The 72,089-nt window shown below is 39.7% G+C and overlaps 3 protein-coding genes across 3 annotated transcripts; 1 reads left to right on the forward strand and 2 right to left on the reverse strand.

The window, feature by feature from the left end:
* Positions 1–13,216: 13,216 nt before the first annotated feature.
* Positions 13,217–16,830, reverse strand: LOC308268676 (vomeronasal type-1 receptor 4-like; the record flags this gene model as incomplete). Its single annotated transcript, XM_080703785.1, has 2 exons — positions 13,217–13,461; positions 15,921–16,830. The coding sequence occupies 2 exons, from the start codon at positions 16,828–16,830 to the stop codon at positions 13,217–13,219; spliced, it is 1,155 nt and encodes a 384-aa protein (XP_080559911.1).
* A 25,538-nt stretch (positions 16,831–42,368) lies between these two features.
* LOC308268677 (vomeronasal type-1 receptor 4-like) lies at positions 42,369–44,477 on the forward strand (the record flags this gene model as incomplete). Its single annotated transcript, XM_080703786.1, is given in 3 exon segments — positions 42,369–42,479; positions 42,483–43,279; positions 44,168–44,477. Coding segments are annotated over 3 exon segments (1,218 nt in total).
* A 3,948-nt stretch (positions 44,478–48,425) lies between these two features.
* LOC308268678 (vomeronasal type-1 receptor 4-like) lies at positions 48,426–49,289 on the reverse strand (the record flags this gene model as incomplete). Its single annotated transcript, XM_080703787.1, has 1 exon — positions 48,426–49,289. The coding sequence occupies one exon, from the start codon at positions 49,287–49,289 to the stop codon at positions 48,426–48,428; it is 864 nt and encodes a 287-aa protein (XP_080559913.1).
* Positions 49,290–72,089: the final 22,800 nt, after the last annotated feature.

Consider the following 72,089-nt stretch of genomic DNA (forward strand, 5'->3'; position numbering starts at 1 on the left):
TTTCAATGCTTTATGCAATGGGTGAGATGGACTATTTCCCATCTTGTCGAATCAGGACCAGCCCGATTCTCTAACTTACTTACACTAAAAAATATCCTCCTTAATGGAGCCCCCTTTGATCGGGGAAAATACAGCGCTGTTCCTCGCTTTTCCGCGAGCCTCGCTTATCCGCGAGCCTTATTTACTAAATATCCTCCTTAATGGAGCCCCCTTTGATCGGGGAAAATAACCCTCCGTAAACGGAGCCTCCTCCTCCCTTTTCGGAGTCAAGGAGTACTTACCAGCCGGCTGCCCTGGACTGCCGAGGTTCTGATCAAAGCGAAGGTCCCCGTACGGGCCAACCACTTGTCGCGCGCAGTGACGACTCTTACACGATCTTCCTCAAGCAGTTTTATTACCCCAGGTTCTTGTACAGTTCCCGCAAATCTTCTTCCCGTAAATCTTCTCTTCTCTCTCTTTCCCCCCAGAAATCTTCCCCTTATATAGAGCCCAACAGCCAATCAGCAGACTGTTCACGTGCACAACTCATGGCAACAGCCAGTCCATTGGCTGTTGCCCTATGGCATGCGGTGTTCCCGTGTATCTCATGCTCTTGTCGTCACTTCCTGAAAGCTGTTTACCACCTAAGTGCTCTGGGGAAGATTTCCGCTCAGCGCCATCTTAGCTCTCGGACTTACTGGCTGATGGGCGGGGCCCGTCACAGTTCTTACTAGGTTTCTGAGAGCCCCACTAAATTGCTGAGGCTGTAGCTGGGCGTGGTGGCGCACGCTTGTAATCCCAGCATTCGGGAGGCTGAGACCTCGAGGATTGCGGTTTGCGGACAGCCTCAGCTACTTAGTGAGGCCCTCTGCAACTCAGTGAGACCCGGTTTCAAAATAAAGAATAAAAAGTAGGGCAGGGGGTGTATCTTGGAGGTCGAATGCCCCTGGGTTCCATCCCCAAACCTGCAAAAATAAATAAATAAATAAATAAATAAATAAATAAATTACTGAGGAGGCTGTTCTTGAATCTGTAATCTTTCTGTTTCAGTCTTCCAAGCTGGGTATGCACAACCATAAGCAGCTGACAGGAAGCTTTTACGTATTACATTATGCCAGGTGTGGTGAGCATGCTTGTAATCTCAGCATTTGGGAGACCAAGACAGGAGGATCTTGCAGGTTCGAATGCCCCTGGGTTCTATCCCCAGATCCACAAAACAAACAAACAAACAAACAAACAAACAAATACATGGACTACAAAGTAGGGCTGGGTGTAGCTTTGAGGTAGAATGCCTCTGGATTCCATCCCAATACAACCTAGGGAGACTCTCAATAAAATTGAGCCAAGCTTGATAGCTCAAAACGGTGCTCCCAGCACACAGGAGGCTAATAAAATAAAACAAAACCGAGTCAAGCTTGGTAGCACACAATTTACTCCCAGTACACCGGAGGCTAAAACAGGAGGATCTCAGGTTTAGATATGAGACTGGCAAGCCTAGTAAGACCGTTTCAAAATAAAAATAATGAAATGCCAGCATTTGGGAGGCCGAGACAGGAGGATGGTGGTTTGCGGACAGCCTCAGCTACTTAGTGAGGCAGTCTGCAACTTAGTGAGAACCTGTTTCAAAATAAAGAATAAAAAATAGGGCAGGGGTTGTAGCTTGGAGGTCGAATGCTGCTGGGTTCCATCCCCAGACCCCACTACATAAATAAATAAATAAATGACTAAAAAGTAGGGCTGGGTGTAGCTTTGAGGTAGAATGCCTCTGGATTCCATCCCCAAATACAAAAAAAAGTAAATAAATAAAAATAAAAAATAATGAAAAATAAGACTAGAATATTCCTGGGTTTTGTTTCCTTCCCAGTCCCCCCAACACAAAAATAATTTAAAAAAATAGGGTGGGGGTTTAGCTCAGAGGTACAATGCCTCTGGATTCAATTCCCATTACCCCCACCCACCTACACACACATACACAATATGAGAGTGGTGAAGCACTGTTGATATTATATAGCCTAAAGATTATTAGATGGAGATTTGTGACAAATGCCTAAAGATTGGTAGGATGCAGCCGGGCGTGGAGATGCACGCTTGTAATTCCAGTTCTTGGGAGGCTGAGACAGGAGGATTGCAGATTCACTGTCAGCCTCAGCTACTTTGTGAGTGCCTCCTAAACTTAGTGAGACCCTGTTTCAAAAATAAAGAATAAAATACAGGACTGGGGGTGTAGCTCGGAGGTAGAAGGCCCCTGGGTTCAATTGACAGGATGTGTTACGGATTCGGAGAATATGGTTGTGGGGAAACTGTTCCTGGGGACCCCTGTTAGGGTCCTGGACACAATTTCCCTCAAACCACAACAAAACCCAAAACAACCAAAAACAAAAAAAACCCCGCAGGTTCTTGTCCTGAGCTAAGGATAAATATACATAGCTTGGACAGTTGCTGAGGATTTAAAGAAGTTTATTAAAAAGATAGAAATACAGAAAATAGTTACAGCCCCATGCCAAAATGGCATGGGGGAAGGGTGGTCCGTGCCAACTCACCACCCCCAAGATACAGCACGAGGACCGGACTTTTTATACCCATGACCTCCATCTTGTTTACGTACTTCTGACGTAGTGAATGTCCCGGTAAGGTACCTCCCCTTACCCTGTAGTACCTCCCCCAGCAAGGTGTGGCAAGGTGTCTCCTTTCAGGAAGAAGGAAGGTCAACCCCCTGCTCCATCCTTCCTAGATTATCATGTAGATCTGTCTTTAGAAGAGGAAGCCCTAGCTCCCCTCTATTGACTTGTTCATTCCTTTTAGCTAGGTTAATTTACATTGGAATGGCTGCCTGCTTTTAGGCAGAAATCAAGTCCTTTCTTTACCCATGTCTGCCGCCATTTTGACACAAATATTTTTGAAATATATTAATACTCAGAGCTTTCTCAAATCTTCCTAGGCCATTCCCAATACTAGTGAGGAGATAGAAAGGAAATAGGCAGATAGGGAAAAGGCCTTGGTAGAAAAAGCTAATTTCTTGAGTTTCCTGAGGGGCGACAAATACCTGAAATTCCAAAGGCTCAGAGATAAGAAGGCCAGAGCTTCACAAAGCCATCTGTTTACTAATCAACAAACCCACTGCAAGTCTGGCATTCCTGAAAGGAGACCCTTTAAAGGACTTGCAAATACCCTATGCAAATTCTGAGAGCTACTTCCCAGAATTCTCCTGGGAATCCCAAAGTCACCCTAATCAAAGGACTTGCAAGCAGTCATGCCTTTGCCTTAGTCGGACGGCAAATGGGGCTTTCCCTCTCAGGACCCCCTCCCCTTTTGGGGAGCTGGTCTCTCTCTTGCAGGTCGTGTTGGCCCTGAGAGAAGGCAGAGTGTATCTGAGGGCACGTGGCTCGGGCGACTCTCGAGTAGTGACCTGAAGGCCTCTGCTGGACATCAAGGCTGACCAGGCCCCTAGGGGTGACCTGTGCCTCTTTTCTGGCAGATTGCGTAGACTCTGGGAGAAAGTAGTTTGCAACTGACGGGCACTTGGCTCGGGCGACACTCTGGTAGTGACCCTGAAGGCAGCTACTGGACCCCGGAGTTCCAGCTGGACCCCGGAGTTTCAACAGCCCCTATGGGGTGTTCGGCCACTTTTCTCTATTCCCTTCTGGCAGATCGTGTGGACTCTGGAAGAAAGCAGCCTGTACCTGAAGGCAATTCGGCTTGGGCTACTCTCAAGTGTTGTCCTGAAGGCAGCTGCTGGACCCAGAGTTCCAGCCCCTTTGGGGTGTTCAGCCACTCTCTCCCCCCATTCCCTGCTGCTTCCAATAAACCTTTTACTCCCCTTCCTGAGGTCTGCGGGTGTCATTCTTTGCTCACCGTAGACAAGAACCTGGTAGGAAACGTTGAGTTCCTTCTTAGGGAACTCCGTTTCATCTCGAGGAAACGCCAGGTTTCCTCTCAAGAAACCCCCGTTTCACTAGTCCAGGATGCACATCACTGTAAGAAAGAATGCTCCCTTTCTTGTCTGAATAACTCACCAGGGAACAGAAGGTGAAGAAGACAGTGAATCTCACGAGATTATGAGGCAGGCTCCACAGGCAAGCAGCAAGCTGTTTTTCTCCTAAGTCCTGAAGTCTGCAGTTCCTCTTTTTTTCTTGAAAATGCAACTTCTACTACCTTCCTTTTATACTGGAGAAAAATCAGCCAATTAACCTCATCTGGGCCACATTCCAGCGACACACCCTGACTTCAGGGCAGCTGAGTCTAATCCGGGATTCCTTCTGGGAACACACTCTGATCACTTTGATTGGATTGTATAGATGGTAGTAAAGCTATAACCTTCCTCTCAACTTGGAAGCAAGTTGGTAAAGCTATTGTTTGTGTGTGTTTGTGTGCACACACACGTCCACACTTGTGCATTAGAAGGGATTGAACGCAGGAGCATTCTACCTCTAAGTTATACTTTTAGCACTATTTTATTTTTAAATTTGAAACAGGGTCCCACTAAATTGTGGAAGAACTCACTTAAGTTACTGAGGCTGGCTGCCTCCCAAATATTACCTCTCAAGGACTGAAATTAGAAGCATAGGCCACCATGCCCAGCGATGAAACCATTTTTAAATTATAAACTGTTTTGCCGGGCGTGGTGGCGCATGCTAGTAATCCCCGCGCTTGGGAGGCAGAGACAGGAGGATCACGCACGTTCGAAGCCAGCCGCGCACGCTAGCTTAGGAGACCCTATTGTAAAAATAGGTCTGGGAGTGTAGCCCAGAGGTAGAAGGGCTTCCAGGAACCCCAGTACCACCAAAATAAATAAATTATAAACTTTTTTTTTTTGGTTTCTAATACATTTACAAATATCCTTGAATGCATTCCTGGACCTCAGGGCATCAAAGATCTGGGAACTCAGACAGGAACTAGACACACAGGTTTCATGAACATAAAACTAAAATGGCTTGAAGGAAAGCTAAACTTAAAAATGAGAGAAAATGAGCAAATATGAAAGTTTGCAATTCAATAATAGTTTTTAAAAATAAATTGTTACCTTTGATAAGAAGAGTGTTCAGGCACTGGTTACCTAGTACTTTCAAGAATATATCAATCCAGGTGTGGTGCTACACGCTTGTGATCCTAGTACTTGGGAGGCTGAGACAGGAGGATCACAGGTTCTTGGCCAACCTCAGAAACTTAGTGAGGTCCTGCACGATTTTGTGACATCATGTTTAAAAATAAAAAATAAAATAAAGTAAATATGGCTAGCTGTGGAGCTCTGAGGAGAAATTATGTCCCAGTACAGAAATAGAGAAGAGAGTACTCAGGATTTTCTAGAGGGCACGGGGTAAAAATTGAAGATTAAAGAAACATTGTGTAGCTTCTTCTCTCTGAGACTGAATCAAAACTGTACCAGTATTGGGAATGACCTAGGAAGATTTGGGAAAGCTCTGATTATTAATATATTTCAAAAGAAAATAATTGGTATATTTCAAAATAGTTGTGTCAAAATGGCTGCAAACATGGGTAAAAAAATGACTTGATTTCTGCCTAAAACAGGCAGCTATTCCAATGTAAATTAACCTAGCTCAAAGCAATTAAGCAGTCAAATGGAGGAGAGCTAGGACTTCTGCTTTCTAAAGAGATCTACATGATGATCTAGGGAGGATGGGGCAGGGTTTGACCTTGCCCTTCATGAAAGGAGACGCCTTGCCACACCTTGCTAGGGGAGGTACCTTACAGGGACGTTCACTAGTCAGAGTCACGCAAACAAGATGGAGGTCATGGGTATAAAATGCCGAGTCCACGTGTAAGCCCTTTGGTGTACTCATTTGAGTCATCCCTCCATGCCAGTCTAGTATGGAGCTGTTCCTGTTTTCTGTATTTCCATCTTTTAATAAACTTTTTAAAATCTTCAGCAAGAGTTTGGGTTAATGTGTATTTATACTTAGCTCAGAACAAGAATCCACGGTTTTTCTCTGTTTTACTGTTTGTGTAGTTGTGGTGGGGGAATTACTTCTCCCCTCACACACCAAACCCATTTCAACCACAACAAAAACCACATTTCCAGGTGCTGGCATGAGGCAGGAATACTGAGGGCAAGTCCTGGAAGTCAACTCAGAGATTGCCGTGAAGTAAAAACCAGAGATACAGGAATTTAGAACAGAAAAATAATTAAAAGGAATAGACCAGGCCGGGCGTGGTGGCGCACGCTTGTAATCCCCGCGCTTGTGAGGCAGAGACAGGAGGATCGCTCAGGTTCGAAGCCAGCCACGCGCGCTGGCTTAGGAGACCCTGTTTCCAAATATAAAATGTAAAAAGAGGTCTGGGAGTGTATCCTGGAGGTAGAAGGGCTTCCAGGAACCCCAGTACCACCAAAAAAAAAAAAAAAAAAAAAAAAAAGGAATAGACCCTGTCAGTGGCTCAGCAGGAGAGGGGAAGCTCTCCTCCAGGGACCTGAAAGTAGGGACCAGAGTAGGCTCTGCTGTCCAGCAAATTCACCATCTGAGCAGGGATCTTGACTGTGAGCCAGCATGGGAAAGAGAGATACAGACTTTCCAGGGGGTTTGGTGAAAGATGGGAAAAAAACCTGCCTGAAAAGAACTGTTGTGTGGCCGGGCTTGGAGACAAGAGGACCGGAGGGTCCTGCAGTTTTGAATCCAGCCTCGCTGGCTTAAGAGACCCTGTTTCCAAATAAAAAAATATAAAATAGGCCTGGGAGTGTAGCCCAGAGGTAGAAGGGTTCCATCTCCAGTACCACACACACACACACACACACAAAATAAAAGAACTGTTGTGTGCACTTTATGAGTAGATTAGAAACACATATGATTTTGCTTTATTTCTTCTCTGTGTTTGGTGTGTGTGTGTGTGTGTGTGTGTGTATGGATTCCTGGGGATTGAACCCAGAGGCATTGTGCCTCTGAGCTATCCCCTCCGGCTTTACTTATTTTATATTTTGAAACAGGATCTTACTGAAAGATATTGCGGGTCCCACTGGCGCACCGATACACGCGGAGATCCATAATAAATGATATGGATGTCTTTATTCATGGGAAGTCGGCCGCCAGCCCCCGCGTGCTCGCGGGGGCTGGTGGGGGAGAGCCCTTCTCTCTCTGTCTCTCTCGGGCTCCTCTCCGAACTCTGAACTCGCTTCTCCCCTGATCGGGAGGCGTGGTCCCCTCCGGGAATCACCGGGCTCCGCCTCCTAGCTTCTGGCCCTGCCCCTGCGGGGCAGGGGCGGGCTCAAACCTTTCACTCCGACCTTTTTGACTAAAGGGGTAAAAGGGGCGATGATTGGCTCTTCTAGCGACTTCCTGCTGTGAAGGGGCATTGTCAGGGGCCCCAGAGGTCTGGAGAAATGGGAGTCTGAGCCGTTGGAAGGGGGCAGGTGGATGTGGTCACAGCGAGAGTTGAAGGTTACCCTGGAGAGCTTAGTGATATGCGCTTGAGGAGGCTTGAACAGGCAAGGGCCTTTTTCAAGGGCACTGTTTCAGTGGCCCTCCTGGCCACACGCCAGGCACAGTCTGATTGGTGGGCGTGGCTTCGCCCCACTTCAGGCAGGCTCCGGGAGGTAGTCGTCGTTGCAGTCCTCCACACCTAGGTGGCTCTGCAGAGGGCTGAGCCACCACCGCCAGCCAAAGGGCAGCTACCAGAGATCTACCTTTTGGCAAAGTTGGAGTGTATGCTCCATCTCCGCCTGTTTCTCTCTGGAATTAAAACTTTAGATGCCATGTTAAGGTTCTGTCAGCTGCGACAGACCTACACTCACACACAAAGAGCGCATCCTGGGGCGGGTGTCCGGCAAGAATGGCAATGCGGACTCCCCAAGGGCAGACAGAGGGTGTTGCCCCAACCCTGGCCTGGCCCCGGCGTTTCCTGCAGCACCTAGGGCGTGCCCAAGTGGGCCGGAAAGGGAGCCAGAAGCCAAGTGCATTTAGGACCGTGCAGAGCGGCCAGGCAGCTGCCCAACAAAATTGCAGTCTGGTGGGGACCAATATGGCGACTGTGATGTCACCAGGCAGCGACTGCGCGCCATCACAAAATGGCAGCTGGCGGGAAAATAAATGGCAGCTGATGGGGGAGAGCATTTGGAGGGATACCAGACCGCTTAGAAAAGTTCCTAACTATTCCTGGGCCACCGCAACCCATTTCCCAACTCGTATCAAGGCAGACAGGCTCTCAGGGCATCTGCTAGTTTAAAGGTTTGACTCCCCATAATTGGTTCGTGGGCGGAAACAAAGAACAGGAAATGGGCGTCCCCGATTTCCCTGCTCAATCGTTTGGAAACGAAGGTTAAGAGATAGGGAAGAACGTCTTCATTCCTTCTCAAAACCGGAGGATGACCTGGTCATCCGGAGGGTGGTCCCAGTGGACCAGGGGACAATGGGTCACCAAGCGCTTGGATTTTGGGGTCCCAGTGGACCAGAAGACCCAAGTCCAGAACCCGCTAACCAAGGGAAGGAGGCAGTTTACTGGAGTATAGCATTGTCGGCCAGCGCTGGCTGTGACAGAAGCGCTGAGAAGCCGCTGGGGGTGCGGTGGATCTGGGGCGCGCAGATGCTGGTGGCTGGTGTGGACTGCACTGGCGGCTGGCGCAGGCGGGATCAGTAGGGGTGCTCAGGCGGTATGGCTTGCTGGGCCCGTGGCGTGGAGACAAAATGGCTTCCAAGCGCGCACCAGACGCTGAGGCTGGGCCCCGAGGAGCACTGCCAGTGAGCCTGGCTCGGGGCGGGCGGGGCAAACCGGCCAGAGGTCCCGGCGGTGACCGGAGCGCCAAGCTGGAATGGTGGCTTTAGGAGGTCCAAGCGGCAGGCAGAGGTCCTGGCCCGCACAGGCGGTTGGCAGGCAGAGCAGGTGCCAAGCCGCCTGGCTCGGGCCAGAAAGATGGCCGCCGACTCCTAGGATTGGTTAGGAGTGGAAAGTGGGAGGGATTAAAGATGGCGAGGCCTCCAGTGAGGCCATGAGGTGGGAGGGGTTAAAGATGGCGAGGCCTCCAGTAAGGCCATGAGGTGGGAGGGGTTCAAGATGGCAAGGCCTCCAGTGAGGCCATGAGGTGGGAGGGGTTAAGGATGGCGAGGCCTCCAGTGAGGCCATGAGGTGGGAGGGATTAAAGATGGCGAGGCCTCCAGTGAGGCCATGAGGTGGGAGGGGTTAAAGATGGTGAGGCCTCCAGTGAGGCCATGAGGTGGGAGGGGTTAAGGATGGTGGGGCCGAGATGGCGGCCCCCCAGTGATTCCACGTGTCCAAGATGGCGGGCCAAAGCTGGCGACCCCCCACCCCCAAGTAATTCCATGTGGCTGCTTACCGGAATGGCCAGGCCCAGGCAGCGGGGGTGGGCGGGCACAGGGTGAAGGGTGCCAGGGCGCGAGTCCGAGTGGAGGAACCAGCTGGAGCGCGGGCTGGACTTGGTGGGCCAGGGGCTGTTTAGCAGAGTTATAGCCGCCTAGATGGAGGAGGCAGGCGGCCCCGGCAGGCGGGTCTAAGCAACGCCAGGCGCAGAGAAGACATAGGCGCGTGGCGTGGCGTGGTCCGTGGGCAGCGCAGTCCCATCCCGGCGGCGGGCGGCGTGGGCGGGCGGCGCGGGCCCGTCCTGGCGGCGCCGCTATCTTCTTTTAGCTTTTGCAGAAGCCGGCAGGGCGGGCGGGCGCGCAGAGAAGGGATGGAGCCGGAGTGGCCCATGCCTTTGTGTAAAGTCCGAGCATAGAGTGTGAGCCACAGGCAGAGCAGATGGGGATACAATAAGCGCAGATCCAAGCCAGGTCCCATAAGTCCGGTACGGGTTTCGGTACCAATTGAAAGATATCGCGGGTCCCACTGGCGCACAGATACACGCGGAGATCCATAATAAATGATATGGATGTCTTTATTCGTGGGAAGTCGGCCGCCAGCCCCTGCGTGCTCTCTGTCTCTCTCGGGCTCCTCTCCGAACTCTGAACTTGCTTCTCCCCTGATCGGGAGGCGTGGTCCCCTCCGGGAATCACCAGGCTCCGCCTCCTAGCTTCCGGTCCTGCCCCCTGCGGGGCAGGGGCGGGCTCGAACCTTTCACTTACTAAGTTGTGGAGAGCCTCACTAAATTGCTAAAACTGGATGGCAACCTGCAATCCTCCTATCTCTGGCTGCCAAGTTCTAAGATTACAGGCACACACCTGTAATCTTAAATCTTAACACCAAGTTTAGCTTACAATTTCTTTTTAATTGGTTCTTGCTTTTCTTTCTCTCTATGTACCTAATCCTCAGTGGCCACTCAATACTTTTCATTTTATATATTCATGCATACCCATGCCAGGAGTCAACCTGGACACAATATAGAGACTAACGCAAACTCTGGGGCAGCTCTGAGTGGTGACTGGATCCAGAGCCACCAGTCTCTGGAATGCAGAGCAGAGGGGAGCCAGTAGGGCTTTCATTTGATGCTAGGGGTTGTGGTGGCACATGCCTGTAATCTTAACATTTCGGAGACTGAGAAAGGAGGATTGTAGGTTTGAGAACAATCTCACCAAGTAGTGAGGCTCATCAACTTAGCAGACCTTGTTTCAAAATAAAAGTAAAAAATAGTGCTGGGAATGTAGCTTGGAGTTAGAACAGGAGAATGCCCCTGGGTTCAATCCCTAGTAACACACACACACACACACACACACACACACACACACACACACTACAATAGGTAATCGTCAGTTTTTCTCCATTTGGGTTTCAATTAATTATTTTCAGGATTTTGAGATAGTATGAGTAGCTAATAAAAACAGTAACTGTCACCTGAGAGAAGACTATGAAAATTGGGATCCTTGTCTTTTCTTGTTTCTTCTTTGAGGAAAAGAGACGGTGTAAGAGAAAAATTATAATGACTGAATTTCAATTTCTCAGTAAAGAGGAAAAGGCATGAGAAACATTTCACTGAAGAAATGGTTACCTGGAAATACCCAAACTTGCACGTAAATCAGGCGTTTTGTAAGTCTTTAAGAGAGAAAGCCTATATTGTAGAGAACATGTCTCTTCCGGAGTTAGTAAATCTGAGGAGTGTTTCATGGTGTAGGAATGGAGCCTAATACTTCTGAGAAAAAAGGAAGATACAGCCTTGATAAGGTAGTCTACTTGATGGTCAGAGGGTTGGACTATTTCTGTGGGTAAGGAATGTAGAAGCAGTGGACACATATGCTGAACTTTACCATTTCCTTTAATGTCCAAAGAGCATTTAACAATAGGCTAAGCTCGGCACTGCTTGAGATCATTTGGTCCATGGCTTGCAAGAAACTGCAAGTCACATGGAAGATCAGCAGAAGAAAAAGGAGGGCCCCTGAGATGACCAAATGACCAGTAACTGCAACCAAACCTGCAACAAAGAGAAGTCCTTTCTAGGTCAGAGTCATGAAGATGATTCAGAACAAGATTTTATTCTTCAAAGTCTTAAGGATTTGCCTCAGTGGTTCATCTTTTTTTTTTTTTTGGCAGTACTGGGGATGGAATCCAGGAGCATACACCCCCAGCCCTATTTTTTTATTTTGAAACAGGGTCTCACTGAGTTTCAAAGGGCCTCAGTAAGTAGCTGCAGCTATCTGCGAACCACCATCCTCCTGTCTCAGCCTCCAGAATGCTGAGATTACAAGCATGCGCCACCACACCTGGCTAGCCCATCTTTTAAAAACAGAACATTTTCACAGCCTCAGGAGCCTTTAACTGAAGCTCTTCATGTGCCTAGTCCTTTGTTCATGATCTACAATTTACACAAAAGGAATTTTTTTTTTTTTGCAGGTTTAGAGATGGAACCCAGGGGCATTTGACCTCTGAGCTACACCCTCTGCCCTATTTTTTTTATTCTTTATTTTGAGACAGGGTCTCACTAAGTTACAGAGGGCCTCACTAAGTAGCTGAGGCTGTCCGCGAACCCCGATCTTCTGGTCTCAACCTCCCGAATGCTGGGATTACAAGCATGTGCTACCAGGCCCGGTGGCACAAAAGGGATTTTAATAGCAATGCATTTACTGAGTGCTTCCCCTCTTGGCCAGGGACTTTTTTTTTAAAAAATTCTTTTATTGGTGCATTGTAGTCATACATCTTAATGGGGTACAAATGGTAGAGGCATACATGCACACATCACTCATTTAGCTCTTCCCCAATTCTTGCTCCATTCCTCCCCCTCCCTCCTTCTCATACTTGGCTTACTGATTGACTTTGATATGTTTATGAATGTATGTCATGCACATTAGAGAATTTCCTTCTTTCCCCCTTTCATCCCCCTCAGTTAGGTCACCTTATTTGCTCATCTATGGTTTCTCCTCTGTCTAGAATTCCTCCTATGACTTTTAAGAAAGAAATGTAATTGATTTATTAAATACACAATATGTGGAAAGTATATGCCTGTTTGTATTCTTATATTGAAACACTTGGTCTTATAAATACTGTTATGATAATAAAATCCTAAGACATTACTGTATAAAATTCTGAATGGCAAGGGAAGACAAGCCAGGTTGTAATAAGATCAAGAAATTGAGCCCGGCGTGGTGACGCATGCTTGTAATCCCCACGCTTGGGAGGCGGAGACAGGAGGATCGCGCAGGTTCGAAGCCAGTGGTGCTGGCTTAAGAGACCCTGTTTCCAAATAAAAATATAAAAAATAGGTGTATGGGAGTGTAGCCCAGAGGTAGAAGGGCTTCCAGGAACCCCAGTACCACACACACACACACAAAAAAAAAAAATCAAGAAATTGAAGGGGCATTTTAGAAAAGCCCAGCCAGAGAAAACTATCTCTCTCTCTCTCCTCTCTCTTCTCTCCTCTCTCCTCTCTCTCCCCCTTCCTTCATAGAGAGGAATATGGAAGGGTTTGTTGAGGCTGATAAATGTTATAGATATTTTTGAAAATATATGTTGATAATGTAAGAAAAACAATTGTGCTAGTGTAGTATAAATAAAAAATATAATAGTAATATCTTGCTGGGCATGCTGGCACATGCCTGTAATCTCACTACTTGGAATGCTGAAACAGGAGGATAGCAGGTTCAAGGCCAGCATCCACAACTTAGCGGGGCCCTCCACAACTTAGACCCTGTTTCAAAATAAAAAATGAAAAATAGAACTGGGGAGAGTGTAGCTCAGAGATAGGATTTCCCTGGATTCAATCCCCAGTACCACAAACACAAAAAAATAATATCCCGATGTTTCATGTGGGGTTAGCTCTTATTTTGAAACAATCTTGCTCAAATAGTCTTGTGGTAGTCACTTTCTGCTGCTGTGACAAAATACCTAAGATATATTAAAGAAGGAAAGATTTATTTTAGTTCAGCGTTTCTGAGATTCTAGTCCTATGGAATTTGCTTTGCCCAAATGGCTTTGGAACTGTTGCAGCACAGTCTATGGTGGCGTCGTTTGTCAAACGACTGCTCACCTTATGGCAGTCAGAAAGCACAGAGAGGGAGAGGAGGTGGGTCCCAGTGTCCTCATCAAGGGTCCAACCCCGATAACTAACCCAACCTCCTTCCACCAGCACCCACCTCTTAAAGGTTCCATCACCTCTCAATACTGTCACCTTTTTCAGGATAAATTTTAACCTGTGCTATTGAATAATAAATGTGAAATCTAGGGTTAGTAGAAAAAAGAAACAAAAAAGCCACAGAGGCTGGGTCTCATATACAGATAATATAAATACTTGGTTTATGTATATAAGAGTTTCAAAATATTATAGCAATATATGCCTATTCATTTTTATAGCAACCCAATTTATTCACAATAGCCAAATTATGCAGCCAACCTAGTTGTCCACTAATAGGTCAGTAAATTACAACACTATGGGATATACAGACAGTGGAATTCTACTCAGCAATAAAGAACAATATTATGTCATTTTCAGGAAAATGGGTGAACCTAACATTATGTTACAAGAAATTACAAAGTCACAGAAAGTGAAGAGTCATATGGTTTCTCTCATATGCAGAAGCTAGGGAATAATCGTGATGCAGGAGTAGACTTAGATAATGGAGGAGAATCCTCAGTGGAGCAAGAGAGGTGCTATAGGGGAGGGTGGTGGAGGGAGAGAGAATTAATGAAGAAATCATTTAAATTGACATTAGGTTCACATATGAGAATACCAGTGCCAACCTCAATATCATGTATGGGGAAGGGGAAGAGTGAGGAAGGAGGCAGTGCAAGTATGTCACTATCACGCTGAACTACATTATAATGTGAGACTACAGTGCACCAATAAAAAATTTAAAAATAAGTAATATAAATACAAAAAAGAATATAAAATATTCCATATTTGCAAAATAACATTCCTTTAAGGTAGTCTTTTTGAAAAATTAGAGTGACTTAATAAATTTATTTTTAAACTGGAGTTATATCTTCTGCTTATTTGGCCATCTTATAAAGGAAGATATCACAAGGTTGTAGTTTATATAAAATTCATCATTTCTTTTTTTTAAAGAGTCATCATTTCTAATGTTTTTTTTTGTTGTTTTGTTTTTTTGTCTTTTTGGACTGGGGATCGAACCCAGGGCAGTGCACTTGCCAAGCAAGCACTTTGTCACTGAGCTACATCCCAACCCAATTTCTAATGTTTTAAAATTTACAAATTACCTGCTTTTGGTTTACAAGTTACATAAAGCACTATTTCCATATATTATTGCATCTTCTCAGTTCAGTATCTCCACATGAGCCTGATTTTGTCTCAGAACTTTACTCAGCTTTCTGGGTACTTACATCACTTCCTAGCACCAACTCTATACATGATCACATGAGATCTCTCTCTCTCTCTCTCTCTCTCTCTCTCTCTCTCTCTCTCTCTCATATATCCTGAGAAATACTAGGTACTTAAATAATTAGTGTAGAATATTCATTTCCATTTCTAATATATAATATATATGATAAGAGATACTTGGCCTAAATCTACAAACAAGGTAAACAACACTAAATGTATCATATCATAGTCACCTGAACTAACCAAACACCAGTTTAAAATATTGAAATTAAGTTAAAAATTATAGAGATTTATGTTTAAAGTTTTTGCCCTGGTAAACATCAACAGAAAGTTTTTCACAGTGTGTGTGTGTGTGTGTGTGTGTGTGTGTGTGTGTGTGTGTGTGTGTTACATGAGACTGAACTCAGAGCTACATCCCCAGTTTTATTTTATTTTATTTTTTTGGTGGTACTGGGGGTGGAACCCAGAGGCTTTCTACCTCTGGGCTCTACTCATAGAACTAATTTATATTTTATTTGGAAACAGGGTCTCACTAAGTTGCTGAGTGCCTCAGTAAGTAGCTGAGGCTGGCTTCGAACCTGTGTGATCCTCCTGTCTCACCCTCCCAAGCGCGGGGATTACAAGCATGCGCCACCACGCCCGGCTCCCAGTTTTATTTTATTTTAATTTTATTATTTTGAAACACAGTTTCACTACATAAAAAAGGGCCTTGCTAGGTTGCTGAAGCAGGTCTTAAATTTGTGATCCTTCTGTCTCAGCATCCCAAGTACTGGAATTAGAAGTACGTGCCACCACACCCAGCATACCGCCCATTCTTGTGTATTAAATTTTGAAAGAAAGTGCTTTGATAAGATGGTTTAATGATCTTCTTATATGACAGAGAAGTAATTTTGGGAAAGTTGGTACTTTTTATTGCTTACAAATTCATAAATATTTGGCAATATCTCCAGCCTTAATTTGCCTCATTAATTGAAATGGTAGGATTAGAGTCAACCCTCTCCATACAAGTAAAATCTATAACGAAACTCCTATTTGATCAGTTCTGAGTATAATATGTTATTCAATGTATAATGCTTCCTGCAAAGTCTTTAGAATGAAGGCAAAGAGAAGTGACATCAGTGAAATGTCTTGCAGCCTCTATGATGGCTGTATGTATCTACTATATGGCACCAATGAATAATATCTGGTCCACAATGAGGCTTAGTCTTGTGTAATGAATGAAAGAACATATGACTGTGTCAAACCACCAACCACCAGAACTTCTGACATGTTCAGAGAAAATTACCTTTTCCCCAGCAGGAAAAATAGAGCCTGGAAGCAGATTTGTTACTACTGATGAGAATGAAGGGGCTAAAAGTGGGGAAACAGGTATCTACAAATGCAATGGTGCTTATCATCCACAGTCTTGCACTATCAAAGAGTGCTATACAGATTAACAGAATGGAAGAGGCTGAGTAGGTAGAGACAAAGGTGCAGACCAGGATCAGGATAGTCTGGGCGACTCTGACTTCAGGGGAGACTCCAGGTGAGTGGTGCACACTGTGAAGATACTCTACTTGCCTCTTGTGCCTGAGGAGGGTGCTCACCATGAACACATTTGCCCAGGCCATGAGACCCAAACACAAAACATCAGTGAAGCAGAGCATCAGAAAATACAGCGGAGTTGTAATGGTTCTGGGAACAAATGCTGAGCAGTACCCAAGGTTGAATGCATTAGTGGCATTTCTGCTGTGATAAAGACCAGTCACTCTCATGAGAATTCTGGTGTTTATAAGCAGATGCAAAAGCCAGCTGATTAAACAGGAGGAACTAACATACTTGGAGGCTCTGTGTTTCAGCTTCATCCACCTAGTGTTGCTGGGGCTGATTGAGATTGCTTGGAAGCAGCTGAGCAGGCACATGGTTTGCATGGTAGTGCCCCTGGCTACTCGATAAATGTAGACAGCAAGTTTACATGCTACATCATCCAGGAGATATTGCAACCCAAACTCCATCATCATATGAGGAATTCCTTTTGAGAACATAGCTAAGGAGTTGGCTAAAGTCAAGTGCCTCACAATGAGGTCTTTGGGCATCAAACTCTTTCCAGTCAAAGCAGAGAAAAAATAATAAAATAGAAGTAAGGAATTGCCCAGAATTCCCACTGCAGTATAAAAGAAAAAGAAAATCCCCACTGTCAAATTCTCAGGAATCATTCTCCTTCCAGCTAAAAAGAAAAAATGTATTAGGTTCAACAAATCTAGAAGAGAACATTACAAGTGTGTATTATGTTTTTTTTAATGTAAATTAACTCAACTGTTCATCACTTCATCATCTGTACAGAGTTTTTCCATATATAAATGCATCCTAAGAGTTTTCTGTTTATAGCAGTAAATATATTGTGTTGATTTCAGAAATACATATTACATATATATAACAAAGTTCAATGATTGGGACATTTGATATCTTCAAATTTACAACTTCCGTTCCTTAATTGTAATGTTTCTCTCATATATTCAATGCATGGTTCATTGTTGTGTCTGTTTCATAATCTCCTTCTTAAATCAAAAGACTTGTTATACCAACATTTCTACTAGGAATATTGAGCAAATATCACATATGTAATAAGAACAGATAGAATGCAGAATTAGAAGTTGCTAATGATCCTTTGATGAAAATATTTTGATAAGATGCAAGAATTTTTCAAATCAAGATGTTGAATCAGGACACTCAGATCCCTTAACATCAGAAACAGGACTACAATAGTCATTTAATCTGCAATTGTGCAACATTTTTTATGGAATCAACATAATAGGAATTTTTAAATTATGCAAAATATTTGTAACTACAAAATTGTTTTTTCCTAATCTGGCTATTCATTTTGGCTATTAAGTTAAATTAAATGAATAACAATTAGAATTAATGTAAAATTTCAATATCCTTTCTAGGTAGGAATAACAAGTATCAAAATATTACAGTGATTTTCAACACATCAATTTAAATTTAATTTTTAAATTTCAAATAATATAACTAAAAGATGAGGCTACCTTAAAAAGTCCTCTTAGAATGAAAATAAATTATTTAATAAACAAAGATGTTACAGGATGTTAAATCTCATTGTTAAAAATAAGTCAAAATTCCCAATTATTCTCTATATTATTCCCACAGAAGATTTTATTTATTTATTTATTTATTTATTTATTTATTTATGGTACTAGGCATGGAACCCAGGGGCTTTCTACCTCCGGGCTACACTCCCAGACCAATTTTATATTTTATTTGAAAACAGGGTCTCACTAAGTTGCTGTGAGCCTCACTAAGTAGCTGAGGCTGGCTTTGAACCTGCACAATCTTCCTGTCTCAGCCTCCCAAGTACTGGGATTACAAGCATACGCCACCACTCCCAGCTTCCCATAGGAGATTTAAAAAACACGTCTGTTTCTGAAATTCATACACTCTGGAACTCAAAATACAAAAGAAAATGGAGAATGTATTTAAAAATCATATATTTGATAAAGGGTTAAAATTCAAAACATATATAGATCTACAACTCAAAAAACTCTAATACCCAATTTAAAGCATTGATATAAGACCTTTATATATTTCTTCCCCTAAAAAATCAATGGCCAAATAATACACGACCAGTTGCTCAACATCACCAACTAGCTGGGGGAATTAAAATTAAAATAACAATGTGATATTCTATCACACGCAGTAGGATGAACTAATGTTCATAATGCACAATAAACAAAAACAAAACTAGAAAATATCAGGTATTGGACAGGACACTGAGGAACTGGAAATTTTGTGCAAGGTGGTGGGAATGTCAGCTGACACAGAGTCCAAGGAATGCAATATGGAGTTTCCTCAACAAAATTAGAAATTAAGTTACCATGTCATCCAACAATTTTACTTCTTGATATATAGCCAAGGAAGTTGAGAGTAAATCTTCAAAAAGATGACATTATAATCTATCTCATAGCAACATTATTGATCATAACTAAGATGTGAAAACAAATGTCTATCAAATGATGAATGCAAAAGCAAAATGAGGTCTTTCCATACAATAGAATGTTGTTCATCCATAAAAGACAGGAAATTTTAATACATGCAATAACACGTATCAATATTGAGTGAAAATTGAGGACACTGTATTAGTGCAAAATGACCATCACAAAGGCTATAGTTCTACCTACATGAAATATCTACGATGCTCAAACTCATAGCTATAGAAATTAAAAGGATGGCTGCCAGAGGCTGAGGAGAGGGTAACATGGGAAGTTTCTTAATGGAGACAGGGTTTCAGTTTTGTGATAAAAAAAAAAGTTCTGGTACTTATTTGTAGGACACCATGCGCATTGTTCCTACTACTGAGCCTGTACACTTAAAAATGGCTAAGATGATCCTTTTGTGCTATCTGGATTTACCACAATTTTGAATGTAACAATGGCATTTTACTTAATGTATGAGTGGTCCTTGCTCTGTGGTGTCCGCATAGTGTTACAATGCTGATGGGAAAATAGAAATGATTTAGAATTAGGATGATGTAGAATTGAGGGCCAGAAAGATGAACTTGTATTTATAGCTGTAGGAAAAGAAAGTTGTAAGTTCTGACAGTAATGTGATAAGATTTTGCAGTTAGGGGTTAATTTAGTGATAGCAGTGCTTGATATGAGGCTGTCATGTGAAAGCTGCCAAGATGCTGGATCATGATAACAGAAGCAATGGAAAAAAACAGTCATATTCACAAGTATTTTTCAGAAGAGAGTAGGACAAAGGCTGACATGGCTTAGCATGGCTGTAATCCTAGTACTTGGAAGGCTGAGCAGGAAAATTACAGGTTTGAAATCACCCTCGGCAACTTAGCCAGACCCTCAACAACCTAGTGAAACACTGTTTAAAAACAAAAATTAAAAAATTTCTTGGAAGTAGAATACCATTGCCTTCAAACTCCAGTGCCACAAGATTAGGAGGAGAAAGAGGAAAAGGAGGAGGAGGAGGAGGAGGAGGAGGAGGAGGAGGAGGAGGAGGAGGAGGAGGAAGAGGAGGAGGAGAAGGAGGAGATGGAGGAGGAAATGGAAAGGTTGATGGGACAAAACTATTTAACCATAGGGGATATCTTGATGTCTTGCACATGACAGATAAACCATTACCAACACAACGGGATTTTAATGAAAAAAAAAAAAGATACAAAAGCCAGGTGTGGTGGTACACACTTGTAATCTTCGCCCTTGGGAGACTGAGACAGGACTATCGCCCCGGTTTCGAAGCTAGCCTCAGCTGGCTCTCAGCAACTTAGTGAGGCTCTCAGCAACTTAGTGAGACCCTGTTTCCAAACAAATTATAAAATAGGTCTGGGAGTATAGCCCGGAGGTAGAAGGCCTCTGGGTTCCACCCTGGTACCACCACCAAAAAAAAAAAAAAAAAAAAAGAGAGAGAGAGAGAGAGAGATACAAAATGAAACCAACTATCTTTCTTCTTGTCCCAGATTCTCTTAACCATCAAAATAGAATGCTATTGTCTGACATTTTGTAGGCTATTTTTCGTTTTTATTTTGGAAACAGCATACTTGTGACTCTTAGTTTTCACAGTTCCCTTAATTTCTTCAAATTCTAAATTGATAAGTACCTTATATCTCTACCCTTTGCAAAACAAGGTAATTTGCAAACATCAATAATCCATTCAATTTATTCCTCTAATCTAGCCACTCAGACACAAATATAGATTGAAAAGTTTCTACAAAAGGCACATAAATTTGTGAGCAAGAGGAATGGAAAGTAAAAAATAAGAATTTTTTAAAGTAACAAATAATATCAGACCTCAAAAAAAGAGGAATGGAAGAAGTAAACATATTTTAACAGGTATAAGATAAGATTAAATAAAATATCTAAATTAGAAAAATACATGAAAAGAACATTAGAATTTTGAAACTGATAAAATTTCTCATTACCCTTGATAGCCGAAATAATTCAGATCTTTCATAAATTCTTACTTCTTTTATTGGCAGCATGGAAATATTTTCACTTTTTCAGGTCACTAATTTTTTTCTGTAAAGATACAAAACCAAATCACAAAGCAAGTTCTGCTTATTCCTTTAGAGAAACACTGAATATATTTTACATAATGTCATAAGACTTGAAGTTTCTCCCTAAACTGAGAACCACACACATACTGTCTTTCTGGCCATCATCTGCAAAGTGCATTATAATGTCCATGTTTTTTCTACATATAAGTAGACAACATAAAATGTTGAGAAGACTGGTGGAACGGCCAACAAGACAAAAATGAAGTCTAGAACTCCACTACAAAAAATAAGTTTCACAATCTTATCAATACTTACACCACTCAATTCTTCAGGATTTCACCAAATGAAATTTGGAAACAGAGAGAGAAAAGCATAGAGAAATAAGAGAATGTCCAACATCCAGAATGTTCAATTGAATTCCAATGAGTAGCATATCCTATCATTTTCCCGTCAGTAAATCTGTGACAGGAGGTTTGCACGTGTAGGAAGTGACTCCCATAACTTCTCATTCTCCTGTGTTTCCACGCATGAAAATTTAGGGTAGGGTCACACATTATAAATCTTCTATGGTAGTGGGGTGTGGTAGCACACACTTGTAATCCCACTACGTGGGAGGCAGAGACAGGAGGATCACACGTTCAAAGTCAGCCTCGGCAATGCAGCCAAGCTCTAAGAATCCTAGTGAGACCCTGTTTCCAAATGGAGAAATAAAATTGGGCTGGGGGCATAGCTTAGAGATTGAATGCCTCAAGGGTCAATCCCCAGAACCAAAAATAAATCTGTGATAAATGGTGTCCAAAGATTATGAAAATAGTGAGCAAATACATAATCTGCAGCAGGAGATTGTGACACAGCACGCCTAGGGAAGGGAGGAGACAGAAGGACGGAAGAAGAAAGTAAAAGAGCAAGAAAGAATATGAAACATGTCAAATTACAGATAAAAAATAGTCATGATGTAGTATGGTTATGTAAAGTGAGAAACATCTAGTTATGGATGTAGTTTTTTTTTTAAAACATGGAAAGCACAAACGAGGGATGTTCTCTCATAAAATTATTTTAAAGACAGTGGTATCTCCAATTGTTAGAGAATGACAAGCATATTTTGAGGAATTACGGGGAAGGATACACTAAAAAGAAAGAAGCTAAAATCTAGACTTAATAAAAATCAAGATTCTTAGACAGCTTCATTCATTCGCCATCAATAACACGGGGAAAGAATTGACAGAACTGCAGACCACAAGTTGGACATTTTTTCTAACACAATAGAACTAATCACGACAGAATATTCATAAGGGTTTGCTATGTTAAGCTAAATAAATAAATAAAAAGCTAATAAATAAATACTGTCTCCACCCTAAGGTCAAAAGTCTGAATCTAAGGACAGTTTTAGGACATGCACCCGGGATTCTAGAAGAAAAATGAAGGAGGTCTAGATAACATTCTAGCCCCCCAAATATAGTCCTGCCCTCATTCTATCAGAGAAACCTCACAGATTATTTGGATATGAAGTAAACAAGAACAAAATGCCTTAAGAGACAAGAGCTCCAGGAGCACCTTAATGCTGTGCTCTATGTTCTGTTTTCCTCACAGGAACTCAGGACATATCAGCTGTGAGCCTGCCATGTTCCCTTCCAGGTTTCTTCACGTCAGGATGACCTTTGAGGTTCCACTGCTGAACAGAATAAGGGCAGGACTATGCCTCAGGGAGTCAGAATGTGACCTGGACTTCCCTCAGTTTTCTTCTAGAAACCTGAATGCATGTCCTAAAACTCTCTGTAGATTCAAATTGCAACAGGAATGATTAGTAGTTGATGATCAGCTTTCTCCATTTAGATTTTAATCAACAATTAATTCCAGCATCCTCACTAATTGTACAATGCTAAGAATAATATTGACTACTTCTTCCTTTGATATTTCAAAAGAGAAGAGGTTGTAAATTGTGCCTACAGCTTTTCGTCACTGAGTAACTGAAGGAAATCTTCATTACAACTCTCATGCAGATAAAATATTTTGAGAACTATGTAGCTAAATATCAACTTTTATGCATACAATTTTGAAGATAATGACTTTAAATCAAGAGAAGATAGATGAGAATAAAAAGAAAGGAAGAAAAGTAGCAGTCAGCTTTCAGAAGGGCTGATATGAAGAACCCATGACAGCCACTGAAAGAATCACCAGTGCACTGGATAAGGTGGGGAGGACACAGTTCATTCTGCACCTGTCAGAAATAGCCTCCATTTCCTGTGAAAGCTTATACAGCTTCATTCAAATTCAGAAATGGTGTCCCTTCCCCCTCTCCATATCTTTCTTGCTTCCAATTCAAAGAAAAAGATGCTCACCTATGAGCCATGTAATTCCACACTGTAAATATTGCAGGGAGAGGTCGAGTCTATAATGTAATTGGGATGAGATACTGAGCCCTGATATAGAGGTTTGGTATTCCTTGGTCCCATCAGACTTCAGCTTTCAAATTACCTTTAGATCACTGACAGCATCTACATGGGGAATTGAGTGTAACTTTTAATTACCTTTTCTCCAATTACCTGTCAGTAAACACAATTACAAATTTCATAATAAAATCCAAGACTTCTGGGAAGATGGCGACCGAGAAAAGCAAGGCTTAAGAGCCCCGCTAACAACCAATCTCCATTACCACAAAATCAGCGCCTTTCATAGCCAGAAAACACCATCACCAGAGAAACAAAAAAATCACCAGGCTCCAGAGAGAAAGTGGACTGAGAACAGAGCTCAGAGCCACAGAGGAGATACATTGGCCTCACGCCCGAGGACGTGGCAGTAGCGCAATACTGCCGGCGACAGTGGCAAATTCACCGGATGGCTACAGCAAACCGAGGTGAGTCGCTGCGGAACAGCCAGGCGCGATTTCTCGCCGCAGGTAAAATCTAAAGCTCCCAGTGGCTGAGCTCAGCACACGCTTCAGGGATTCAGAGTGGAAATCAAAACCAAAAAATACGCCAGCCTCACGGCCGAGGGCTTAGCAGCGGCGCCATATTGTCACCGGCGGCAGCAGCAGAGAATTCACCGAATCCAGTACAGCTACATCTGCGTACTCAAGAACAGTGAGTCAAATTGTGGGCCACAGAGGAGAAATCCCAGTACTGTACGCCCTGGGACTTGACCCAGTGGGGGAGTGGCGGTGGCAGAGATATCACACCATAGGAGAACGTGCAACCTGGCACCCCCCATAGTTTAAAGCAGCCTCTATCGACTCCCTGGGTCGGAGACTCTGTGATACAACCCAGTAAAGGAGTAGTGGGGTCTGAGATACTACACACTCGAGATCCAGAGCACCTTAAGTGAAGTCATAGTGACCCAAGGGAAGAACCAGAGAAGGCACAAACTTCCGAAATCATGGGAAAGAGGAATAATACTGGAGCAATGAATGCCCACAACCCCACAACATCAGAACCCGATAAAACAGAAAATCAGAGATTTCTAGAAGATCAAATCAGGAAAATAACTGTAGAAATAATAGAGGTGCTTTGAAAAGAACTCAGAGAGAGCCAAAAAGAGATAAAGGATGCAATTAATGAAGTAAAGGCCTCAATTCAAAGCACAAACAACCGATTAGACCACATGGAGAACAGAATCTCGCTCTTAGAAGATGATCATTCCAAAAATGAACGCATAGTTTCTAATCTAGAAAAAAATATCCGACAGCAGGAATCTGACATTGAAGAAATATGGGCCCATATTAAGAGATTTAACCTAAGAATAATTGGAATAGAGGAGGGAAAAGAAAGTGAAACCAAAGGGATCAACAATCTCTTCAAGGAAGTAATAGCAGAAAATTTTCCAAACATAGAGCAGGAGGTTGATACACAGGTCCAGGAAACTTATAGAACTCCCTTTAGACAGGATCGGAGGAGAGGATCCCCACGCCACATAGTTGTCAAAATGACCAATGTGGAAGCCAAGCAGAGAATCTTAAAGGCAACAAAAACAAAGGGCCAAGTGACATTCAGAGGCAAACCAATTAGAATCACTCCAGACTTCCCAAACCAAGTCATGAGAGCCAGAAGGGCTTGGAGTAACATATTCCAAACTCTGAAAGAAAACAACTTCCAGCCAAAAATTTCCTACCCAGCAAAACTTTCTATCAAATTAGATGGAAAAATAAGAAGCTTCCATGACAAACAGAAACTGAAGGAATTTATGTCTTCAAAACCAGCACTAGAGAAAATACTCAAAGAGATTAACTACAAAGAAGAAATAGGTAACACACACCAGAACCAGAGAAACAAGTGTTTCCACCCAACAGTCAACTAAGATTGGTTATCTGTGGAGATTCATTACTTATGTTAGTCTTTTACCTATCTCTAAATGGTATTGTTTGCCTTTATTGTTGTTAATTTTTAGGATTTCTAGTTGGAATATTAATATACCTTCAGATATAGCATTTGGAAATATTTTATCCCATTCTATTAGTAACTGTTAACTGTGTTTACATTGTCTTTGGATATATAATATTTTTTTTTTATTTTTTGGGAGTTTGTATACTCTTCTGTTGCCTGTGCCATTGAAATCATATCCAAGAAATCACTGCCAATTTCAGTGTTGTGAGGTTTTATGACCCAGATTTTCTTCTAAAAGTTTATAGTCTTAATATTTATATTTAGGTCTTTTATCTATTTTGAGTTAATATTTGTATATGGGATTAGGTAAGGGTCCAACTTTATTCTTTTCCATGTAATTATTATGTTTCAACAATATTTAGTTCAAAGATTATTATTTCCACCACCAAATGTTCATGGAAACCTTGTCAAAAATAACTTGACAATATAGGAATAATTTAGCTCTAGGCTTTTATTTAACTCCAATGGTTTATATATCTGCCTTTAGAATAGTACTACACTGTTTCAATTATTGTAGCTTTATATGGTTTGAAATCAGAAAATATATATCTTCTAGCTTTGTTCTTTTTCAAGATCGTCTTGGGTATCTAGAGTCCATATTCCATATTAGGATAGATTTTTTTCTGAAAAATAAATATATAAATATATGATAGTTTCACCTAAAAAAAAAAGAAAAAAATATTATCTGGTAAGAAAGAACGTAAAAAGAAATATTGAAATGTTATCTTTAAGTCATCAAAAGCTTGGTATCAGACAAATGAAACTGTTATGTGAGATTATCATTTTTAATTTTGGATAAATTGCTATAATACTAGAAGTCAACCACTAAGCCAAGCATGGGAGGGAGGGATGGGGAGAGAATGGGGTGGGGATCGGGTGGGGGCTGACTGGGTGATGTGTGCATTTATGTCTACAAAAGTTTGTATCCCACTATGATGTATGAATACAGTGCACCAATAAAAAAAAAGATAGAAAAAAAAAGAAAAAAAAAGAATGTACCACAAACAAATGCATGGTTTATAATAAAGCAAATGAATTGACCTTAAAAAAATAAATAAAATCCAAGCATCAGTTAGAAAGGTTTTTGTTTTGGAAAACTTTTCTTTGAGTTCTTGGAGTGCACAGGGAGGGATGCAGAAGACACAGAAGTCCAATGCTAAGAAATTGGAAGCCATTTGCATGACTTCGTCTGGGCTTCAGCCACACAAGGGCCTTTCTTAACACCTGATATTTTGAGAGTCCACAAGTCTGAAGAGCATCAGGATTGATGACATGGAAAACCAGGCATGGCAGCTCACATCTGTAATCCCGGTACTTGGGAGCCTGAGGCAGGAGAATGTCAAGTTTGAAGCCTGCTTCAACAACTCAGCAACTTAGTGATCCTCGGTTAAAATAAAATAAAATAAAATAAAATAGGAGGGTTTGGGATGTAGGTTGAAGGCAGACTTACCAGAGGTTCAATCTTCAGCAGCCCTTCCAAAAAAGGGGGACATGGAAGAGGCCGTGGAGCTTTTCTGTATCTCTTTCTTCAAACAACATTTCCAAGAGACTTCTTTACATTCTCTATGTAGTTGATATTCGTTCATCTTCAAGCACTAAAGAACTCCACGGCATGCACCTCTACTCTTATATCCTCCCTGTCAAACACTGAGCATCTTCATAAAAATTTTATATTCAACACTAGCTTTTGTGTCTTCATGTTTAATCAAAGTTTAGGGGAAAAAAAGAGCCTATGCCTTTAGACCCAGGATGTGCACTGGTGTATATCATATGTGATCTCATTCCACATGCAATAAAATTATGTGGCCCAGCTACAAGGGGAGATAGAAGTTGAGTTAATCTAGGCAGCCACAGGCCCAGAGAGAAGGCAAAATCCATTCCCGAAGACAATGTGCTGTGTCCACCATACTCACTTCTTTTAGATTTACTTTTGTTATTTCATTTAGTTTTTGTTTGTGAAATAAATATTTCTAAGATGGTTTTTGTGCCATTCGGTTTTTCATTTATAGAACTGTAATTTAGATTTGATCATTGACATGATATGGGAAATTTAAGACTCATAAATTTTTAGGTTTTTTATCTTTGTTTTTAATCACTTTTATCTTTGTATTTAATCATCATATATTCTCAAAGAAATTAAAGCTATGTGTTATTTCACCACACTTTTCTATCTATGACACAAGTTAGACACTCTAGTAAAATACTGAATTAAAGCATTCATGACAAATTTACAGGTTTCTTAAAGGAGAAAATCTTGATGTTATTAAAATCAAATATTTATTTTAGTGTGAATAACTCTGAATTCTATTACTGAGCATGGAATATTAAGCGAATTTAGTAATATGAAAGTATATCTTTATATGTTTTATACTCTTACCATTAGAATACTGTACTATATCTTGTGTTCTAATATTATGGTGAATTATATTAATATTTGTTATGCCAAGAATTCAACCCAGGAGCATTCTACTTATGAGCTACACTCCAAATCTATTTTACATTTTGAAACAGAGTCTCACTAAGTTATGGAAGGCCTCACTAAGTTACTGGAGATGAACACCAAACTGCAATCCTCCTGTCTCAGAATATACAGAATATATTTTCTTTTCTTTTCTTTTCTTTTTTTTTTTTTTTGCAATACTGGGTTTGGACCCCAGGGGCATCTTAATCTTCCAGCTACACCTCTAGCTCTATTTTTTATTCTTGAAACAGGGTCTCACTGAGTTACAAAGAGCCTCACTAAGAAGCCAAGGCTGTCCTCAAACCATGATCCTCTTGTTTCAGCCTCCCAAATGCTTGGATTATAAATTTGCACCACCACACCCAGTTTCAGAATATATTTTCTAATGATAAATCATCCTTGCATTCTTGCGATAAACTCAAAAGTTACAACCTCTAAATTATACTCCAAGTCCTTCTTATTTATTTGGAAACAGGATCTCATTGAGTTGCTGAGGGCCTCACCAAGTTTCTGAGATTGGCTTTGAGTTTCTTTTTCTTTTCTTTTTTTTTCATAGCACTGCATTTTATTAGGGACTTCATTAAGGTTAAATCTCTAGGAATGAAGGAGTCCTAGTTAGGGAGCACAAAAGCCCATGAAGCCTCCTCACAAATTCATTCAATTATTTATTTATTTATTTATTTATTTATTTATTCATTCATTCATTGGAACTGGGAATTGAATTTAGGGGTATTCTAACTCTGAGTTTCACCCCCTTTCTTTTCTTTCTTTTTTTTTTTACTTTTTTTGTTGTTGTTGTTGCTGATTTTTTAAAATTTATTTTTATTGGTGCATTGTAATCATACATCACATTGGAATATAAGACTTGAGAAGATATACAATCACACATCATCCAATTATCCCTCATCCAGTCCCCATCCCATTCCCTCCCCCTCCCTCGATCCCATGCTTGTTTGGTGATTAACTTTGACACATATGTGTATGTACCACCTGCTTTTTATTTTTATTTATTTATTTATTTTTTGGTGGTACTGGGGTTCCTGGAAGCCCTTCTTCCTCCGGGCTACACTCCCAGTCCTATTTTATATTTTTGAAACAGGGTCTCTTACGCCAGCACGGCTGGCTTCGAACCTGCGCGATCCTCCTGTCTCTGCCTCCCAAGCGCGGGGATTACAAGCGTGCGCCACCACGCCCGGCTACCACCTGCTTTTTAAAGAGGCTCCATCCTCCCCTATTCCATACCCTCTGATTGGTCACCTTAATTGCTTCACTATAGGGTCCGTTCTATAGCTCAACCACTTCCTGTTGCCCGTTTCCTCCTAGTTATTGCTGATTAGGGGAAGCATCTGGTTTTAATTTTCTGCGATATTTCTCTGTGCATGCTGCATTGCAAATACTGATCCCACTCTTGACAGCCCCAGTTGTGGCCTGGCTACTCGGTGGACTGATCCAGACCTCGCTGGCTGAAGCAGCGGCCTTGCCTCATGGGAGGCTCCGGTTCTGGCCTCGCTGGCCCCGACACTGGCCTAAGCCCTCAGCTGGCTCCAATCCTGGCCTTGGAGGCCCCAGCACTGGCCTTCCTCACGGCAGGCTTCGATGTTAGCCAATGGCCCCGGCATCGGCCTAACCCCTTGGCAGGCTCCGATCCAGGCCTCGGAGGCCTAGGGGTTAGGCCGGTGCTGGGGCCAGCGAGGCCGGGATTGGAGCCTGCCATGAGGCAAGGCCGGCGCTGGGGCCTCCGAGGCCAGAATCAGAGCCTGCCGTGAGGCAAGGCCGGTGCTGGGGTCTCCGAGGCCAGGATCAGAGCCTTCTGAGAGGTTAGGCCGGTGCCGGGGCCACTGGCCGGCATCGGAGCCTTCCGTGAGGCAAGGCCGCTATTGAGGCCTCTGAGGCCGGGATCGGAGCCTGCCAAGGGGTTAGGCCGGTGCTGGGGCTAGCGAGGATGGCATCGGAGCCTTCAGTGAGGCAAGGCCATTATTGAGGCCTCCGAGGCCAGGATCGGAGCCTGCCGAGGGGTTAGGCCGGTGCTGGGGCCAGCAAGGCCGGGATTGGAGCCTGCTGCGAGGCAGGGTCGGTGCTGGGGTCTCGGAGGCCGGGATCGGAGCCTGCCGAGGGGTTAGGCCAGTGCCGGGGCCAGCGGCCAGCATCAGAGCCACCCCCTTTCTTATTTATTTTTTTCTTTGAAACAGGGTCTAAGTTGCAAAGGGCCTCACTAAGTTTCTGAGGCTGGCCTAAAGCCTCTGGTCCTCCTTGTTTTAGCCTCCAAAGTAAAAGGATTACAGGCATATGACACTATACCAGGCTCCAGTCTCAAAATAATGAAATAATCTTCATCCCTAAATAATTATGTATCATAAATTAATCTAGAAAACTAAACTTTAATCAAGTCATGCCAAGTTCTAGAAAATGCAGTCTGTTACACAAATGAAGATAAAGAAATGGTTGGTTTAGAATCCTATTTAACTCCATATCTTTCCTTGTGATCTTGGTGGGGCAACTTTGTCTCAATGGCAGCAAATTATTAATGAGCAGTGAAGTTCATGGCTCAAATATTAATTGCTCAAGTATTAATGAGCGATGAAGTTCATTATTCTGTGTGGAACGGGATGATGGCTGGCTAACAAAGCTCCACTGCCAGAGTAAGGGATATCTTTCTCTCTGAGCCTGTTTTCCTGAGCTATTAAGCAATGACCTTTAAGTGAATATTAAAGGGAGTCATGGAAAGTAATACACCAAACCTTTAGCTCGTCTTTCTGACAATGACCTCAGCTACAGAAGATGCACATCCCAGATTCAGGTAAATTTTCTATACATCAATCCTGCACAATTAATAACCAGAAAACTTTAAAAGGAACAAATTACCTCTAGGTTGGTGCAGTTCCCTCCAGTTCCTATTATTCCTATATTTCTATATCAATCATGATTTCCTCTGATCCCTGTAATCTTACAATGAAACAGTCTACTCAATTATGTAGCTCCACTTATCTTTGTAGGTCCTAGCGTAGAGATTTCCTTAAAAGGTGCTAGCAATTATGTAATATCCCTTATGAAATATATATTTATGTCACTTTATACCTCAATATGATGTATAATTATAACAAACCAATAAAAGTATAGAAAAATCAAAGCAGCTCACATCCCAGAGGCACTGGAGGTCATCATAACTTCCTGTCTCAGGATGTCCCCTGAGCCCACAAAAATTCTGGCATCCAGTCCACAAAGTAGGTCCCTAAATACCAGAAGTCTTTTCTATGAAACAGTTGGGTAACAATTTGAATTGCCTTGGGCACAAATTCAAACCAGGCCAAACAAGAAAAGAAAGCAATATAATGAAGAAGATTTCAACCCAAAGTCTTTTATTGTCTGAGTAGTTCCTCTTGAGATAATAATGAAGAAGTTGGCTAAAGTCAAGTGATTCACAATCAGATCTTTGGGCATCAAACTCTTTCAGTGAATACAGACAATAAATAATGAGATAAAAGTGAGGAATTACCCAAGATTCCCAATACAGTCTGGAAGAGGAAGAAATTTCTCATTGGCACATTCTCAGGAATCATTCTCCTTTCAATTACAAAATATACTTTTATTTGTGACAATATATCCAGAGATTATCCAGATTCTAGAGAAAATAAAAGTTTGCATTACTTTTATCAAAATAGCTTAAGAAAGCTATTTTTGTTATTATTTTTTATTTTTTTATTTTTCTTTTCTTTTCTAATATTTTTGGTGGTACTGGGATTTCTGGAAGCCCTTCTACCTTAGGGCTATACTCTCAGACCTCTTTTATTTTTGGAAACAGGGTCTCTTAAGCCAGCGCGGCTGACTTCGAACCTGCGTGATCCTCCTGCCTCCACCTCCCAAGAGCGGGGATTACAAGTGTGTGCCACCACACCCGGCGTAAGAAAGCTATTTTAACAGGCATCTCTTCATCATCTGTATAAAAATTGCCCACTGATAAACATCTAGTAAAAGTTTGTTGTTTACATTGACTATATTGATATCAATCATATGGATATATAGATTAAGTGAAGTTTAATGATCAACACACTTAAATATTTTCAAGTTTAAAAAATTTACGTTAATTAATCAAGGAATGGAGTGGGAATTGGGAAAGGGCTATATGAATGACATGTGCATGTATGCCTCTACCATTTTGTACCCCATTAAGATGTATGACTACAATGCACCAGTAAAAAAGAAAAAATAATGGGAAAAATAAAATTCTTCAACAACACAGGAGAAAAACTGACATAACTGTAGACCAGCAATTAAACAATGGGTTTTTACATACATTGGAAGTGAGATGGACTTCAAAAGAGAAGTCACAGTACAACTTTCATAGGCTTATTAAGCCAAAAATTGTCTCTAAGCCTTGAGGTCAAGATAATTGCAGGAGTGGGCTTTGGAAACAGAGTGGATTAACAGAATTGAAAACATCTTCAGAGACAGTAGCTCCAGGAGTGCTCTGTTTCAGGGCTCCGTGTGTAGTAATCCTTACAGGAGCCTATGTCATATAGACTCTCAACCTGGCATGTTCCCTCCCAGGTTAAATACTGTCAGGATGACCTGTAGCACTGTGCCTTTGGGGTGTGAATGTGATCAGGACTCCCCTCACCTTCCTTCTCAAATCCTGGGCATATGTCCTAAAACTCTCCTTAGAATCAGATACAACAGAAGTTAACGATAAGCTTCTCCATTTGAATTTTTTAAAGTTATAAAGATAAATTTATTTGGTTCACAATCCTGGTGGCTGGAAAATGCAGAGAGTTTGGTGTCCATGAGAGCATGGTATTAGTTTTCTGTTACTGTGACCAGCTGCCTGATATAATGTACTTAGGGGACAGGGTTGATTTGGGCTCCAGCCTTCAAAGGCTTCAGTCCGCGGTCACTTGCCCCCTGTGTCTTTGGGCCTATTGTGACTCAGTTCACCATGGTAGGAGCGTGAGGCAGAGGAGACCTGTTCAGCTCATGTTGCCATGGAGATGAGGAAAGAGACAGTGGGGAAGGGTCCAGAGTCCCCTAATGTCCCCTTCAAGGACATGCCCCCAATTATTAGGACAAAACCCTGTGCTACTTAATCTCTCCCAGGCAGTTGTCCTTGGAGACTATTTCCCATTCTGTAACATATGCTGTACGGTGCTAAAGGTTATGCCCTCCTGTCTCAACCCTGAGAAGGCCAGGACCCTCCCATCTGGACCCTGAGAAGCCAGGGTCCTGCTCTGTGATACATCTTTTAATTAATATTTATTTTGAGGATTTCAACATATTATGAAGTGCTAAGAATAACAGTAACTGAAACTTCCAAGATACCCTCTAAGGAAATACTTTGAAAATTGTGCCTAAAGTTTTCTTCTACTAAATAACTGAAAGAAATATTTATCACAAGCCAATTTTCATATCAACTCTCACAGTGTCCAAAGGGAAACAAAAGCCACTCACTCTAATTGTGTATGCTCCATGTTCCTGAACATGCACACGTTCCAAATAAACTATAGAATATTTTGATTAAATGTGAAAATCCGTATTTTTGCTGTTGCATTATAGTCATAACTTCTTAATGGGGTACAAAATGTTAGAGGCATACATGCACACATCACTTATTTAGCCTTTCCCTAATTCTCACCCTATTCCCTCTCTCCTTCTTCCTTCTCATGCTTGGCTTACTGATTGACTTTATATTTTAATAAAAACCTTTATCCCATTTAATTAAGATATTTTAAAAGTAGGTATGTAATATGCATTTTTTTGCATATGATTTTAAGACAATGAACTTTTAATCAAGTAAAGGTAGAAAGAAGGGAGAAAAAGGAGGAGGATTCAGCCTTTAGAAGGGATAAATCAATGAAAAGTGGTAGCCAGTGAAATGAGCTGTATGTGCACAGGGTTGGGTGGGAGGACATAGTCCATTCTACACCTGACAGGAACTAGCCCCCATGCCTTTGGGAAAGCCTATTCAGAGTCTCTCTTTAAAACCTAGCAAAACCTTCCCAGTTTTGTCTCAATTCTGAATACTCATGCCTTAGTGTGAAAGAAAAAGGTGGTCACCTGTTATTCCATGTTGTGAGTTCTACTGTGAGAGGTCTAGTCTGCATTGTTATAGGGTTAAGACACTGAGCCTTGACATAGTTTTAGGATTCCCTGGTCTCTCCCACAAGTCTCATTTTCAAAGAAACTCGTTTTTATGACAGTATTTACATGGGGGATGAAGGATAATTTTTAGTTACCTGTGCCCCACTTACCTGTCAGTAAATGATATGGGAAATGTATGTAGCCTGAAAGGAAGAGCCTTTGGCCATTTGTGTGAATAAAACCCTCATCTTTCATTTAGTTCACCATTAGAACATTTTCTTAGCCTACACGCTGGCTTAAGAGACCCTGTTTCCAAATAAAAAGTATAAAATAGGTCTGGGAGTGTGGCCCAGAGGTAGAAGGGTTTTCAGAAACCCCAGTACCACCAAAAAAAAAAAAAAAAAAAAAAAAAAGAAAAGAAAATTACTAGCTATATTTCTTAGGCTGTCCTTGAATCTGTTGGTACTGGGAATGGAACCCAGGGGCATTCTACCTATGAATTACACCCCCAGCCCTATTTTTTATTCTTTATATTGAAACAGGGTCTCACTGAGTTACAAAGGGCCTTGTTACGTAGCTCAGGCTGTCCACCAACCAAGATCCTCTTGTCTCAGCCTCCCAAGTGCTGGCATCACAAGGGTGTGCCACCACGTCTGGCTCTACAATTCTAGCATTTTGTATTCAAACTTCTCATAACGTGTTTCTCTAGTGTAAGAAAATTACACTGTACAATTAAATTTGTATTATGACAAATAACCGTCCCTTAATTTCAATATTAGGCTGAATTGTTACAAATAAATATCCTTAGTTTATAACATTCACAATTCTAAAGAATGCAGACATATGCTGCAACTTAAAGCAGTACTCTATGCTCTGAAAGAAGACTTTAAAACTGGATAATAGACAGGCTTGGTGGCGCACGCTTGTAATCCCCGCCCTTGGGAGGCGGAGACAGGAGGATTGCGCAGGTTCGAAGCCAGCCGTGCTGGCTTAAGAGACACTGTTTCCAAATAAAAATATAACAAAAAATAGGTCTGGGAGTGTAGCCCGGAGGTAGAAGGGCTTCTAGGAACCCCAGTACCACCGAAAGAAAAACAAACAAAACAAAACTGGATAATAAATGCGTTTGAACATCTAATATAAACTAATACTAAAACAAAATTATTTAATTTTTAGTTGTAAAAACAGCTAACAAGTTGGCATTATAGATTTAACCAGGATATGGATAAATGAAAGTCCCCAGAACTTGCTGTTGTTGAGAATCTAAATAGTTGTAATTGTATGAGAAAATTGCTCACCACCATATTTAGAAAGGCATACCTAACACCCAATAATTCTATTCTTAAGTCTTCTCCTTCCAGTAATGTGATATGTACTCCAAGATACATTGAGAAGAAACCCCAGAACAGCCTTATTCATAATAGCTCTGAATAGGAGGCCACCCATTAACTCTCCATGTAATTTATTTATTTGCCTGTAGTGGAGTTCTCTACAGCTCAAGAGTAAATAATGTCAGCCACACAAAGCATTAGTGAGTTTTTAGAGAATGTTGCTTAAAGAAAGGGAGACAAAATCGAACTTATAGACTCTCCCAGAATGTCAGGTGTTTGTAAAGATACTTGGTTTGACCCAAACCCAGACAGAGCCAGGCACCTTGCTTCCTATTTCCTAGCACTGGATTTGTGTCTTCTGAGCCCCTTCCCCCAACCCATGTTATCCATGTTATACTGAGCACATTGAGGGCTCAAGAAAAGTTTACCTTTCAAACCCTCATAATTGCTCCATTAGATTTGTTCATGTAATTTGTAATTGTTTACTTACAAGTAATAGGGAAAAGGTAATTATAAGTTACTACTGCTCTCCCATGTATATGCTATCACAGAATAGAGTTGATTTGAAAACCTGAAGTCTTATGGGAGAGAAGACCAGGGAATAGGAAACCTATAAGTCATAGCCCAGCGTCATATACCAATCATAGAACAGATTCAACTTCTCACAGTAACACTCAAGGCATGGAATTACAGGGCATACAGGTGAGCACCTTCTTTCACAGCAAAGCTGGGTAATCAGACACTGATGGGGAGGGGAATGTGACTTTGTTTCTGGGTTTAGAAGAAAAGAACGGAACAGACTTTTACAGGAAATGTGGGCTTTTCCCTGTTAGGTTCAGAATGCACTGTGCTGGCCTTGCCCATCCTGTTCAAATGTGATCCTCCCACTGGTTCTCACTTCATAAGGGCTGTTCAGTTGCTAGTCTACAGTTAGGTCAGTTTTCCTCCTGTATTGTTGAGAATAGTGTCTATGCCTGTTCTTTCAGAATGTTGAATTTCTCTAGTCTCAATTTCGTGGTTTTTTTTATAGCTTCCCTTTTCCTTCCTCTATTATATAAATTGCTTGTTATCTACAATTTGATGAAATAATTGACTTCAATATGATTTTATAGAAAATATGATTAAATATGCTTTTCATGTTAAAAACCACATTCATAACTCTAGTTGTTTCTCATTTTTCATAACTATATCACATTTTTAAGGTGACTGTGCTCCGACATGGTTCATATTCTCTCTTTTCTTCCTCTCTATGTTTGTGTGCTGGGTTCCTGTTTTTAGCTTTATAGCTTTATACTCTGTATTTGTTTATTGTCATCCTAACCTCTGTTCAAATCTAATCAGAAGAAATGTACTTAATAAGTGTGTGGGTTTTTGTTTTTTTTTTTTTTTTTTTTTTTTGCTGGTAATGGGGATGGGACCCAGGGGCCTTCTACCTCCCGGCTACACTCCCAGACCTTTTTTTTTTCTTTTAACAATATTTTTATTGAACATAAATAGTATACATTTAAACTATATTTGATGCCCTCTCCCCCCCTGCCCCCGTTTTTCCTTCCCCCCTCCCACCAATGGTTGTCCAGGTTAACCATGTCTTATTCATAATTTTACACATGTTCAGATGTAGACCCTCATTAATCGAGATCAGCCTTCCTCCTCTCCTATCTTTCCAATCAACCTTTGCTGGTATTTCCCCTCCATTATCAGGAGTCCCACTGGTATCCTTTGTGTTTCCTAGTTTGGGCATATTAGAGGAAACATATGTACCTTCTCCTTCTGTGCTTGGCTGATCTCACTTAGCATAATGTTCTCCAGGGCTTTCCATCTTCTTGCAAATGATATAATTTTGTTCTTCTTTATGGCTGAATAGAATTCCATTGTGTGTATTTCCCACAGTTTTGCTATCCATTCATCTGTTGATGGTGATCTGGGTTGGTTCCATATTTTGGCTATTACAAATTGTGCTGCTATGAACATAGGTATGCATATGTTGCTGTACTTCTCTGAATTCAACCCCTTTGGAAAGATACCCAGGAGTGGTATAGCTGGATCATATGGTGGATCTATTCCCACCTTTCTTAGGAATCTCCACACAGATCTCCATAGTGGTTGAACTAGTTTGCATTCCCACCAACAGTGTAAAAGAGTTCCTCTTTCCCCACATCCTCGCCAGCATTTGTTGTTGTGTGATTTCTTTATGCTTGCCACTCTGACTGGGGTTAGATGGAATCTCAGTGTAGTTTTGATTTGCATCTCCCTGATGGCCAGTGATGAAGAACATCTTTTCATGTATCAGCCCTTTGTATCTCTTCTTTTGTGAAGTGTATATTTAGTTCATTTGACCATTTCCCAGACCTATTTTATATTTTATTTGGAAACAGGTTCTTGCTACATTGCTGAGAGCCTCACTATGTAGCTGAGGCTGGCTCTGAACCTGTGCGATCCTCCTGTTTCAGCCTCCCAAGTGCAGAGATTACAAGCATGCACCACCACACCTGGCTCATGATTGTGTGATTTTGTACTAAACCTTCAAAGCTGGAAAACATGAAGGTGGTGAGTCATCTGGGGTGGATTCCCAGACTTGGAATTTTCTTCATGTGACTTTAGCACAAAGCCCTGGAACTTAGATTCATATTTATTCTCTCTCTCTCTCTCTCTCTCTCTCTCTCTCTCTCTCTCTCTCTCTCTCTCTCTCTCTCCCTCCCTCCCTCCCTCCCTCCCTCTCTTTCTCATTATGTAGTTGGCTCCTGGCAATATTGGATATATTTTTATGTTCTAATTTTTAAATAATTCAATTATAGACTGTATGCCAGTCTTTTATATGTTCTCTCTGTAGTGAAAAGTTTTTATGTGTCTTTATTTTTCAGAGCCACAGTATAGCACATAGCAGCAGATAATGTTAGATAAGACAGTATGTGTGGGGGGGTCTCAATTCAGACCAACACCTTTGTCTCACGATTATGCAGAATATGGTTATTGCTGCTCTAAGGAAACATGACATACTTAGAAACTTGGTATTGTGTCTCTGTGACTGATAAAGTAAGAGCTAGACAAGACTCAAACATCTTTCCTCTCTCTTAATTCAAGAAAATAAAAATTTAAAGGCCGAGCTATCTCTGACATGGTGGTATAAGCAATTTCATCAGTTTCCTTTTTCATGCTTTTATTTGGTGCATTGTAATTACGCATCATACTGGGGTATAAAGAGATAGAAACACACATCACACAACTGTTGGAACACTTCCTTCTGGGTCCCACTATCCTCTATTCTCCACCCCATACATAACTTTGAGATTGGAATTCAATTTTGTATACACATACAGCCTTATTTCAACTGTTAAACTCTTTACATCTCATTTCTTCCTCCTACCTCTCTTAAGCCCCTTCTATCACTCCATTGGAGTCTCTGCTTCTTTTCTCCCTGATATTACACTTATTTCTGAATTCCTATCTAACATCCACATATAAGAGTAAACATACAACTATCTTGTTTAGTGTAATATTCTTGCATTATATCCATTTTCCTGCAATGGACATGATTTTGTTCTTTATAGCTGAAAAAATTCTATTGTATGTATATTCCACAAATTTACGATCCATTCTTCCCTTGAGGGACACCAAGCCTGGTTCCATAATTTGCTACTATGAATTGTGATGCTATTAACGTGGGTATGCATGTATCACTATAATATTTTGACTTCAGTTCCCTTTGGAAAGATGCCCAGGAGTGGTTTTACTGGGCCATATGGTGGTTCTACTCTCAATCATTTGAGAAACTTCCACATTGATCTCCATATTGTACTAGTTTGCAGTCCTAACAATGTATGAGTTCCTATGTACCCACATACTCACCAGCATTTATTATTGTCTGTTTTTCTGATGATTTCCTTCCTAAGTGGAGTTGGAAGAAATCTCAATGTAGTTATGATTTACATTTCCCTGACCGCTAATGTTGCTGAACATTTTTCATATATTTGTTGGCCATTTGTTTTTCTTCTTTTGCGAAGTGTCTATTTAGTTCAGTTGCCAATTTTTTTATTAGGTTATTTACTTTTTAGTGTTAAGTTTGTTTAAGCTCTTTGTATATTTTAGATATTAATCCCTTATCAGAGGGGTAGATGGCAAAGATCTTTTCTCACTATGTAGGCTCTATCTCTGCAGACTCTTGATGGTTTTCTTTTCTGCTCAGTCTTTATGACTTAATGTTATACATTTATTAATTCTCATTTGAATTTCCTAAGCTTAGGGGGTCCTACTGAGAAAGTTTCTCCCAGAATCTATATGTTGAAAGATTAGTTCTATGCTTTCTTCTAGTAGTTTTAAAGTTTCTGGTATAATTGCTATGTCTTTGATCCATCTTGAGTTGACTCCTGTGTAGGGTGAAAGGTTGGGCTTTTATTCCATTGGTCAGCGTATGGATAACCAGTTTTCCTAACACTCTTTTTTGAAAAGGTTGTTTGTCTCCATGTTTTGGGCACCTTTATTTTATTTTATTTTATTTTATTTTTTAATTTTATTTTTGGTGGTACTGGGGTACCTAGAAACCCTTCTACCTCCGGGTTACACTCCCAGACCTATTTTTATATTTTTTTTAATTTGGAAACAGGGTCTCTTAAGCCAGTGCAGCTGACTTCGAACCTGCACAATCATCCTGTCTCCACCTCCCAAGCGGGGATTACAAGCGTGCACCACCATGCCCAGTGCCACCTTTATTTTAAAAAAATCAACTGGTTATATTTTTCCTCAGTCCTATTTTTTATTTGTTATTTTGAAACAGGGTTTCACTGAGTTGCAAAGGGTCTCACTATGTATCTGAGGCTGTCCTCAAACTGCAATCCTTCTGTCTCAGCCTCCCAGATGCTGGGATAACAAGCATGAGCCACCACACCTGGATCAACTGGTTATAAACATGAGGCTTTGTTTATGAGTCTTCTATTGGGTTCCATTGGTCTAGGTGTTTGTTTTGAGGCCAATACTATTTTCTTTTTATTATTATTTCTTTGTGGTATAACTTAAGATGAGGTTTTATGAAGCCTCTGGCATGATTCTTATTACTCTGGCTATTCTGGGTCATTTGTTTTTTGATATTAATTTTATGAACAGATTTCTCTAATCTGTGAGGAATGTCATTGGTATTCCTCAAAATTCTTCCAAATTTGAAACATATCCTATCTTGTTTTTTTCTGATTTTCTGTTTTACTTTTCTCTCATATGTCTTATCTTGTCTCTTGATATAACTTTACTTTTTCCATATCTCTTTAGAAAAGTTTGTTTATGAGGAAATATTGAGTTATAGCTTTGTGTCTGAGTAGGTAGATTAAAGGAAGGAGTGGAATGGATTATCGATACTGGTTATCTGTTTCTTCAAGAATGGTGAAAGTATAAGGTGATTATCATAATAAGAAATAATGGAGCCGGGCATGGTGGCACACGTTTGTAATCCCAGCGTTTGGGAGGCTGAGACAGGAGGATCCCACAGGTTCAAAGCCAGCCTCAGCTACCTAGTGAGGCTCTCAGCAACTTAGTGAGACCCTGTTTCCAAATAAAGTATAAAATAGGTCTGGGAGTATAGCCCGGAGGTAGAAAGGCCCTGGGTTCTACCCCCAGTATCACAAAAAAAGAAGAAGAAAAAGAATTGATGAAAACCTGAGGACTAAAAGCAAAAGTTTGTAGTTGTTCCCCTAACCACCCCATAAAAACTCTGACATATTGGGAAAATGACATGAATTCATGATAATTAAAGTGATCTGAGAAAAGACAGATATTTAGCTTCATTTGATTGCTCTTTTTTACTAAAAACCTTCCCCCAAAATTTCTCATCTGCAAGACATAAAGATGTCACCTGTCATTGTAGAGTTGTCCCTCCACTTCTGAAAAATACTTGTGAATATGTTATTCTTTCTAACACTACTGCTACTGTCATGGTCTGGAGTTTCAAAATAGCTTTCACACAGCAGTCTCCTATCAGGCAGTGCTCTCACTAAGTGAACCTCAAACCACAAAACCTTTCTAAATAACACTTTGCTCTAATACTTTTTCTAACTTTTTCCTAAAGACAGAAGTACAAGTTCATCTACAACTGTCACCTTTGTGCCTGAGCCTGTGCCATTACTATCTGGCCACCATCATTGTAGCTCTATATTTACATAACAGTTTTCATAAATGTTTTAGTTTTTTTTACATCCACCAGCATTTTTTTATTTTCTGGTTTTCTTTATGTTGTTTATTTTGGTGAAGATCCCACCTATTGGTGATATCTCATTGTGATTTTGATTTACTTTTGCCTAATGACTGCTCATGTTGAGCCCCTCTCCATACAGTCCTTACAAACTTGTTTCTTTTCATGAGAAAATATATTCAAGTCTTGTGCCTGTTTCTTAATTTGGTAATTTTTTCAAGCTGTAGTTGTTCTTTACCTGTTCTGAATATTAACTTCTTATCTGGAATATAATTTACAAATATTGTCTCCAATTTGTAAGTTTTTAATTTTCATTTGTATGAATTTCAGAAGGAATGGAATATTTTTATAATTACCTATAGTGATTAGCTAGAACTTTATTTAATATACTGAATTACTAAGAATACATAGACTTGTGGATATAATGAAATTTAGCAACTGATAACATGGTGTGAATTTATTTATTTAATCATTTTTCATTGTGAATAGTACCTTTTGTCCAGTGGACTGCATGCTTTTATTTGTATTCATCTGATTAAAATTAAGTTTAAATTAATATGCTAAAATTATATTGCAATAATTCCATACCTATTGTACATGTGTGGGAAGTATATTAATGTTTTACATTAATAATGATTCAATTATTTGACCTTAACAATTGCATAACCAGACTTGAAAAATAATTCTATTTTTCAATGTACAAACTTTTGCTTTATTGTTAATTTCCTTTCCTTTTGACTACAGGATAACAATTTTGCATAACTGCAATTTTGATAACCACAGTACTCCTTTTTTCTGATTTTAAAGAAGATTAGTGCCCTGGTTCGGTGTCTTGGTTTGGAACAATTCTTGCATCTTAAAATATTTTGATAGAGGGTTATTCTTTTCAAAAAAGAAACTATTAAAAAGCCACAACAATCAAGAAGACAATAAATATATGACAATAACCTTATAATTAATGGAGAGAAATTTTAGAACTTGAGAATATAAATACATCAATCATGAAACTTTATTAAGGGCTGGGGTGCAGCTCAGTGGTGGACTGTTTGTCTATCATGTGTGAGTCACTGAGTTTTATCTCAGCACCAAAAGAAAAAAAAGCCTCCATTAAGTATATATGTATATCTCAACATATAATATCTATTAATATAACCTACAAAGTTTTAGAAGATATTCATCAGTGGGCAAGATATATGAAGATAATGAAGAGATGAGCATTTGCTTTAAGCAACTTGAATAAAATACACACTTGTTAAACTTTTCTTTGGGGTCTGGGTCTGTTGATCCTAATAAATTTATTTATTTTTATAAAGAAGGATAATGATTCCTGAGAACTTGGCAGTGGGGATGTTCTTCTTCTTCCAGACTACAGTTGGAATCCTGGGCAATTCTTCACTTATATTTCATTATTTGTTGATTGCATTGACTGGATAGCGTTTGATGCCAAAAGACCTGATTGTAAAGCACTTGACGTTAGCCAACTCCTTGGCTATTATCTCTAGAGGAATTCCACAGACAACGATGGAGTTTGGATTGCAATATTTCCTGGATGATGTTGGATGTAAACTTGTCGTGTATATTTATCGAGTGGCCAGAGGGACTTCCCTGTATTCCACATGTCTGCTGAGCTGTTTCCAAGCAATCACAATCAGTCCCAGCAACATCAGATGGATTAAGCTTAAACACAAAGCCTCCAACTATGTTGGTCCCTCCTGCTTAATCAGCTGGCTTGTGCATCTGCTTCTAAACAGCAGAATTATCACAAAAGTTACTGGCCCTCTTACCAGCAGAAATGAAACTAGTAGATTTAATTTTGGGTTCTGCTCAGGGTCTGTTTCCGGCACAGTTGCAACTCCCCTATATATGCTCATGCTCTGCTTCACGGATGTTCTGTGTTTGACTCTCATGGCCTGGGCAATTGGCTCCATAGTGAGTATCCTTCTCAAGCACAAGAGGCAAGTAGAGTATCTTCACAGTGCTCACCATTCCCCTGGAGAATCCCCTGAGGCCAGAGCCACCCAGACCATCCTGACCCTAGTGTGCACCTTTGTCTCCATCTACTTACTCTCCTCTATCTTTGTACTGTATTCTGCACTCTTTGATAGCCCTGGGCAATGGCTAATAAACATATTTACATTTCTAGAAACATGTTTTCCCACATTTTGCCCCTTTGTTCTCATCAGTAATAAGAAGTATGGCTCCAGGCACTATTTTTCCTACTGGGGGAAAAGGTAATTTTTTCTGATGATGTCACAAGTTCTCATCAGTAATAAGAAGTATGGCTCCAGGCACTATTTTTCCTACTGGGGGAAAAGGTAATTTTTTCTGATGATGTCACAAGTTCTGGTGGTTTATGGTTTCTGCTAAGCTCGTGTGTTCCTTCATCTATTATTCATCAACTCGTGCCAAGCTAAGTAAGGCTCATTTAAGGCAAGACATTATTCACTAATTCAGTGGAGTCATATGGTGGACACAGTCATTCAAGCCATAGGAAGGGCTACAACATTTTCCAATGATATTAAGACTTCCTTTTGTCTTCATTTTAAAAGCTCTGAACATAGGAAGCACCATTTACTGAATACTTTTTGTACTACAGCTGACCAATCAGAAATTATGATAGAGAATTTTCTGCTTACACAGCCTTGATCCTAGCCTGGATACTTCAATTCAGTGAGTGAAATGAAGGCAGAAAAAAATCCCCAAAGATCTAAAAATGTAAGCAACTTGAAAGAAACAAGAGGGCAGGAATTACTCCAATCCAATATAAAATGACCATTTAAGGAAATCTATCACAGCATCTTTCATGGAGAATTCCTATGATTAATGAGCAGTTATAGCCTCTACAGACTTTAACCATACATCCATACAAATTATTATATGTTAAAATACTGGTGCCGGCGTAGTGGTGCACGCTTGTAATCCCCGCACTTGGGAAGTGGAGACAGGAGGATCGTGCAGGTTCGAAGCCAGCCACGCTGGCTTAAGAGACCCTGTTTCCAAATAAAAATAGGTCTGGGAGTGTAGCCCAGAGGTAGAGGGCTTCCAGGAAACCCAGTACCACCAAAAACAAAACAAAACAAACAAACAACAAAAAAAAACTGGTGAGCGTTCTGGCATAGAGGTGGTGTGAAACAGATCTTGGCCTGCTCCTGGGAGCCCTCTGGGCCCTGTGACCCAGGCTGGCTGGAAAGCTGGAGAGCTGAATACTGGAGCAACCTCCTCTACAGACCCCGGAACCCTCGTTGCACTGCCTACAGGTCCTGCCAGCTAGCAAAACGCCAGCAAACGTCTCATCTTAACCCATCTGTGACCTGTCAGAGCCCCGACCCACCCTGCAGACTGCTGGGTTGGGTCCCAACCCTGTCGGGCCCAGGAGACCCGGTGGCCGAGGACATGGCACCTTTGGGTGGCAGCGGGCTTGGTGTGTGAGAAGGATGGCAACATTTGATAAAGTAGTTAGAAAATAACATCTTGTAAGTGCCCTTTTATTTAAAAAAAATCAGAAATGTTTTCTGGAAGTGACTTTTAAAAATAGAGTTGTTAGCTCACCACTAGGAGCCACACTCATCCAACGTTTGCTCAGTGGCTCAATGGGTCAGAGGACATGAAGCAGAAGACCGAGAGGAGGAAGAGATGAAGGTCCTATGCCAGACTGTTTTAAGTGTAAAAGACGTTTATTGTAATATAATCGTTGTTTTGTATGTGCATTTTCTTATATATGTATATATATGTATATATGTGTACTTTTTTAAACTATCTAGTTTTTCTAGATGTTCAGAAGTGCCTAATGTTAAAAGTAAAAATAATAACATATAACACATTTTGTAATTTTTTTGGTTAAAATTCATATTAAATGTTATTTTGGAGAGAAATAGCCAAACTTCCTCCTGAGTAGTGTGTGCAGTATGTGTACTGGTTCAGTGATTTGGAAAAGGTTGGAGGGAAGCAATTGCAAAAGGTAATGTGCTAGTGTGTTTACATTGGGCATTTTTAGACACCATCTCTTCTGAAAAAACCTCAATCCAAGAAAAAAGAAAAACTTTAGCCAGGTGTGGTAGTGCACAATTGTAATCCTAGTACTTGGGAGGCTGAGACAGGAAGGATCACAGATTCTTTGAAAGCCTCAGCAATTTAGTGACTTAGGCCCTCTGCAACTTAGTGAGACCCTGTTTTAAAATAAAGAATAAAATGGGGCTAGGGTGCAGCTTAAAAATAGAATGTTTGTTTGCCCCTGGGTTCCATCCTCATACAAGAAAGAAAGAAGGAAAGAAAGAAAGAAAGAAAGAAAGAAAGAAAGAAAGAAAGAAAGAGAAAGAGAGAAAGGAAGGAAGGGAGAGAAAGAGAAAGAAAAAGAAAGAAAGAAAGAAAGAAAGAAAGAAAGAAAGAAAGAAAGAAAGAAAAAAGAAAGGAAGGAAGGAAGGAAGAAAGAAAGAAAGAAAGAAAGAAAGAAAGAAAGAAAGAAAGAAAGAAAGAAGGAAAGAAGGAAAGAAGGAAAGAAAGAAAGACCTGGCAAAGGACTATCATCCAAAGTCACAACATTCAGCTCTTTTCCAACAGGAAAATTTTACTCACTCTATTAAACAATTCTTAGGGTTCGCCTCTGTTTTCTTTCTTTCTTTTCCTTTCCTTTTAGTTGTGTGTGTGTTTCCTTTTTTTTCTCATTTGCTTCCTTGCTTGTTTGATTTCCAGTGCACCTGCCTGCTCATACCTTGTTCTTTTTCCATTTCTTGTCTCTATATCTATATATTCTATATTATTTACAAGAATTTTTCTTTACTTTCAGTATCTTTATTTTTATTACCTTTTCCTTCCTTAAACTTTTATTATACTTGATTATATTTTCGACCTTACCTTATTTTCACATCTTTCATTCTGTTCCCTTCCTCTTCATTCATTCACCATTTTTATGGCACAATTTGCCTTTGTATATACCAGCTGACTTCTCTGAACCTCTGCTACTAAGGCTAGACCCGATGGGTGAACCAACAAGAAGACCTGCAGACAATAAGGTCAGGCCAATCTTGGCCAACAGGCAAGGCCACCCATCACCTTACACACTCAGCACTTGACAATAGGCTGATCACATCCATGCCTAGGGACATTTTTTTCCTGGGCTTGAAAGACACATAAAGTCATATGGAAGAGCAAAGGAAGAATGAAGAATGCCTCTGAAATGACAAACTGGCTAGCAGCTGCAACCAAGCCAAATATCAGAAGCCCTGTATAGGTCAGAGGCATCATGATGACTCCAGAAAAGCTTTCATTCTTCAAAAATTTTATACATTTATTTCAGTGCATACCTTAAAAATAGCAGGACTTCCACAATATCATGAGTAGTTCACAAAACTTAACAGTAATTTACACTATTAAAATTATGTAATAATTTGCAAACAGTTATGGTTAAATGTCGGGGTCCAGCCCTGGCAAGAGTCGAGGTTCGTGTGTTGGTGAGAGAAGAGTCGAGGTCATGAGAGAGAAGACGGGGACACATGAGACCAAATGACAGCTTCTCAAACTTTATTCTAATGGACACTTCTCCAGCTTTTCTCTTACTTCTCTCCTTTCAGGATTTGTTACTATCTTTATAGTCATGCAAACAGGGACTTCAAGGACAGAAAAAGTCTTTAATAGACTTCAGGGCAGGGTGCCAGACATTTAAATAATAATAGAAAGTATGCTTTGTCTCATCACAAGGCCAGCTTGAACTTAATCTTTGGTCCAAACATTATCCTTGGGGGAAAAAAATCTTTGCTGCCTGAGTCTCTCACAAACCGCTGCCCATCAATTTTAGTTATAATGCTTATACATAAAATTCCAATTGTACATGTTAATCCAAATAATCCTAAAATAATTTTTTGAAGAAGGAAATGCTAGACATACTTCATGGGGGATCTACGCCTTTGTGAGTCCCCTGACTGAGCTTTCTCAAGATTGGCATGAGCTGCTGTAGCAGTTAAAGTCTTTGTTCTATCAAACATTGCCCATGTTTGTATAGTAAATTATTTATTATTATTTATTTTTATTTTTACATTTTTTATTGGTAAATTATAATCATATATCTTAGTGGAATACAAGATGGTATAGGTATACATGCACACATTACCCAATTAGCTCTTACCCAATTCCTGCCCCATTTCTTCCTTCCTCCCTCCTCCTGTTTGGCTTAGTGATTGACTTTAATATGTTTGTTAATGTACATCATGTACATTAGGAAATTTCCCTCTTCCCCCCTCCCATCCTCCTCAGTTAGGTCTCCTTATGTACTCATCTATAGTATCTTCTTCTTTGTTTAGAGTTCCTCTTATGACCCTTTTTCTCCCTAGCTTTAACATATTAAGGAGAGCATCTGATTTCTTATTTTTTGTGACTGATTAATCTCACTTAGCATAATGTTCTTCAGTTCCATCCATTTCCCTGTAAATGATGTAACTGTGTTTTTCTTTATGACTGAGTAAAATTCCATTGTGTACATATCCCATAGTTTTATAACCCATTCATCTGTTGATGGACATCTTGGGTGGTTCCATAGTTTGGCAATTGTGAATTGTGCAGCTAAACATAGATATGCTTGCATTAGTTTGGTAGTTTGGTTTCCATTCTTTTGGGTAGGTACCCAGAAGTGGTATTGCTGGATCATATGGTAGATTTGTTCCCATTCTTCTGAGGATGCTCCATACTGTTTTCCAAAGTGGTTGCACTCATTTTCAATCCCACCAACAATGTTTTAGAGTTCCCACTTCTCCACATCCTTGCCAGCATTTGTTGTTTTTTGTGTTTTGAATGATTGCCATTCTAGTTGGAGTTAGGTAAAATCTCAGGGTAGTTTTGATTTGCATCTCTCTGATTGCTAATAATGTTGAGCATTTTTTTCATGCATTTATTGGCCATTTGAATTTCTTTTTCATGAAGTATTTATTTAGGTTGTATAGTAAATTGTGAAACAAAATGCTTCGATGCTTTCATGATTATATTATATAATGCAAGAATAATTCATGGAAACTTGATATTTTAATTGCTTGTATATCTAGATTTGGCAACATCTTCAGTCTTAATATTTTACTTATTGAAACAAGAGGACTAAATTCAATTCTGTGCATACAGTAAAATTTATTAAAAACATGCTGCTAGTTGTAAGTATAAAATGTTATTTAGTGTACAATGCATCCTACTTCCAGGACTTTTAAAATGAGGACAATGTTTTAACAACATTGAAGTGTGTTGCAGTTTCTATGATGGCTGTGTCTATCTACTGTATGACAGTATTCAATGAATGAATACTATTTACTCTGCAGTAAGGATTAGACTAGTGAAATGGATGAAGAAACATGACTGTGTCACAAAGCACAAAGCACCAGAATTTGACATGTATAGAGAAAGTTACCTTTTACCCCAGCAGGAAAAATAGAAACTGCAGTCATATTTGTTACTGCTGATGAGAATGAAGGGACTAAAAGTGGGGAAAGACATTTCCACAAATGCAAGGAAGTGTATCGTCCATGATTTTGGACTACCAACTAGTGCTATAAGGATTACCAGGGTGGAAGAGAGTGAGTAGAGGGAAACAAAGGTGCACACCAGGATCAGGATGGTCTGGGTGGCTCTGGCCTCAGGAGAGAGTCCAGGTGAGTGGTGGGCACTGTGGATGTACTGTACTTGTCTCTTGTGCCTCAGGAGAATGGTTACCATGGAGACACTTGCCCAGGCCATGAGACCCAAGCATACACCATCAGCAAATGAGAGAATAAGGAAATAGAGTGAAGATGCAATGGTGTCAGGAACAAACCCTGAGCAGTAACCAAAGTTGAATAGATTAGTGTCATTGCTGTTATCAAGGCTAGCCACTCTTATGAGAATTCTGTTGTTTAAAATCATATGCAAAAGCCAGGTGATTAAACAGGAGTGACCAACATACTTGGAGGCTCTGTGTTTAAGCTTCATCCACCTGATGTTGCTGCTGCTGCTGATTGTGATTGCTTGGAAGCAGCTGAGCAGGCATGTGGTTTGCATGGAAGTGCCCCTGGCCACTCGATAAAGGTAGACAATAAGTTTACATGCAACATCATCCAGGAGATACTGGAACCCGACTTCTATCATCACACGAGGAATTCCTATTGTGAAAAGAGCCAAGGAGTTGGCTAACATCAAATGTTTTACAATCAGGTCTTTGGTCACCAAACTCTTCCCATTCAATACAGTCAATAAATAATGAAATAGAAGCAAGAAATTGCCCAGGATTCCCATTGCAGTCTGGAAGAAGAAAATACCCATAGGTATATTCTCAGAAATCATTCTCCATCCATCCAAACAGCCAATTTATTAGGCTCAACAGACCCAGAAGAGAAAATTACAAGTTTGTTTTGTTTTTAAAGAAGAATAACTCAGCTAGGTGTGGTGGTAGATGCCCAGAAATCCCAGTATTTGGTAGGCTGATGTAGGAGGATCACAGAATCGATGACAGATCAGCAATGTAAGGAGACTCTCAGAAACTTAGCAAGACCCTATTTCAAAACAAAACATAAAAAGAACGGAGGTGTCTTTCAGAGGTAGAATGTCTCTGGATTCAATGCCCCATAACAACAACAACAAAAAGTAGAATAATTCAAAATGTTTTCACTTCATCACTTGTATAAAATTTTTCAGAAATAAATGCCTTTCTAAAAGTTTGTTTTTATATCAATAAATGTATTCTTTTGATCTAAAAAATGATTGATATGTAAATTTAATGAAGTTTAATGATTAAGACATTTAACATTCTCAAATTTAAAATCTCTGTGCATTAACCAAAATGTATTTCTCATATATTCAATACATGGTTCATTATCATGGATATTTCATGGGTTTCTTTTTAAAGCAAAAGATTATTGTTACAGTGACATTTCTTTTAGGGATAATGAGGCATATATCATTCATATAATAAGAAAATTATTACACCATGTGTTTAGTGATCCTTTGATAAAGATTTTTTTGAAGGAATGCAAGAATTTTCCAAATCAAGATGTTGAAGGTAGACATTTTTTATTATCATCAGAAACAAGACAATAGTTATCTCATTTGTAATTGTGCAACAGTGTATGTACCAAATATGATCAGAAATTAAAAATAAAGCAAAATATTTGCAAATACTAAATTATCATTTTTAAATCAGTTACATGATTACTCTGTTAGGTTCACTTAAGTGAATAGCAATTATATTTGATGCAAATTTCAACATTCTTTCTAGGTAAGAATGAAAGTCATTAAAATATTGTACTTTAATTTCAACATTAAGGTTTTTTTGTTTTTTTGTTTTTGGTGGTACTGGGGTTCCTGGAAACCCTTCCATCTCTGGGCTACACTCCCAGACCTATTTTATACTTTTTTTAAAATTTGGAAACACGGTCTCTTAAGCTAGCGTGGCTGGCTTCGAACCTGCACGATCCTCCTGTCTCCGCCTTCCAAGTGTGTGGAAGACTGACTAATCCCATTTAGCATAATATTCTTGATTCTATTTTCCTGAAAATGATATTTTTATTCTTCTTTATGGCTGAATAAAATTCCATTGTGTTTATTTATAATTTTGTAATCCATTCATCTGTTGATGGACACCTACACTGGTTTCATAATTTGGCTACTGTGAATTGTGCTATAAATGTAGATATTCATGAGTTATCACTCCTGGATATCTACCCAAAGGGATTGGAACTAGACTACTATAGTAACACAGAACATAGATTTCATAAGTAGAGGGGACAAAACTCTCCAAAACTGATATCTGTGTGTCTTAAACATGATAAGTACATTGGAGTCAACACAAGAGGACTTTTAGTGAGAAAAATATAAAATGATAACTATCTTGGTTCAAACTATATTAACTATCAAAATAGAACATGATGTGTTTGTATTCTTCTACCATCCTGAACCTCATTCATATGTATGATTATAATGCACCAATAAAAAAAATTTAAAAATTAAGGATGAAAGAATGTGGTGATCTGGCATGTTGTGTTTACATTTTTATTTTTATTTCATCTCTTAATCTTTAAGTTTTAAAATTTTTAATTTATAATTTATAATCTATTTATACCTTTAACCTTTGCAAAAGAATATAATTTATTGACATGAATAACCATTTCTATTTATTCCATCTAATTCAGCCACTCAGATACAAAAAATCATTTTTAAAGTTCCACCTAAAGGCACATAAATTTCTGCATAGAAGGAATGAAGAGAGTAAACTTACTTTAAGAGACTTATAATAAGCCAGGGATAGTAATGTGCATGCCTGTAATTCCAGTACTTGGAAGGAAGAGACAGGAGGTTGGCAGATTCAATATCAGCACCAGCAACTTAGTGAGACTCTCAGCAACCTAGCGAGACCCTGTTTCAAAACAAAAACAAAAAATAAAAACAGCTGAGGATGTAGCTCAGAGATAAACAGAGATAAAATGCCACTGAATTCAATCCCCAGTAACAAACACACAAAAGACTTAAAATAAGATTAGATAAAAAATACCTAAATTTAAAAATATATAAAAGAAACATTTTAATTTTGAAACTGATAACATTTCTAATTACTCTTTTTTGTGGTACTGAGGGTAAAACCCGAGGGCATTCTACCTCTGAGTGACACCCCCAGCCCTAGTTTTTATTCTTGAAACAGGGTCTCACTGAGTTGCAAAGGGCCTAAGTAGCTGAGGCTGTCTGAGAACCATGATCCTCCTATCTCAGCCTCTCAAATACTGGGATTACAAGTGTGCACTACCATGCTTGCCTTCTAATTACTCTTGATATCTGAAATAATTCAGATCTTCCTTAAATTCTTACTTTCTATTGTACTGTGAAAAAATTTCCCCTCATGTCATTAAATATTTTCTTGTAGAGACACAAAAGCAATTTTCCAAGTAAAAATTATTCTAGAGCAACATTAATCTAGAGTAACATTAATCTAGAACAACAGTAATTATATTTTACATGTCATGACATTTGAGTGCTTCACACACAATGTTTCATAGGCCATCACAGGCAGAGTGCATTTTAATGTTCATGTATGTGCAAAATGAAGATTAATATAAAACAAAACTATAGTCTGAAACTGCATTGTAAAGTTTGGGTTACACAACTCTAACAATTTTCATTCTTGAGGAATTCGCCAACTGATTCAAGAAAAAGAGAGAAAGGCAGATAAGTGAATGTCTCACAACTACAGTATCAAGAGATTACCTCAGGGCTCAAAGACTGATTTTTTCTCTCTGAATCTACTCTGATTCCACCTTCAGAGATAACAGCTACAAAAGTGCCCTGCTACTGTGATCCATATTTCATGCTCTTCAAAGAATCCCAGACAGTGCCATCTCTGAGCCTAGCATGTTCCTTCCCAGTTCACTTCATATCAGGACAATAGATAAGGTTCTAATGCTGAATAGAATTGAGGAAAGTCTATGCTTTTTGAGTAAGAATGTGCCTGGGACTGCCCTAAACTTTCTTCTAGAATCCTATGTCCATGTCCTAACTCTTTATATACTCAGAGTATAATAAAGAGTATTAATAGTCAATGATTCATTTTCTTGATTTGGATTTTAATCAAAAATTAATTTCAAGGTTCTTATTAATTGTGAGATGCTAAGAATAGCACTAATTACTTCTTCCCTCAATATTTCAAAGAAAATATAATACAGATTGTGTCTAAAGCTTTTCTTAACTTAAGAACTGAGGGAAAACTTCATTACAACTCTCAAACAGTTAAAAATGTTTTGAGAAATGTTGACTTTTATGCTTATAATTTTGATGATTATTTTGAATTTAAAAAAAGGTAGAAGTGAATAAAGAAGGAAGGAAAATAGAAACAGTCAGCCTTAAGAAAGGCTGTTATGAAGCCCCATGAACAGGAGTGGAGAGAATCACTTCTGCATGGGAGCAGACTGGGGAGGGAAAGACACAGTTCATTCTGCATCTGACAGGAAATAGCCCTCATTATATGTGACTTCTTCAAACCCAGAAATGGAGTCACTTTTCTCTCCACATCTTTACCTCAATTCTGATTATACATGTCATGGTGTGAAAGGAAAAGGTGCTCACCTGTGTGCCCAGTGATTCCATGCTGCAAGTGTCACAGTAAGAGGTCACTGAGCCTCAATTTATAGATTTACTATTCCCACGTCTCCTCTTACATAAGATTGTTGATTCTAAAATCAACTTTTGATCCATGACAACATCTTTATGGGGATTGAGTATAACTTTTAATTACCTTTGTCTCAAATGCCTCTCAGTAAACATAATTACAAATGGCACGAGCAAATCCAAATAATCAATTAGGAGGATTGCTGAGGAAAACTTTCCTTTGAGCCCTTGGAATATACAGGATATTACAGGGAGGGATGCAAAAGGCACAGAAATTCAATGCTAAGAAGCAGAAGCCATTTGCATGTATCTGTCTCTGTTATGGCCAATTCAAGGGTCTTTCCCAAGCAACTAACATAAATGTATAACTATATGAGACAGATTTGTAGAGGTGAATATATACCCCCAGCAGAGTTCTTATTATAAGACAATAACAAATATACATAAGACTCACACACAAAGAGGAAGATTCCAGCACAACAGAAATACACACCTGAGAACTCTGAAAATATGAAAATGAAAAACAGCAAGAAAAAAAATAAACTCCTGTAGCTCAACAACAAGGGAGATCACCAATACTGACCTGTAGAAAATGCCAGAAGGAGAATTATAAATTTTATTTTTCAGTATGATCAAAGGCCTCAAAGAAAGAGCACAGAAAATGAAAGAGCATTTCAGTAGAGAAATTGAAGCTCTAGGTAAAAAATAAAAGGGGATTTGAAACGAAAGAGTCAATAAATGAATTAAAGACCATGATAAAATCCACCTCTAGCAGGCTGGACCACATGGAAAGTAGAGTATCAATCTTGGAACACAGGGAGTGGAAGGGGATGGGGCAAGAACTGATTAAAGTCTAATTGGGTGATGCATGCATGTATGTCTCCATCATCTTGCATCCCATTAAATGTATGAATACAATGCACCAATAAAATATTTAAAAAACTGAAAACACAGTCAACAATATAGAGAAAACAATACAACATAATCTGAACATCCAAGAAATATGGGATATGAATCAATCTAACTTATAAGTAATAGGAATTGAAAAGGGTCTATAAGCACAAACCAAGGATACCAGAAACTGCATCAGAGAAACAATATCAGAGAATTTCCCAAATATAGAAAAAGACTTGAATATTTATGTACAAGAAACATTCAGAACATCAGCAAGACAAGATCAAACATGGACTTCCTCACACCATGTAATAATCAAAATGACTAACATAAACACCAAGGAAAGAATCTTAAAAGCAGCAAGAACAAAAGAATGCATGACATTCAGGGGCAAAATTAGAAGAAGCACTCCAAACTTCTCAACCAGTCATTAAAGTCAAGAGGGGCTGGTATGATGTACTGCAGAACTTGGAAGAAAATAACTTTCAACCAAGACTCCTATATCCAGCAAAGATACCATTAAAAACTGATGGAGAAATAAAAATGTTCAGCCAGGTATGGTGGTACATGCTTTTAATTCCAATATTTGGGAGGCTGAGACTGGAGGATTGTAGGTTCCTGGAAAGCCTAAGCAAGTAGTAAGATTTCCATCAGCCTAACGAGACCCTGTTTCCAAATAAAAATAAAATAAGGCTAGAGGTATAGCTCAGAGGTAGAATTCCTCTGGGTTAAATCTCCTGAAACAACAACAACAAAAATATCAAAGTCAATCACTAAGCCAAACATGAGAAGAAGGGAGGAAATAGGGTGGGAATTGGAGAAGGGCTAAATGAGTGATATGTGCATGTATGCCTCTACCATCTCGTACCCCATTAAGATGTCTGACTATAATGCACCAATTAAAAAAAAAGAAAAACATTTCAAGACAAGAAGAAACTAAAGGAATTCATGACTACCAAGCCAGCACAAGAGAATATACTTAAAGAAACAAAACACAAAGAAGAAGAAGAAAAAAGCAAATACTATAATTAGAGGAGGGGTAAACTCCACCAGATAGGCAACTAAGGAAAAAGGAATGACACTACATCACACAGAACATAGAATTCAAACTGACAAAAACCAAAAATAATATCTAAAATAATAACACTGAATATCAAAGGTCTTAACTCCCCAAGTAAAAATCATAGACTGGCAAAGTGGATTTAAGAACATAATCCATCTATATGCTATTTGCAAGAAACTCACTTTACAGCCAAAGATATTCATATGCTAAAGTTGAACATATGAAAAAGATATACAATGCAAATGGAGATATCAAACAACCAAGGATAGCAAGGCTTATATCCAATAAAAACACTTTAAGCCAAAACACATCAAAAGACAAAAAGCAAGTCACTTCTTATTAATAAACGAAATAATCTGACAAGAAGATGTAATGACAGCAAAGATTTACTTCCCAAGTGTGAGTGCACTCAATTTATAAAATAAATTAAAAAACAAATTCATTTTCTGTACACTTTCTTTTATGCCTTTAACCATATTGAAGATTAAAATTTTGGATTCTTTTTCTGGCATTTCCTACAGGTCAGTATGAGTGATTCCCTTATTGTTGACTTGTGAGAGTTTGTTTTCTCAATGTTCTTCATTCTCATATTTGCACCTCAGGCATCAAGTAGACCCAAGTACAATAATATTGGAAGATTTTTAACATACCACTAAATATATCTTTCAGGCAAAAGATGAATAATGATTCTTTAGACCTAAAGAATACTATAAACCAATGGACCTAATAGACATATACAGAATATTTCAGCAAACAAAAATTGAGTACACATTCTTTTTGGCTGCTCATGAAACCTCCAAAATAGACCATACTCTGGGCCACAAAGCAAGTACCAACAAATTTTTTTAAATGTAATATAATTTCCTGCATCTTCTCAGATCACAAGGAAATGAAAACAGAAATCAAAAACAGGAAAACCAAAATAAAATACATAAATACATGAATGAGGATTGGGTCAAAAAAGAAGGGGAGAAAAAAAATTCCTAGACTTAAAAATAGAGACATAACGTAGCAAAATCTATGGGACACTTTGAAGGTGGTTTTAGGAAGAAAATTTATAGCACTGAGAGCCTATATAATAAAAACAGAATAGAAAGAATGTACTTGAACATCATTAAGACAATATATAATAAATCAGCTGGGTGTGGTGTTGTACACTTGTAATCCCAGCATTCGAGAGGCTGAGACCAGAGGATTGCTGTTCACAGACAGCCTCAACTACTTAGCAAGGCCCTTCACAATTCAGTGAGACCCTGCTTAAAAAATAAAAAGACAAAATATAGGGCTGGGGAGGTAGCTCGGAAGTACAATGCCCCTGGGTTCTATCTCTAGTACTGGGAAAAAAATATATATATATATATCTCCAATATAAAAATATAAATTATATATAACCACCCCTTTTCAATACAGTCCTTGAGATTCTAGCCAGAGCAATAAGACAAAAGAAGACTATTGGCCGGGCGTGGTGGCACACGCTTGTAATCCCCACGCTTGGGAGGCTGAGACAGGATGACCACATAGGTTCAAAGCTAGCCTCAGCTACTTAGTGAGGCTCTCAGGAACTTAGTGAGACCCTGTTTCCAAATAAAATATAAAAAAATAGGTCTGGGAGTTTAGCCTAGAGGTAGAAAAGCCTCTGGGTTCCACCTCCAGTACCACCACCAAAAAAAAAAAAAAAAAAAAAAAAAAAGTTAGTAACTTTCCTATATGCCAAACATAAATTCACTAAGAAAGAAGTACAAAAAAAGTTCTATTCACAATAACCTCAAGAACAATAAAATATCTAAGAATAAACCTAACCAAGGAGATAAAAGACTTCTATAATGAAAATTATAAAATACTAAAGAAAGACATTTAAAAAGATCTTAGAAGTGAAAAGATCACCCTTGCTCTTGGATAGCTAGAATAAATATTACCAAAATGATCATTCTGCCAGAAGTGTTCTGCAGGGCCAATGCAATCCTTATCAAAATACTAATTTCATTCTTCACAGATGTAGAAAAATTAGTCATAAATTTTATTTGAAGAAACAAAAGATCCAAAATAGTCAAAGCAGCCGGGCATGGTGGTGCACGCCTGTGATCCCAGCATTCGGGAGGCTGAGACCAGAGGATCGTGGTTCACAGACAGCCTCAGCAACTTAGTGAGGCTCTCTGCAGCTTAGTGAGACCCGGTTTCAAAATAAAGAGTAAAACCAGGGCAGTAGGTGTAGCTTGGAGGTCAAATGCCCCTGGGTTCCATCCCCAGACCTGTAAAAAAAAAAAAAGTCAAAGCAATTCTCAGGAATTCCTGACATCACAATTCCTGACTTAAAATTATACTGCAAATGCTGGGCATAGTGGCACACGCTTGTAATCCCTGCAGTTGGTAGCCTAAGACAGGAGGATCACACAGGTTCGAAGCCAGCCTCAGCTACTTAGTGAGGCTCTCAGCAACTTAGTGAGACCCTAAGTGAGACTCTGAGCAGGTTTTCTCAGGGAATGAAGGACTTGTTCCTGTCAGGTGCAGAAAGGACTGTGTCTTCCCATCATACCCGTGCACATGCAATTCCTTCCACTGGCTGCCTGTGGTTCTTGTTGATATCAGCCATTCTGTAGGTTGAATCATCCTCCTTTTCTTTTTTATTTCTTCCCCACTTCTTTTGATTAAATGTTGGAAGGTTTAAAATCATGTGCACCAAAACAAATATTATATCCCACAGGCCTACTTTTTAGAAATTTTAATTAAATGGAATAAAGCTTTTTATATTAAAAATTGATTTCACACTTAACTAAAATATTCTTAATAATTGGGAACATGTGATGATCAGGAACTTGGAGCATAAGTGATTAGTGTGAGTGGCTTTTGTTTCCCTTTGGACACTGCATGAAAGTTGGTGTGAAAAATCGGTTCGTAATAAATATTTCTTCAGTTATTTAATGGACGAAAGGTTTAGGCACATTTTTCACTGTCTTTCTTCAGGGGATATTTGAAAAGGAACAGTACTGTTATTCTTAACACCTCACAATATGCCAGTATCCTGAAAATAATTATAAAGCAAACCCAAATGGAAAAATCTGATCATTGGCTGTTAATCATTTTTGCTGTACTTTGAATCCATGGAGAGTTTTAGAACATGTATCCAGAATCCCAGAAGTAAGGTTGAAAGAAACCCTGGCTACATTCATGCTCTCAAAAGCACAGTGTTGCCCATTCTGTCCAGCATGGATATTTTTGTATTTTTTAACATTTACATGTTTATATTTTATCATTATCGTCTACATTCATTATTATAATAATCATATGTATTTTATTAAATGAATGAAGTGAAGCTGACTTAAATTTCATGGGCAGATAAACAAGAGAGCAAGGAGCTACCTGGAATGGCTTGCAAGATTTGGAGTCTTATTCTTGTGCCTTTATTCGTGGCAAAATGAAGAGGAGATATTCCTCAGGATAACTCAGAAGAAGGTTCGGAATGTCAGATGACTTCCTCCTTTTCCTCCTTCTATTTCATCATCATCTTCTCTGTCCCCTTCCCACTTTTTCCTCCTCTCTCTTATTACTCCTCCTAATTCATTCTTCCTACTTCCCTCCCCCTCTCTCTCATCCTTCTCCTCCTTTTTCTCCCTCCCTCCTTCTTTCTCCTTCTCCTTCTTCGTCGTCATCTTCCTCCTCCTCCTCCTCCTCCTTCTTTTAAAAAATTATTTTTCAAAAAGGTTCAGAAAAAGTGGTCAATGGGAACTCAGTTTCAGTTAAATAGAGATAAAAATTTCTGCTGTGCTGGCATAATGCGATATATATATATATATATTGGTGGTACTGGGGTTCCTGGAAACCCTTCTACCTCCGGGCTACACTCCCAGACCCATTTTATACTTTTATATTTAGAAACAGGGTCTCTTAAGCTTTGAACCTGCGTAATCCTCCTGTCTCTGCCTCCCAAGCCGGGGAATTACAAGCTTGCGCCACCACACCTGGCTATAACTATCAATATTAATTGTGTATTGTATCTTTTTTATTTTAGGGGTCTTTTCTTCTATTTTGCTTTATGTGTCAAATGAGTCATAATGAAGTTATACCATTTGTTCTTTTTAATCTTCATTAAATATTTATGAAATTTTTATTGGTTCATTATAGTCATACATCTTAATGGATTGCAAGATGGTAGAGGCATAGACGTACACATCATTCATTTAGCCTTTCCCCAATTCTCCCCCATTCCCTCCCCCTCCCTCCTTCTCATGTTTGCCCTAGTGATTGACTTTGCTATGATTGTGAATGTACATCATGTACCTTAGAGATTTATCTCTTCCTCCCTCCCATCCCCATCAGTTAGCTTGCCTTATTTGCTCATCTGTGGTTTCATCTTCTTTGTCTAGAGTACCTCCTCTGAACATTTTTCCTCTAGTTTTCACATATTAGAAAGAGCATCTGATTTCTTACTTTTTATGACTGACTAATCTTAGTATAATGTTTTCCAGTTCCATCGATTTCCCTGTAAATAATGAAATTCCATTATGTACATATCCCATAGTTTTGTAATCCATTAACCTGTTGATGGAAATATTGCCTGGTTCTAAACTTTGGCAATTGTGAATTGTGCGGCTATGAACATTGATATGCATACATTAGTTTGGTAGTTTGGTTTTTATTATTTTAGGAAGATATGCAGAAGTGGTATTGCTAGATCATATGATAGATTCATTCCCATTCTGCTGAGGATCCTTCATACTACTTTCCAAAGTGATTGCACTAATTTGCAATCCCACCAGCAGTGTTTAAGAGTTCCTGTTTCCTCAAACCCTCACAAGAATTTGTTGTTTTGAATGATAGCTACTCTAGTTGGAGTTAGGTGAAATATCAAAGTAGTTTTGATTTGCATCTCTCTGATTGCTAATGATGTTGAGCATTTTTTCATATATTTATTGGTCCTTTAAATTTCTTTTGATAAGTGTCTATTTAGTTCACTTCCCATTTTTTGATTAGGTTACTTGTTTTCTTGGTGCATTTTTGTATATTCTAGATATTAGTCCTCTATGAGAGGAATGGTTGGCAAAAGGTTTTTTCCATTCTGTCGACTCTCTGTTGTTCTCTTTACCAGTAAAGGACTACTTGGTCCTTTCTGTTAAACTTGAGTTTGAAGTGTAACTTGTCATAGTTACTATTCTTGCTTGTTTTTGAGTTCCATTGGCATGGATTACCTTGATCCAGCACTTCACCTTTAGTTTGTGACTATCTTTACTTGTAATGTATGTTTCTTGCTACCAGCAGATAGATGGATTCTGGTATATGACCCATTTTGCCAACTCATGCGTTTTTATTGGAGAGTTGAGGTCATTTATGTTCAGTGTGATTATTGAGAGATGATTTTTAATTACTAACATTTTTATTTTTAACTTCTGTTTGAGTTAGTGTTTGTTTTCTTTCCATAGTTGTTTGCTTGATGGAAATTATTGTTTCTCTGATTCTGGCATTTATTACTTATTTCTTCTTTGCAGTTAATCTCTGAGTATTTTCTCTACTGCTGGTTTGAAAGACATAAATTCTTTCAGCTTCTGTTTGGTATGGAAGATTTCTATTTCCCTGCCAAATTTGAGAAATAGTTTTGCTGGGTAGAAAATTTTTGGCTGTAAGGTGTTTTCCACCCCCCCCCCAAGAGTTTGAAACATGTTACTTGAGGGCCTCATGGCTTACATGTCTTGGTTTTGTAAGTCTGGACTGATTCAAATTGCTTTCCCTCTGAATGTCATTTGGTCTTTTGCTTTCATTGCCTTTAAGATTCTTTCCTTGCTTCTGTGCTGGTCAGTTTGACTATTAGGTGGTGTGATGAACCTTTTCTCTTATCTTGTCTAAAGGGATTCTATAAGTTTCCTGTAGCTGTGTATCAAACTCTCCTATGTTTGAAAAAATTTCTGATATTACTTCTTTAAAAATATTGTTGTTACTTTTGACTTCACCTTCTATTCCTTCTACAGTCCGTGTGGGTCTGCTTGGATTCTTTTAACCATTTAAAGTTCACATTCTAGTTTTTTTTTTTTTTTCAAAATGGCGACCGAGGGACACAGCACTTCTCAGTAGCTGAAGCAAATAAAGTTTAAATACTTAGAAAGCAGTGTCTAAATCAACAAAATAAATACATACCAGGAACCAAAACACATCCAGGTACCTCGGTGGAACCCTGAACTTGAAGAAGAAGAACAAAGATCGGACACGGGACCTGCTGCGATACAATCGGAACGCTGATCGGAACGTGGATCGGCGGGCTGCTTTTGCAGCTGCCCAAGGAGCTGCCTGCCCGATATTACCATGGCAAGATAATTCGGGACTAAAAACGGACGTAGGACCGCATCTTAAGCAGCGAGCAGCACCCACCAGAATTCTGTGTGCCCACCAGCGACCGGATCACAACTGCATAGAGACTCCCACGGATTCCTGCACCAAGTCAGGTACCTGAGGGTGCCCTGGTAAGTTGGGGACCTAGTGTGTGCGCAGCCTCAACCCCCCAGCACAGGCTCAAGCCTCAGAACCGAGCACTCTCCTCGCGCAACTTGCCTGCGCCACGGTCCCCTGCTGGTAGTCAGTACCTGTACACTGCCACCCCTAAATTGGATCCTGCTTGTGTGTCAAGCCCCTGCCACCTTGCCAGAGCCTGCCTTCCAGGCTGCGAAAACCCTGGGTGACCCGGAAATCTCCTTGGGGCACCCCCAGCTTCTACGTCCCACGGGAGGCAGAGACCATTGCTGGACAACGCGCACTGGACCCTTGAGCACCTACCCTGCACCCCTGGCCCACTGCTGGGTGTTCCCACCCTCCTGGTAGCCAGATGCTTAGTTCTAAGCGAGAACACAGCTCGATACACCTTGGAAGAGCATACCAGCAGCAATAGACAGCTGCATCCACTCTCACTTGGGTCCAGTATTAGCAGCGCATCCAGCCTGCACTCTTGGAATAGGCAGAGCTCTGGCAGTAAGTGTGGGCATCCAGGAACCAGCATCCATTTTCCCAGGGTACATCTTGGGACCACACCGGCTAGCCCAGCTGGAATTTCCAGAAACACAAGAAAATCCATCGGGCCACAAAATCTGCTCAGGACCTCAGGGGGAGGTTCCAATTATACTTTGGTCATTCTCCACCCCTGCTGTAGGGAAGCACAGGCTGGAGGCTAGGGTGGTGAGTGCAGAAGTTTTGACCACAGGTTAGAATTTTGCAGAACTTGTGAATTGTACAGAATCAAATAACAGTGAAATCAGACATCCGGACACATAAACCTAAAGCAGCTAAAGGAGAGAAAAGTGTCCAAATACCCAGAGTGACTTAAGAAGATAAAAATAGAGTACAAAGAAAATTAAGAGACATTGGATGGTATTCTGAAAGCTACCAAAGCAATCAGATACGCACATATTATATGGACCTGACCCCATATGCGTAAATAAGGAGGACTGTTTGGTTTACTTTTAATGTGGATGTTAGGTTTTATTTTGCTTTTACAGTGCTTTTGTTTTGGTATGGTTATTGCTGTTTTATTTTTTTTCTTTTAACCCACATTTCTTTTACTTATATATTGGATAGTTTGCCTTATTTTTTTATTTCACACAGCTGCTAGTTCCTTTTATTTTATTCTTGTTCTTTTTTCCTCTTTCTTCCTCTTTCCTTCCTTTTTTTCACTCTCCTCCTTTGATTGGTTTTCCTTTATTTTTCTTGGATTACATAATAGTCTTGGTATCTTGTGTGGATTCTTCTTTTTTATGTCTGTCTGCTCCTTCCATCATCCCTATTTACAAACCTACCCACACTAACCTACATACTTTTCTCCCCCAAAACTTTTCCCCATAATATACCTCCTGGTTTAATACTCAAAGTATCTCTTATATCCATAATTACTCTACTAACGACAAGAGTCCTAGTAGTTAACTCTCTCTCATTCCTAGCAAGTTATTACCTTATCATACTTAAAGTCTTTCTCAACCTAACATATCCTCTACCTAATCCGACTCCTTTACCAATCACCCCAGCTCCTTACACATCACCCGACCTCAACACTGGAAAGGCTCTGCTGAATAACCAATACCCCCAAACTCCTAATATTAAGATTTGACTAAGCACAGTACTCACGAACGATGGGTAGAAATCAGAAAAACAAGACAGAGAATGCTATAAATATGAGAACCAGGAATTATGAAGAGACAGCAGAAATCACGAATACTGACCTACTAGAAATGCAAGAAGGGGAGTTCAGAATCTTGATGTTCAATATGATGAAAGGATTTAAAACAAGTATAGAGGAGGTTAAAGGTGAATTAGAAACACTAAAAAAGAATCAGAAAGAGGTCTGGAATGAAATGAAAGAGGCAATAAGTGAAATGAAGACAGCAATAGAAAGAAATTCTGGAAGATTAGATGAAATGGAAAACAGAATATCAATATTAGAAGACAGTACATCCCAAACCGAAAACACAGTCAGCGATATACAGAAATCTTTACAGCAACAAAACCTAAACATCCAGCAATTATGGGATAATATGAAGCGCCCTAATTTACGGATAATAGGCATTGAGGAAGGGATAGAGGTACAGACCAAGGGCATCTGTAATATCTTCAAGGAAATAATCTCAGAGAATTTTCCAAATATGGAAAGAGACTTGAATCTTCAAGTCCAGGAGGCATACAGAACTCCACTGAGACAGGACCAAAGAAAAACCACACCACGCCACATAATAACCAAATTGACCAGCATAGAGGCCAAGGAAGGAATCTTAAAAGCAGTGAGAACAAAAGGTCGGGTGACATATAGAGGCAAAACAATAAGAATCACCCCAGACTATACAACCCAGGTCAGGAATGCTAGGAGAGACTGGTACGATGTGATTCAGACCCTGGAAGAAAGTAACCTCCAGCCAAGGCTCATCTATCCAGCAAAACTACTATTCAAGATCAATGGGGAAGTCAAAGTCTTTCAGGATAAACAGAATCTCAAAAAATTCATGAATTCAAAGCCAACACTAGAGAAAATTCTTAAAGAAATAAATCATAAGGAAGAAAAAAGAAGCAGACTTCAGAATCAGAGAAGAGAGGAAGTTAATAAGTGGGCCATTTAAGTAAAGAAGAAAGATCACACCACCCAAGAGTAGACAGAACACAAAATGACAGAAAACAAAAATCATATTTCAATAATATCTCTCAATGTCAAAGGACTTAACTCACCAATCAAAAGACATAGACTGGCAATGTGGATTAGGAAACATAATCCAAATATATGCTGTCTGCAAGAAACTCACCTCACAGCCAAAGACATTCACAGGCTGAAGGTGAAAGGATGGAAAAAGATATACCATGCCACCAGTGACCAAAAAAGAGCAGGGGTAGCAACCCTGATATCCAACAAAACAGACTTTAAACTAAAACACATCAAAAGAGACAAATCAGGGCACTTCCTTTTATTAAAAGGAACAATACACCAAGAAGATATAATGATAGTAAATATTTATGCCCCAAATGTGGGTGCAACCACATTTGTAATACAAAACCTTCTGGACATAAGATCCCAAGTAGGCCCAAATACAATAATTCTGGGAGACTTTAATACGCCTCTCACACCACTGGATCGATCTTCAAGGCAAAAGATGAGTAAAGATGCTTTAGAACTAAAGGAAACCATAAACCAAATGGACCTAATAGACGTTTTCAGAGTATTTCAACCAGGAACTACAGAATACACTTTCTTCTCAGCAGCCCATGGAACCTTCTCCAAAATTGATCACATCCTGGGACACAAAGAAAATGCCAGCAAATTCAAAAAATGTAATATAATTCCATGCATCTTTTCAGACCACAATGGAATAAAAGTAGAAATCAACAACAGGAAACTCGAAAGAAAGTATTCAAATTCATGGAGAATGAATGATACACTATTGAATGACGGATGGGTAAGAGCAGAAATTGGGGAAGAAATAAAGAAATTTATGGAAACAAACGAAAACAGAGACACAACCTACCAAAACCTATGGGACACCATGAAGGCAGTACTAAGAGGAAAGTTTATTGCATTGAGTGCCCACATAAAAAGGACGGAGAACCACCAAGTAAAGAACCTAATGACACAACTCAAGGACCTAGAAAGACTGCAACAGTCTATTCCCAAAGCCAGCAGAAGACAAGAAATCATCAAAATTAGGGCAGAAATAAATGAAATAGAGAACAAAAAAACAATTCAAAGAATCAATAAAACAAAAAGTTGGTTCTTTGAAAAGATTAATAGAATTGATAAACCCCTGGCCAACCTAACCAAAAGAAAAAGAGAATCAACTCAAATTATCAAAATTAGAAATGAAAAAGGAGATATCACCACAGATAGTGAAGAAATTCAAAATATTATCAGAAACTACTTTAAAAATTTATACTCCAATAGATTTGAAAACCTGGATGAAATTGACAGATTTCTAAGTACAGTTAACCTTCCTACACTCAACCAAGAGGACATAGCAAGCCTAAACCAACCAATAACAACCAAAGAAATAGAAATGGCAATAAAAATTTTTCCACCAAAGAAAAGCCCACAGCCCAGATGGGTTCCCAGCTGAATTCTACAAAACCTTCAGTGAACAACTAATACCAATACTTCATAACATGTTCCGGGAAATTGAAAGAGATGGAACTCTTCCAAATTCCTTCTATGAGGCCAGTATCACATTAATCCCCAAACCAAATAAAGATACCTCAAGAAAGGAAAACTACAAACCAATATCCTTAATGAACATAGATGCAAAAATTCTAAACAAAATACTAGCTATACGCATTCCAAACTATATCAAGAGAATAATACATCATGACCAAGTCGTTTTCATCCCAGAAAAACAAGGCTGGTTCAACATATGCAAATCAATACATGTTATTCACCACATAAATAGAACCAAGAACAAAAACCACATCATCATAGCAATAGATGCTGAAAAAGCATTCGACAAAATCCAACACCCATTTATGTTAAAAACACTGCAAAAAATTGGGATAGAAGGAAAGTACTTCAACATCATCAAGGCAATATACTGCAAACCCAAAGCCAACATTATAGTGAATGGGGAAAAACTGCAAGAATTTCCGCTACAGTCAGGAACAAGACAAGGATGCCCACTATCACCACTCCTTTTCAATATAGTTCTTGAGACTCTTGCTGCAGCAATCAGACAAGAGAAGGAAATCAAAGGAATCCACATAGGAAGAGAGGAAGTAAAACTATCCTTATTCGCAGATGACATGATCCTTTATCTGGAAGACCCAAAGAACTCAACCAAAAGACTTCTGGAGCTGATTGACAAATTCAGCAAAGTCGCAGGTTACAAAATCAACCTAAAGAAATCAGTGGCCTTTCTTTATGCCAACAACGAACCCACAATGAAGGAAACAAAAACAATTCCATTCACTATAACCTCAAAACCAATAAAATACCTAGGAATAAACCTAATCCAAGATGTAAAAGACCTCTACAACAAAAACTATAAAACATTAAAGAAAGAAATAGAAGAAGACCTTGGAAGATGGAAAGATCTCCCGTGCTCATGGATAGGCAGAATAAATATCATCAAAATGGCCATTCTGCCAAAACTGATCTATAGGTTCAATGCAATTCCCATTAAAATACCAGTGACATTCTTCAGAGACCTATAAAAATCAATCATGAACTTCATATGGAGAAAGAAAAGACCTAGAATAGCCAAAGCAATTCTCAACAACAAGAAACACACAGCAGGCATTACAATCCCAGACTTCAAACTATACTATAGAGCAATAGTAGTAAAAACAGCATGGTACTGGCACAAAAACAGATATACTGACCAGTGGATTAGAATAGAAGATACAGAAACAAACCCACTCATCTTTAGTCAATTAATCTTTGACAAAGGGGCCAAACACATACGCTGGAGAAAAGACAGCCTCTTCAACAAGTGGTGCTGGGAGAACTGGCTAACCATTTGTAAAAAGATGAATCTAAACCCCTATATCTCACCTAACACAGGAATCAACTCAAGATGGATCAAAGACTTAGAAATTAGACCTGAGACTGTGAAGTTAGTAGAGGAGAACATAGGTTCAACACTACAACATATTGGCACAGGCAGTAACTTTCTCAACAAAACCTCCAAAGCTCAGGAAATTAAAGCAAGAATAAACAAGTGGGACAACAGCAAACTAAAAAGTTTCTTCTCATCAAAGGAAACTATCAATAACCTAAAGAGGAAGCCTACAGAATGGGAAAGGATCTTTACCAGCCACCATTCTGATAGGGGGCTAATATCCAGAGTATACAAAGAGCTCAAAAGGCTCAACACTAGCAAAACAAACAACCCAATCAAGAAATGGGCAAATGAACTAAATAGACACTTCACAAAAGAAGAGATACAAAGGGCTAATAGATACATGAAAAGATGTTCTTCATCACTGGCCATCAGGGAGATGCAAATCAAAACTACACTGAGATTCCATCTAACCCCAGTCAGAGTAGCAAGCATAAAGAAATCAAACAACAACAAATGCTGGCGAGGATGTGGGGAAAGAGGAACTCTTTTACACTGTTGGTGGGAGTGCAAACAAGTTCAGCCACTATGGAGATCTGTGTGGAGATTCCTAAGAAAGGTGGGAATAGATCTACCATATGATCCAGCTATACCACTCCTGGGTATCTTTCCAAAGGGGTTGAATTCAGAGAAGTACAGCAACATATGCATACCTATGTTCATAGCAGCACAATTTGTAATAGCCAAAATATGGAACCAACCCAGATCACCATCAACAGATGAATGGATAGCAAAACTGTGGGAAATACACACAATGGAATTCTATTCAGCCATAAAGAAGAACAAAATTATATCATTTGCAAGAAGATGGAAAGCCCTGGAGAGCATCATGTTAAGTGAGATCAGCCAAGCACAGAAGGAGAAGATACACATGTTTCCTCTAATATGCCCAAACTAGAAAACACAAAGGATACCAGTAGGACCCCAGATATTAGAGGGGAAATACTAGCTAAGTTTTAATGGAAAGATAGGAGAGGAGAAAGGCCGATCTTGATTAATGAGGGTCTACACCTGAACATGTGTAAAATTATGAATAAGACATGGTTAACCTGGACAACCATTGGTGGGGGTGGGAGAAAATGGGGGCGGGGGGAGAGGGCACCAAATATAGTGTAAATGTATACTACTTATGTTCAATAAAAAATTGTTAAAAAAATAAAAAAAATAAAGTTCACATTCTTTTTTTTTTTTTTTTTGGTGGTACTGGTGTTCCTGGAAGCCCTTCTACCTCCGAGCTACACTCCCAGACCTATTTTTACATTTTCATTTTGGAAACAGGGTCTCCTAAGCCAGCGCGCGAGGCTGGCTTCGAACCTGCGCGATCCTCCTGTCTCCGCCTCCCAAGCGCGGGGATTACAAGCGTGTGCCACCACGCCCGGCAATAAAGTTCACATTCTATAGTAGGTTCGTGAGCATGTTCCAATCACTCTCATTTGCTCTGTATCCTATAGTAATGATGTCACTTTACAGCCTTGCTTTTTAGTTTCCCTCAATGATTGGGACCCTGGCCTAGTGTCTGGCTCTGTGCAAGCCCCGAGTGCCATCAGCACCTTTCCTGCTGAAAGCCTGGGTCTCTGAACTCTCTGGAAGAACCTGTCCATTTCAGTCTAAGTAGGCAGTCGGTATCATTAGGGATGGATCCAGTGTTAAATGCATGTCTCCCTCCATGCTGTTCACCAATGCTGAGCCTGAGTTTCTCCCTGCCTGCATAGGTGCCACTGGGACCAGACCCAGTGTATATGTAGGACTCCCCATTCTCCACAGTGGAGAAAAAAAAGCCTAGAAATTTTATGACACTTAACAACTTTTTCATATAGGTCAATGGTCAAATCCACGTTATATTTCTATAAATAAGAAACAGAGGATGCAACTGCCATCATAGAAATATTTACTTGTAAACAAAAGAAACAAAATAATAAAAGTAAATCTAACAACAATCAGTGTGTAGACAGAGCAAATTGTTTACTGAAATGGATTCTTCCCTCTCTCTGGGCCTGTGATTGCATACATGAACTTAATTTCTATCTCCCCTGTGGCTGGGCCATATTAGCATATTGTGTGTGCACTGAGATTCTACCTCAGGTATTCACCAGGGCCCATCCCTTGCCCTGAAACACCTGGCACAGGTATCAGACAACTAGAGATCACGTCTACATCTCAGAATCTGCCAACATCATTCAAACTAGAACATTCCAAGCTCTTCCACCAGACCTGCCATTCACTTTCCCCACAAAACACAGCACAACCATTGCATACATTTTTCCTTGCTCATTAATCGGCCTCCTGACCAAATCTGGTCCTTTCTCCAGTAAACAAACTTGTGTGACAAAACTTGCCCCTTGCTCATAGAAGTAATAAAACTCCACTTCCTATGGCACTGAATTCTTTGTGACTTCTTTAAATGACATTTTACTTATTGTTCTAAATTAAGACCAAGACATTAATTTAGACTCCTTGCCTGGCACAGCCAACAGGTATAAAGCATTTAGGACTGCATGGAAAATTCTCTTCAGCCCCATTCCCAGTATGTCTTGTGTCTGGAAAAGAGTGCTAGTGAAAACCATGGCTCTCAGCCTGCCTGCTATTTTCATCATGAGGAGTAGAGCTGTGCTTGCCCATTCTTGCTATCAGCTTTAAAAATATAAATTAATAGAGAGACTTCCGGGAAGATGGCGACCGAGAAAAGCAGGGCTTAAGAGCCCCGCTAACAACCAATCTCCATTACCACAAAATCAGCGCCTTTCATAGCCAGAAAACACCATCACCAGAGAAACAAAAAAATCACCAGGCTCCAGAGAGAAAGTGGACTGAGAACAGAGCTCAGAGCCACAGAGGAGATAACCAGCCTCACGCCCGAGGACACGGCAGCAGCACCATACTGCCGGTGGCAGCGGCAAATTCACCGGACGGCTACAGCAAGCAGAGGTGAGCCACTGCGGAACAGCCAGGCGGGATTTCTCGCTGCAGGTAAAATCTAAAGCTCCCAGTGGCTGAGCTCAGCACACGCCGCAGGGATTCAGAGTGGAAATCAAAACCAAGAAGAAATACGCCAGCCTCACGGCCGAGGGCGTGGCAGCAGCGCCATATTGCCACCAGCGGCAGCAGCAGCAAATTCACCGAATCCAGTACAGCTACATCTGCGAACTCAAGAACAGTGATCCAAATTGCGGGCCACAGAGGAGAAATCCCAGTACTGTACTCCCTGGGACTTGACCCAGTGGGGGAGGGGCGGTGGCATAGATATCACACCATAGGAGAACATGCAACCTGGCACCCCCCAGGTCTAAAACAGCCTCTATCAACTCTCTGGGTCGGAGACTCTGTGATACAACCCAGTAAAGGAGTAGTGGGGTCTGAGATCCAGAACACCTTAAGTGAAGTCATAGTGACCCAAGGGAAGAACCCAGAGAAGGAAGAAACTTCCAAAATCATGGGAAAGAAGAATAATACTGGAGCAATGAATGCCCACAACCCCACAACATTAGAACCCGATAAAACAGAAAATCAGAGATTTCTAGAAGATTAAATCAGGAAAATAACTGTAGAAATAATAGAGGTGCTTCGAAAAGAACTCAGAGAGAGCCAAAAAGAGATAAAGGATGCAATTGATGAAGTAAAGGCCTCAATTCAAAGCACAAACAACCGATTAGACCACATGGAGAACAGAATCTCGCTCTTAGAAGATGATCATTCCAAAAATGAACGCATAGTTTCTAATCTAGGAAAAAATATCCGACAGCAGGAATCTGATATTGAAGAAATATGGGCCCATTTTAAGAGAGCTAACCTAAGAATAATTGGAATAGAGGAGGAAAAAGAAATTGAAACCAAAGGGATCAACAATCTCTTCAAGGAAGTAATAGCAGAAAATTTTCCAAACATAGAGCAAGAGGTTGATACACAGGTCCAGGAAACTTATAGAACTCCCTTTAGACAGGATCGGAGAAGAGGATCCCCACGCCACATAATTGTCAAAATGACCAATGTGGAAGCCAAGCAGAGAATCTTAAAGGCAACAAAAGCAAAGGGCCAAGTGACATTCAGAGGCAAACCAATTAGAATCACTCCAGACTTCCCAAACCAAGTCATGAGAGCCAGAAGGGCTTGGAGTAACATATTCCAAACTCTGAAAGAAAACAACTTCCAGCCAAAAATTTCCTACCCAGCAAAACTTTCTATCAAATTAGATGGAGAAATAAGAAGCTTCCATGACAAACAGAAACTGAAGGAATTTATGTCTTCAAAACCAGCACTAGAGAAAATACTCAAAGAGATTAACTACAAAGAAGAAATAGGTAACACACAACAGAACCAGAGAAACAAGAGTTTCCATCCAACAGTCAACTAAGATTGGTTATCTGTGGAGATTCATTACTTATGTTAGTCTTTTACCTATCTCTAAATGGTATTGTTTGCCTTTATTGTTGTTAATTTTTAGGATTTCTAGTTGGAATATTAATATACCTTCAGATATAGCATTTGGAAATATTTTATCCCATTCTATCAGTAACTTTTAACTCTGTTTACATTGTCTTTGGATATACAATATTTTTTTTATTTTTTAGGGAGTTTGTATACTCTTCTGTTGCCTGTGCCATTGAAATCATATCCAAGAAATCACTGCCTATTTCAGTGTTGTGAGGTTTTATGACCCAGATTTTCTCCTAAAAGTTTATAGTCTTAAGATTTATATTTAGGTCTTTTATCTATTTTGAGTTAATATTTGTATATGGGATTAGGTAAGGGTCCAACTTTATTCTTTTCCATGTAATTATTATGTTTCAACAATATTTAGTTAAAATATTATTATTTCTACCACCAAATGTTCGTGGAAACCTTGTCAAAAATAACTTGACAATATAGGGAAGAATTTAGCTCTAGGCTTTTATTTAACTCCAATGGTTTATATATCTGCCTTTAGAATAGTACTACACTGTT

This window comes from Muscardinus avellanarius (assembly GCF_963383645.1).
Source record: "Muscardinus avellanarius genome assembly, chromosome: 10".
Lineage (NCBI taxonomy): Eukaryota > Metazoa > Chordata > Mammalia > Rodentia > Gliridae > Muscardinus > Muscardinus avellanarius.